Here is a 70,818-nt window from a genome sequence, read left to right as displayed (position 1 = left end):
AATAAGCTTGAGAGGGGTCATAAAGTTGTTGAACACTTTGGAGGGGAACCTAGGATTGTGTGAATGGCTATAAATTCACTCAACAGGAATCCCAAACAAGATTTTCATTTCTCCTTCAAATCCTGTCCCACCACACTCTGAACAGAGTTCCCCAGAACAGAAAGATAAATAACTAATAAACAAACAAACAAACAAATAAATAAACACTGAGTGACTAAGGGGAGCAGCTCACACTGTGGCTGCCACTCCTGCCTGCCATCTTCTCCCATTCTAAGTCACACCAGGAGCTGAAGAAGAAAGGCTACTCAGCATAGCACTGTCCCTAGAAGCCACCTCTCCTCTCCCCTGTAGCGGTTTGGTGGAAACTCAAACTCTGTGGCCCTCTACACTGTGTCTGTGACATGCCAGGGGATGGCACGGCCACTGTCTTCCCAGTGGATGCCAACACTCAGGCAACAGGCTTTGACAACGGACTACAGCCGGGGCCACCACAGAAGCACATGGGGCAAGGGACTGAGTGACACACCCCAGTTCTGGTCAGGAAACTCCTCCTGCTACCTGTGTGCTTCCCCCGGAACCCTACTGCCCCCCTTCCACTCCTGGGAGCCAAGGAGGATACAGGAGGGAAGGGGGGGAGATGCATTAAAATAAAGAGCGAGAATGCAGCAGTGTAAGGTTGGTCACACATGTGTTGTTAAGTCAAAACCATGTCCCGGTGTTTGTGGGAGGTGGAATTATCTCATTCTTTTAGCCGGCAAGGCTCTGTGATCCACCATTCAAGTATGTGATTGGATTTTGGCTCAACAAAACCTTAAATTACACACCTATTGTGCCTGAGTTAAGCCCAGCTTCACAGCGGTGGAGGAGGCCTCTGCAGCTTCCTTGGCGGCATTCGATCCAGTGTGGGTTCTCATCACCCGTTGGTGAATGAGTAATAGGATTAGAGCGTCTCGTCTCGGGCCACACTGTAATCTTCAGGTTGGGACAAAGGCTGGGTGATGGATAGGAGCTTCGTGGTCCAGACAGGCCTGCTTCTGCAGTGTAGCACTGACACAAGGGACAGACCCAGGGCGTCTGAGAGGACAGTGCCAAGTCTTCAGAAGAGGCCTGTGCATGTGAGTTCATGGTCTACCCAAAGAACAGGGCGCAGCACTCACACAGAAGGCCATGTCTTAGCAAATGGCTCCTGACCTGACAGATGTCTCATAAGTTTTTTTTCTACTCAGGGTCCACTTTCCACTTCTGGTTATTGGACCAACTCTGTTCCATGAAGACTCCACCCCATTCTTACTTTGAGAGGAGACAGGGCAGGATTGGCTAGGCCTCCAGCTTGGGAATAGGTCATGTGACCAAAACAAGTCCTTTAGAGCTGCTGGCATTCACTGTAGATCCATTGTGTGGGCTTCCAGGACACAGCCTGGAGGCAGGACCATATCAGCATGGGCTGCTTGAAGAGAGTAAGGTGAGCCAGGCCATGGGATGAGAGGCAGGAGGATGCTAATCTGTCTGCTAGAAGCCAGGTCCACCCCTGGAGATCTCTAGTCACTAAAAGTCAGCAGTTTCCCCATCTTGGTGCAAGACAACTTGAGATGGCTTTTCTGCTCAATGAGTTCTGCAACATTTTATAAATGAAGATGCAGAGTTCACAAAGGTCTGGCTATCTGCCTGAGACCATGAGCCCAGGGCAGGACAGAGCTGGGTCTCAAGACCAGGCTTTTAATTTCAGTCCACTGTGCTTTTCCATCCCTTGACCCTCCCTGCCAGTCAGCTGTGAACCTGTACCACAGGAGGGAAGGAACTGCCCGGCAGCCGGAGAGATCCAAGACACGTTTTCAGACTAGAGAGGCATGGATATGTTGTCTCTTCCTGTCAAAACTCCATCTAGCCAGCTGTGGGGGAGGTCTGGAACAACGGGAGTAAGTGTTGGGAGATGGGTGGATCTTGGTTAAGTTTTATCCAACCCAGACACTTTCTAGTTGGATGGCTTTGAGCCAGTACTTTAACCTTTCTGAGAAGAAATAGAAACAAACTCTCCAGGGCAACAATTAGGACCAATTGGCAAGTTCATCTGTGTCTGCTGCAAATAGGAAGTTTCCCTTACTGTGAACCAAACCAAGAGATCTGGGCATGTTTTTCTGAAACAGCAGCATGTCAGATCTAGGTGTCTTCAGACTTACCTTAGTGGTCTGCAATGGATAGTGGTGGGTTGGCTCTGTAACTGCAGAACCTGCCACTTGAAGGGATTGTATTCCCAGACCTGTCCTGCTAAAAGGGAATTCCCAGCATACCTCTCCTTGCATCTCATTGGCCAGAATTAGATCACATGACTGCTCCTAGCCGCAAGGGCCTCTGGGAAGATCAACAAAAAGTGCTGTATGCTCTGTATCCCTAGTATCAGAACTCCAGGGAGGCAGTGTTTGCCAAATGATAAATACTAAAAGCACTGGGCAAAAGCCAGCATGCTTGAAATACTCAGATCTGGAAGCGGCATTGTCCTTACTAGACAGCATGCTCTGCCAGCCAGCCAGAACATTTCTCATCTCAGGGCAGAATGCCATCAGGGGCCTCATGCTTCCTGCCAGGCATCTCTCCTGAAAGTCCAGTCATTGACACCCCCATCCCCGCCCCTTCTCCAGAAGGCTCACTCGCATTGCTTACCTTTTTGCAGCCATCATGGCGTCTCTGCAGAGAGAAGAGAATACCCAGGAAAGGGTCTGAAACTGCAGGTCTGGAGTCAGACATAGGTCATCAAGTGCAGCAGGTGGGCAACTCTGGGGCTGTGGGAGCCTCTGCTCAGTCACCCTGAGGCTGCTTCCCTCACCAGTCATAACCCGCAGTCTCCACAGGAAGCATGTCCCTTCCCACTCTCCTCTCTGCTTCTGTCCACAAAAAATGAATCCTCAAACCTTTCCAGATGCACAAAGAGACTAAAGATCCAGCCCCAAGGGAACCATCATTCTTCTGGATTACACATAGTGGTGGCCTGACTCCTCAGCCATCCATCTTCCCTGGATCCTCAGTGATTGATCTTGTAAATCATCCATTCAACACTCAGTTAGAGTGTCTACTAGTGTCAGCTTGACACTGGATTCTAGGATTACAGGCCAGCAGTTAGTCACCCCAGGACCCTGAAGAGCTTCTCTAACTGGTACCCAATGGGACATATAACCAAGCTTCCTAGGGATAGTACCTAGAATGTCCCCACAGTTTGCCCTCCATCTCCACTCACAGCATCCTACCTGAGGATTGCTTCTGTGTGTCGTGGGCCCTCCATGTCACTCCGCCTAGGTTGGCTGCAGTCACAGCTAGGTAATGACATATGTTGGAAAGGGTGCAGAGAAATGCCCCCTCACACGCTGTCAGGGAGAATGCAAAAAGACACAGCTGCTCTGCTACAGGCTGGGAGTCACTCTGAGTTTAAACAGAGTCGCCGTATGGTCCAGCGATTCCTCTTCCAGAGACATACCAAAGAAAGCTGAAAATGTGCCACGGAAAAATATTCTCAAAAATGCTAATAGCAACAATGTTCGTAAGTCAAAAAGTCAAAACAACAACGCAGGTGTCTAGCTTCTGATGACTGAAGACACAGGAACATTCTCTCCACAAAGAGATCTCAGTCACCTGTGGAGAGCAAGGAACCACCCTGCATGCCACAGATAGGCCAGCTAAGAATGTCATCCATGTAGACGCAGCCAGTCACCAAAGACTTCATAGTATGGGTCTACTTGCTTGTCCAGCTAGAGAGCCAGAAAGGAGGTCAGTGACAGACAGAGGCTGAAGGACTAGAGGGGACCGACTACTGAGAGATTTTTCTGGGGCGTTGAAAACTCTTTTTGGGGGATGAGTTTAGCTGGTGGTGATGCCAACACTGCTTCATAGATTTACTCAACACCACTTATTCTTCAAAGAAAAATGTTTGCAGGGCAGTGAGATGTCTCAGTGGATAAAGGTATTGCCACCAAACCTGCTGACTTGAGTCAGATCTCCAGGAACACCTGATGGAGAGAACTAGCTCCCGGAAGCTGACCCCTGATACCCACATATGCACTGTGCTGTGCATGCACACACACTTAAGGGGCGTTTGTGGCATGTGGAGCATATCCCAAGACACCACCACAAACTGTCATCTCTCCCCGGCTCTGACTGCCATAGGGAAGGAGCATTTTGCTGGGAAAAGGCAGCACCCAGCTGCTTCCCCCTCCCCTGACAGCCCAGACAGCAAATGCTCCAGGAGTCTGCAGCACCCACAGGCTCCTGCAAGGCCTGACAGCCAGAGTGGGGGCATCATCACCAGGGCAGCTGTTGACAGCCAGAGCCTTCCCTATGCTCTCCTCCCCTCTGAGTTCACCGCTTGACAAGAGAGCCATGCTGGACACTTGGCATGTCCTTGAGAGGGACATTGGAGTGGAGACTGCAGTGGCATCCTGTCACTGGCTTTACCTGATTGTATGGTCCCCTGGGGGAGAGGAGTCCAGAGCAGCCACTGGGGCCAGTGAAGGTGATTTTTTTTTGTCATGACCCCTGTCCCCATCAGAGTCATCACACCTGCTTGAGAGGAGTCCCTAAGGGGCCAGCATGGGCAATTATTCTCTATTTAAAGATTATTCTAGTGACCACACTGTGGTGAATGAAATGGCTAGCTGGAATTTTCCTTGAGGCACAACAGTTTGGACAGGCATACTGGGGACTCCTCAGGCAGGCCACTTTTCTGGAAAACCATTTAGCTAGGGACAGAACCCAGGGCTTTGCACATACCACCCACCTACTCTGTCACTGAGCAATACCCAACCCTCCCTGGTGTGTTTAAGCAGCACTTCCCCGGCCTGCTACGTAAGTCATCTTATTCCACACACTGGTTCCCACACACTCAAGATGGAGGGCCATTCCCCACAGCCACTTTGCAAAGACTCCCTGCCCCTCATTCCTCAGCCTGCATGACAGGGCTGTGAAAGCCTTTTGGAGACAACTGGGGGGCGGGGAAGGACTAGTCTCATGACTTCTCAGTTCCAAGGAAGCCGGTATTAAGAGACCTGAGCACTGTATTGACTTGGATTGTTTCTGAATCTAAGGTGTGGTTTGTTAAAAAAAAAAACAGAAACAGGGATCTGTAGAGGCCTCAAGTCCAAAGCTGTTGTCCTCAAATAGGATTTAGAAAAATATGGGAAAGGCACAGCACATGCTAGAAGCTTTCCATCTCCAGGTGAAAGAAACAGTTGGCACCCTTGGACCTAACAGTGCTCCCACAATACCTCAGAACATCCACCAAGGGCACCCACCAGGCAGTCCACGCCTGCTGGACTCTCTAGCAAGCAGGGAAAGGGCCAGGATGGGGGCCAGAGGGCAGAGTCCTTTTTGACCCACCCGGAGCTCCTGTGAGACTTTGGCCTTGAAAATGGCCCTGTGATCAAGGGGCCTCATCCAAAAGACAAGCTCTCTGTCTGCCAGACGCACTCATTCACAAAGGGATGAAGAACAAGGCCACAAACAGGGAACCGCGTGGCAGGGAGCTGGGCAAGGCCAGCCAAGGCCAGCTGGGGCCAGGTAAGCAGATGCCGTCTCGAGAAAATAGCAACAGCTCACAAAGAAGAAACCCATCCATATTCCAGAAAAACACCAGAAGGAAGAGACATCAAGAAAGAAGGAGGTATTTACAAGTTTCCAGGGATGTAAGGAAACCCTTGGTGACAACTCAGTCCCTTCTTCGAGTTCTAGAAAAGGCTTCCAGAGATGAGGACATTAGATGCTACAATTATGACTCATTTTTTATTTTTTGAGACATGGTTTCTCTGTATAGTCCTAGCTAACCCTGAACTCACAGAGATACACCTGCCTCTGCCTCCCTCATGCTGGGAGTAAAGGCGTGCGCCACCACCGCCTGGGCTGAGTCACTCAGGTTTTCAATCACACACCCCATGCCCATACTGAGCTTCAAATCTGAGTCCCCAAATCCTTGTGTCCTGGGGCCTCTCCTCCAGCAGGACAAGGAAACAATAATATTTTGAAATCTTTAAAGGTGACAGTTCTAGGACAGCAGTAGAGGCCGTAGGGTTTGGTGAGGAAATAACCTGGACTACCACTGGAGATGTGGGAGACTCAATGACAAGGCAGCTGCTACCAGAGACTGAATGACAAGCCGCGTGTCTTGTTGGGTGACACGGAGCAAATGGCGCACTCCTCCCTCCTGGTTTACCCATTCTACTACAGAGACCATACAGGGCTCATCCACCACACAGGACTGGTGGAGTTAGGGAAATCACAGACAGAGGGCTGGAAGGCACTTCCTGATACACAGAGAACGCTCAATAAATTGACACTGTGTCACTCCTTGTGAAATGACTGTGTTCACCATGGGCCTGAAAAGGGGGCAGGTGGCCACAGGGTATATAGGGTTGTGGATTGTGCGAGGAGACCACTGTTCTGGTCCCACCACCACAGTTGCCGCCAGACTTTGGTTTGTTTGGTACACACACACACACACACACACACACACACACACACACACACAACCAACATGGCTGTCATCCGGCCCACCGCCACCTTAGGAAGCTCCTCTAAGGCTGGGGGCTTGCTGTACCTCTTAAGGTCTTAAGGTAAACCCACCGGCAGGGCAGTCTTCTTGTCTCTACACACCCATTGCCTGCACAAGACCTGAGCTGTACATCTCACCGAATGGTTGGGTTTTAGTCTGAACTGACCCGCCTCACCTCCCCGGATGTGCATCCCCACCTGGGCCAAGATCACAGTGTCTCCAGCTCACTCCCAGAGCAGGTGGCCTGGAAGCCATGCAATGTGGTCAAGCAAGTGATGTCCAAAGAATGTGACCAGGTCAGTAAGGGGTGCCTCGGGGATGGCAGAAGGCAGGATGTCCCTCACGCACAGAGAAAATTCTTCATGATGTTCGTGGGGGTGAGAAACTGTCCCGAGGAAATTCTCCGGGGTTATTTCACCATCAGCAGCTGGTATTTTTTGGCAGCTGGAACAAGATAATAACCATGTTGAAATGGCACCCACGGCCTTGTAGGAACAGGGCATGACTTGTTACCTCCTCAAGTCTGTGCAGTTCCATCCACCTCTGCGCTCTCCCATCTCTCCTGGAACAGCCCGGGGCAGCTCACTCCAGGGCAAGCCAGATTAACACCAGCTGGTGGGGTGGTGGGACTGAGGGGCTCTGATATGAGTCAGCCCCTGGTCAGACACTAGGACCCCACACAACCTACCAGAAACCCCTAAACACCATCATACCCATCTCCTCCCTCGGCAGCCCCTCCCACACTCATTCCACTCCAAGTGTACTTAGGCACATTTCAAAGGTCTGCTTAATAAATTACCACCTCTCCCTGACCTGACAATAACCACAGATAATCCAGGGCTATTAGAAGGCTTGTTTACAACTCATAATTCTAGGTTGTGCAAAGCCCAACAAGTTGAGAAAGGTGTCAACCATCCCCCTATGAATGGCATAGCTTGTGTTCACAAATTATATGTAATTGATCCAAAGATGTTGCAGGCATTTGAGAAACAAAGGGCTTGCATCCTCCCTCCCAGCCTCTCCTTTTGGGAATTTACCCCCAAGGAAATCACAATGAAAAAAAAATTAGTGCAGGGGTGTTGTTTATAAGAAGGAGAACCTTAGAAACAACATAGGTGCTCAACAATAGGGGATTACTTAAACAAATCTTGGACATGTATACAGTGTGATTCTAAGAAGCCATTTACAATAATATTATGTAGGAGGCTGGATCCTGCCATGGGAGGAATGTTAATCATCTGTTGTTAAGTGAAGGACAAAAAGCAGGCTACAAAGTAAAGGCTACAGTTAATGCCACTAAACTATTTTATATTTATACATGTACTTGACAGTGCTTGGGTGGTAAGGTGTGTGCTGTAGGCAGACAGACAAGTTTTGAGGCTGGATTTTTCTTAGCTGTATGTAAATTACCTTGGGCAAACCACATAAGCTCACCCTATGTTTCAGTTTCTTGATTCATAAAGTGCAAAACAAAATAAAATTAAAAAGACCGGCTTTGTGGGCCTGTCCTAACAATTAAACAAAATATTCTTCTAAAGACCTTCGCTGTATATCTGACATAAAGTAACTGCTCAACAAGTGGGGAGCCTTGTTTCCGTGAAGTCAAAGTAGGTGATGCTGGGAGGCAGATGTGAAGGTGGTTCCCCTGGCTTTATGTTTTGCTAGGTTTGCTCCTGGGAGACACCATAGGGTAATAACCCCACTCCAAAGTTAAAGTTAACAAAGCTGCTGGGGACTGAGAAAGGAGCTGTAACATGTGAAGAGATGGGGCCTGGGTGAATTACACTGAGACATGGTGGCAACTTCTGTGGGTAGGGGCTGAGGAGCTTTGGGTAAGTCCATCACCTAGGAGGAAGCTAGGCCAAAGGGCAGCCGCATCAGCAACCGGAACCCAGAGACAGCAGGAGAGACAGATGGAAACAGCAAAACAAGCTGCATGTGCCTGACACTCGGCATGCCGGGCTCCCCCTCCACCCACCACCCCCGTTCCCCACGCCTGTCCTCCACCCATGATCCCCATCTTGCTCCTCACTTCAGGTAGTTGTATGATCCTGAAGAAAGGACTGGGCTGGGAATGGGGTTATTGAGAAATGCGTATACTTACAAGGGCCTTGCTCTATAGTGAGGGCACTGGGGTGGTTGCTAATGACGGGGAATGGCAGGAAGAAAGTGGGAACTACCAGGAGCTAGCATAGCTCAGAATGTTCCAGAAAACCCAGATTCAATGACCCTTGTCTTAGCCAAGGGTCCCAAGAGTTCAGAAGTGCAGTCTCCAGATTCCTTGGGGCTGAAAATGTCACACAGGTCCACACCCCTCTGACGTGAGCCCCCTAAGCTGTATTAACGAGATCCTCCATAACTGGACTCCATCTCCCAGACAGCAACAGTGGCCAGGGACTGGAGACAGACCTTGACATCAAAATGCAGCCTTTATCCCCTTTGTCCTAACTGCCTTCACAGGAAGAAAAGTACCGAAGTCAGAGAGAGCCAAGCTTAGAGAGGCACCCTTCACGGGCTTGCAAGGAAGACTGTGAAATAGGAAGACATGGGAGAGGAGATTGGGTCCTTCCTGGGTCATTACGGGGAACCAGCCCTCCCAGACTAGCCTGGGCCTCTTTACCATCAAAGCAGGAACTTGGCATCAGACAAGAGGGGACCCAAAGCCCTGTCACCTGCCAATTTAGGAACAACAATATGGCAGAGGAGGTGTAAGACACAAGGAGACCATCCTGCATTTACCTTGGAAGTCTCCGCTCTTCCCCACTCAAGACGGAGGGAAGACAGACCTAGAGATGAGGTCCTTCACCTTCAGGTTCCCAGCTCTGTTGGCTAAGGGAGGGCAAAAGAGGAGAGCTCAGGGTGAGGACAGAGCACGACCGCTCTGTCTACATTGGTCTATCTGGTTGGCAAAGTTAGTCACCTTGAGCTGATGCTGGAACGTGAGCCATGACATCACCTTCCTGCCACTTCCTGCTCCACTGCACAGCCCCAAAACCAGAAAGCAGTGAGTACAGAGAAACTGGAAGCCTTGGACATAACCACCACTGGGAACACCAAATGCTGCAAACTGCAATTAACTGTTTGCTCAGGTTCAGCACAGTATTACCATACATTCCAACAACTTCACGCCTGTGGATGCCTCCAGACAATGGAAAATGATTACACAAAGGCTCATAATGGAACTCTTCAGAACACACAAATTTTGGGGACAACCCAAATAACCAGCAGGAGACTCGTTTTTTCTTAATTATTTATTTTTATCTTATGTAAAGATGAGTGTTTAACTATATGTATGTACATGCACCATGTGCATGAAATGCCAGTGGAGGCCAGAAGAGGGTAGCAGAGGCCCTGGAACAAGCGTTAATAGACTATTGTAGACTACCAGGTAGGTGCTGGAAACTGAACCCAGGTCCTCCACAAGAGCAACAAGTTCTCTTAACCCCTGAGCCATCTCTCCAGCCCTTAATGCTTAAGATCTTTAGTTTTATTCATCCAATGGGACATTACCACCATAGAGAGGAACCCGGCTCTACTATACACAGCAACAAGGATAAACGTGAGCACACCATGTCAGATGAAGGAAGCCAGACCCAAAAGGTCACACACTTCCTGATACCTTTTATTCTAACTGTCTAAGGTAGAGACATCCCTAGAACAGCAGGCAGGTCAATGGTTTCCCTGGGTGTGGTGGGGATGAGGGCTGGGAAGTAGTTGTTTCATAGCTCCTGGGTTTACTTTGAGTCATAAAGATGTTTGGGAACTAGACAGATGGACATTTGGACAGCTTTGTGAAAGTACTGAATGACACTGAGCTGGGGGCCGGAGGGGGGCGAAATGGTGAAGGGTTTCGCGTGAGACTCAACTCTAAAGAGAAATCAAGCCGAAATAAAAAGTTTCTGCTTGCCACACCATGTGCTCCACATGGTCCCCAGCATCTGTAGCACAGGCCTCCCCACCAGCAGCAGAGTTTATTACCCCACTTGACTGATAAGGAAACTGAGGCTTGGAGGTGATCTGATCTGCCCAAGGCTGCATACTCACACCCTGCTTCAGGCAGAGCAGAGGTCTCCTTGTCTGCACAGAGGCTGGTTCTGAACTGCCCAGAAATTCCTCAGCGTTGAGTAAGACATCTCCTCGGGGGCTGAGGATGTGCATCCTGACCTGGGAGGCAAGGGAGCCAGAGCTCTGGATTCCAGGCAGCTTCTTTGCTGGAATTCTGGCTGGAGAGCCTGGAACCCAGGGAAGGATGCTTAACACGCCTGATGTGCAACGTGGCCCATGAAGGGCTGGTCTGGGCGGGGCTGAGAAGAGAGCTAGAGAAAGAGGCTGGACAAGCTGAGGCCCCACATTTAAGGAACATGGTGGCAAGCTGTTCTTGAGCCTTCAAACTCATCCTGCCGTCACCACCAAACTTCCACCCTTGGAATGGAGACAAAGGGTGCCACGCCAGGAAACTGTAAGATTAGTGGCTTTGGTACCCAGGCACTAAGATTCACTAAGTACTCTCTGTGTCCCTCACAGTCCCGAGCGCTTGGCCTGGCTCTCTAGAACCTCTTAAGGTAGGGTACCTGTTACTGAGATAAATGTGAGGGCATAGAACCCCACCCACCTCTCTTCATGTGCCATGTTTAAACCACACTTGAAAATGTTGACCCCCCCATGTTGTCTGTGACTAAGTATGGGATGCACCCTGGCCAAGGAGACATAGGCCATTTATGGGATCTCTGGGTGAAGAAGCACTTGATCTGAAGAAAGGTGTCCATCCAGGCAGAACTGTCTTCCTATGATGTGATATCTGAATATGGTGCTGGGGACATGGCAGCCATCCCTCTTCCTCCTGATAATAAAATTGATATGAAGATGGAAGGCAGAGATGTAAAGACATCACACTGATGGTGCAGGGCTGGTTCAATCAGTCATGGGACAGGATGAAATTCTTCACCATTCTTATAACCAAGGGGGCTACAGCCGACAGGTCCAGGCCACGGATAAGAACTGTAAGGCACTGAGAAGCTGGGCCGGTGGGCTAAGAATCCACACCATCAGGCCCCAGAAAGTCCACCCTTCACCCTTGTAAGACACTGTGGGCTTGCACAGGATTGCTGCCACTGCAAATGCAGCATCAGGTACCATGGGAGGGAAAATCAAAATTACCAACATCAAGCATCCAGGTGGAACTTTGAGAATATAAAAGGCGCCCCTGGGCAGAGGCATCTCCCTGCATCCCAGTCCCCATGTAGTATCCCTGAGCCCAGAGTCTAAAATCTCCATCTCATGTCAGCGTCTAGCCTTCAGAAGTCCAGGTTCCCAAATTCTGGCCTCAGCCTACCTGCTCCTGGTAGCATCGGAACTCAGCCATAACACCCCCTTTCCACCCCAGCAGACAGCTCACCCACCTTCCCATGCCCCCATGAGTTGAGAATGAGCTGCCAATACCTGTACAGCAGCCAAGGGGATCTTAAACATTCATAACACTCTTCTGACCCAGAAATTTGTGCTTCTTCTTACTGAGCCGAGTATCAAAGCAAACACAGGCATGACTCAGAGGCCATGTGCTTCCGGGCCTGCCTTGAACTTCATCTTGACCCAAGCACCTCCACCCTGGCCCCATAAGTTCCTTGCACCTGGGAAATGCGCTCCCAGCCTAGGGCTTTTGACCTTGCTGGTCATTTAGCTTGTACAACACTCTTTCCACAAGGTCATGTCACTTTACGGTTCCCTAGAAAGGTGTATCCTTTCTGTCTCTAGTTAGACATCCAATATTGTTCTACAGATATCATATGGTTCTTTGACGTCATTTCTAATTTTGGATTTTTTCACTAATTTCCATCACACACACACACACACACACACACACACACACACACACACACCTGGGAAGGTCCCTCCATGTGCTGGGGATGACTGTGTCAGTGCAACCTGCTGTCATATCCCTAGCATCCAGAACAGAGTTAGACACACAGTAGGTGTTGGACACATGGGAGGCGTTCAATAAGCATTTGTTTAAGGGCTAAACCTCCTCCAGCTGAAGCCTCCGTGCGCCTTTTGAAGAAGGGTGATTGCACCCACTTTGATCCACATTCAGGAGCCTTGCTGCTGCTAAATGCGCTTACGTGGATTCACAGAGAAAGGTGCAGACTTCAAGTTCATGCCTAAGCTCTGCCAGTTCTCAAAACACGACCGTCAGCAAGTCATTTACCCTCTCTGTGTGCCTCAGCCTGCCAAGTGGGGGCCATGGAGTTCTTGGACCCCTGGGAAAGACAAGTGAGAAAACACATTGGCATTCCCACTTTTGGAGCATGTGGCACCTGCAGTGTCAGGATAGTAGAGGGGAGGGGGGACGAGGAGGAGGGATTCCTGCTGCACATTCCGTGACAGGGCTCCTTCTGCCTTCGCTGCATCACCCCAAGATGCCGGCCCCGGTGAGAGAGGGTGCACCGGGGTCTGGGCAGACGTGAGCCTAAACCTTTCCCTGGTTTCCATGATGGGTTATATGCTAGGTTCAGGACGGTCAACACCCAAAAGGCCTTACCTACTCCAAATTTAATCCAGAGCGAGTCTTAAGCATCAGGAGGGAGGTGGGGAATCCACCCAAGGTCAGGGAACTTCCAAGCCCCAAAGTGCTTACTGGTGGGACAGTTGCTGCAGGCAAACAGTTCCTGCCAGGATGAGTTTGGTCTTCATAGCTGCTAACTGGTCATAAGGAGAATGGAGGGGAAGCTACCAAGGAGCAAACCGTTTGGCTCTGAGTGAACCGGCCATAACCCAAAGGGATTGTATCAGTCTGCCTGCCTTTGAAGAGTGTTCATTTATAAAGTGTCTTGGCCATAAAATGGTCCACTAAGACCAAGGCTTTGAGAAAATGAGCAGAATATTGAGGCTCATATGCAGCCCACAGCTCCCCAGATACCCTTACCTGAGAGCCACCCTGAGCTGCCTAGCTACCTTAGGCTCCTCCCTCCCTGCTCACAAACCCTCACAGGGTCAGGGTAGAGAGTCTTGCTTGTACCTGAACCCTGGAAGCCACCCATATTTCAGCCTACATTTGGGCATCATTCAAAAGAGCCAAAGAATAGGGGCGTTGTCCTTCAAGGAGAGTTCCGTAGGGTCACATGTGAGTTGTCAGTTGTCCTTTTGCTCCTATTTCAAATGTCTTCTTCCTAGAACGGAGAAATTATCCCTTCTCCCATGATCTATCTTATTGGCCAGAAATAGCCATAACCAACATCATGATTTACAGCTCTCTGGAGACATAATCTCACTATATTAAGTATCTTGAGAGTTAATATACTGCATATTTAAATATAAAATCACCTAGCTTAAAAAAAAGGCATCCTGGTCAAGCTTGATTCCTCTGTTCTCTGTCTCTTTTTTATACCACGTCTTCCCTCTGTCTTCCCAAAAGCAACCTGTTCTTCCCAGAGGTTACCCTCTTCAAGCCATCCCCGGGCCCCCCCCCGCCCCATCCGTTTTCATTCTGTGATGTCAACACAGCCCAGAATCACTGGAGGGGTCTCAGCTGAGGGATTGTTGACCAGATCACATTGACCTGTGGTCACATTTTTGAGGACTTGTATAATTGATGATTGATGTGGGATGTCCCAGCCCCTGTGGACAGCCACACCCCTAGGCAGGTGGCCCTGAACTATATAAGAGAGCCAGAGCCACCCAGACAGGAAGGCAGTAAGCAGTGTTCTACCATTTTCTTCTCAGACTTCCTCCCTGAGTTCCTGCCGTGACATCGCTCAGTGATGGACTGTGACATGGAAGTGTAAGCCAAATAAACCCTTTCCTCACAGGGTACTTTTGGTCAGAGTGTTTTATCACAACAGCAAAAGGGAAACTGGAACACATAGCACATCCCGGTGAAACTTTCCAGACATAATCTATTCCCGAGCCTTAGATTGTGCATTTTGGGGAACACGGTGATAAAATCTCACCGTGGCATAGTCGTTTCCATCTTGATGCCAATCCACATCCACACTTTGGTGACTTTAGTTGGCTATCAGAACAACTGTCAGTATTACAGGGCTTGTATTCAAGTCACCATTATTGTATGTCCCTAAAACAGAAAAGGAAAGTCGCCAGTGATTTTAGATATCGTAAAGACAACTTGTGAAGTCATTCAAGTGAAAAGATAAAAAAAATAAAAAAGTTCCTGAGTACTTTGCAAGGAGGACAACCATAGTGAGAGTTTAGTGTTATTTGTGGTTCCAAGCACCCATTGTGAGTCACAGGTTCACAAGCTGCTGGAGGAGGTACCGCGGTGACCATAAACAATATGCAAATTATGTCACAGAATATCACCCTTATGAGAACAGGTACACAATTTACTTTCACAGCAATCTTAATGCACTTAACTTTCTCCACCTTGCTTTTCCAGATTCTCCGTGCTGTCAGCATTGAAGTGCTGTTTGTTCACTCTGTTTTCTATTTCATTATGTCACTCCACCACAATCTATTTATCCACTGTGCTGTTAGGAAGTCCTGGAGTCCAAGGTCTCCTGCTTCACAGGCAGTGCTGCAGTGACCATACTGGCAGCCAAGTCTACCTGTACATGCAGATGTCCCACTGGAGTGTGCAGCTAAAGAAGAAACGTCTGCTTCATGGTATGAGCATCTTAGACTCTGCTGGACAAGTTGCTCTCCGAGATGTCCGCACAAATCAGCATGCCTACCATCAAGTAGAAATCGGTGAAAACACTTTGAAGGACAATTGGGCAATATCTACGCATGCATGAACATCTCTGTGGCTCCACACTCTTGCTAAACAGTGTTGTCAGACATTCAAATTTTTGCCAACTTGTTGGGTGTGGACAGATATTTCATGACTGTTTTAATTGCATCTCTATAATTAACCAGACTGAGCACCTTTTGTATGCTCTCTGAACTTTCCAGCTTCTTGTTCTGAGATTTACTTGTCTGTACCCTGACTAATTTCAACACATGGATGATGGTTAGATAGATAGATATATAGGTGACAGACATATATATGTATATATATATAGAGAGAGATACATACACACACACACATAGGTGATAGGTAGATAGACAGATACATACATACACATACATACATAGGTGATAGGTAGGTAGACGATAGAGGAGATAGATGATAGATAGACAGGTAGATACATACATACATATACATACATACATACATACAATCATAGGTGATAAACAGATAGAGAGAGACAGTCTTTGAACAGTTTATAAAGAAGTATGCTTTGAACCATTTCCTAGTACAATAGATCTCGTTAGCCTAGAGTCTACATTGTATTCTGCAAATGAAGCTTGATCATCTTACCAGCTAACTAACAGTCCCTTTTGTATTGTCTTGCAATTGTAGCCCAAATACACTGTGATTTACTAATCATTTCTCTATAGATGGACATTTTATTCTCCTTTTACTCATTATAAATGGTGAATTCTGTAAAATTTATCCACAGCTATAGTATTTCTGTGGAAAATGGACAATTCTGTGAGCTACAGTGATACTTACAAAACAAGAAATTACAACAGTAAAAGTTGCCCAGATGCAATTCTTCCCTCTTCAAACAGATCAAATGGCAGAATGAGAATAACTTCTTAGGAAATATGTTTGGCAAGACCTGTTAAAGCTAAACATGCAGTTACCTCTGACCCAGGATTGCAATTCTGTGGCTGTGTCCAACAAAAATAGGTTCCTGTCTCCATGAAAAGCATGCGTGTTCACAATAGCTTTATTCACAGGTCACATAAATCAGTGTGCTAATGGCAGGCCCAATGCCATGGGCAGATCTGAAGACACAAGGAATCCAGCCTTGAAAGAGAAAATCTTCTCTCATTCCGTGTGCACAAAGTCCAGGCATGGGCAAGATGATGCACATTATTCTTAGTTAGAAATTAGAAAATTAATTAGAAATCAGAAATAAGTGTCTGGATGTGAGGACACATGCCTATAATCCCACTACTCAGGAGGCTGGAGCAAGAGGATGGCCATGAGTTTGAAGCCAACTAAGGCTACATGGTGAGCTTGTCTCAAAAATACAACATAGATAGATGCATGGAGAGATAGACAGACAGACAGATAGATAAATAGATAGATATGTAGATAATGGATGTAATGGATGGATGGATGGATGGATGATAGAGACAGACATAGATAGATAGATAGATAGATAGATAGATAGATAGATAGATAGATAGATATGAAGGAAAGAAATATGGTTAATCTACCTCCCCAAAGCAGAGAGGTTCAATTAAAATTAAGAGAGAGGTTAGACCCAAAAGTTACAAATTTCCAGCAGAGCAGGAATAATGAGTCTAGTTCTGTTGTCCTACAGTATAACTGGAATGCTTTTGAGAAGGGGGTTTCAACACACACACACACACACACACACACACACACACAAAGACAGAGAGAGAATAGAGAGAATATTAGCTCCCTCTATGTTTACATATATCAAACATAGGCCATAAATAGATCCGATTTTGTCTGTTAAAATAAAAACAAGCTGGTGTGGTGGTACTGTCACCCCAGTACTCAGAAGGCTAAGGCAAGAAAACCAAGAGTTTGAAGCCAGCCTGGGCCACATAGCAAGACCCTGTATCAAATTGCTTAATTAATATCATAAAAATTAATTTTCAAAATGTACATACAACTTTTTTCTCAAGAAACATAACTTTCTGGTTATTCAGTTTGGGTTCCACTTAAGTAAAAGGCAGATTTTACTGAGCGTTAACTACTGAGAGAAACATTTCCTAAATGTCAGCCAGCTTAATTTTCCTGATGAGCTCAATGGTGCAGGCATGAGTGTCCCTATGCTCATATATGGAAAGCAAAGCATTGGAGGTCTAGGTGATTTGTCTAAGGCCCTGGCTGCATTCAGACTCTATCGATAATCACTTGAGTCACAGCTGTCATGGCTGTTGCTGACTAGGCACACAGTGTGTCAGACGTTATTCCAACAGCTTTTACGTGTATTATCTCATGTCATCTGCAAGATGATCTCATGCGACAGGCGCCATTATTATCTCCATTCTACAGGTGAGGAAATTGCGACAGTAAGTCTCTTCCCGCAGGCCACACAGCCGGTCAGTGGAGGAGCTGTGCTCTCTCATTTCTGTGTGGCACATGCCCCAGTTCTGCTTTTCTAGCCCCGAGACTATGCATGGAATCTGCCTCCTGCCTCACGACTCCAGGCTATGCTGCTGCACATCTCGGCAGCTGTTTGCTTTGTTCCTGACTCTTCCAATGGAGGCTGTGTTTATTTGATTTGTTTTTCACATTCACTCATCGGCTCAGAGGTCAGGACAAAAAGCCATCAAGCACGGAACCCCAAACATTCCCCAGATAAATTAGCAAAGAACTTCACTAAGGCAGAGAAGCTGGGGAGGGGTCTCCATCGTTTCCCTGTGCGTAGAGCCAGACTTCACCATCCCAGACCCCAGAGAGCCCACATCAGCTCAAGGTTTGTGGCGACATGACGTTTGTAGAACACGTATCACCTTGGGATGAGGTTTTAATGGGGAATACAGCAGCCAGGATGTCAGCTTCAGAGGTTTATGAAGAAACGGACACTCTAACCACGTAACCACTGTAGGGAGGAACGATGCCTCACCGGCCATCAGCATCTTGTCCAGCAGAGGCCTAGACCACACCACAGCAATAACGTGACACCAGCAGCCCACCTAGGCTGCTGTCCTTAGCCACCAACTAAAGCTCTGCTCCACCTTCAACAACTTAGATCACTTTCACAAAGAACAGCAGAAGCAGCAAAGGGAGTATCCACAGACCTCAGGTCCATCTAGCGAGGGCAGCATGGGAAACGACAAGGCCCAGCCTCTTTCCACATGCAGCAGGAACATTTCCCCAAGGGCCTCAGAAGGAAGAAGCTGGACTGGATGAAGAAGAGAGCAGGGCTTCAAGGGAGCCACTGAGAGCCCAGGCTCGTGAACCACAGAAATAAGAAGACTTGGGACCAAGAGCCTACTAAGCGCCAGACCCTTCAGATAGACTGACTCTCATCCCTTTGGTGATCCATCAAGACAGGGATGCTAGTCAGCATTGTTGGACAGACGAGGAAACTGAGGCTCAAACTAGGTCAAGTAATCACTGCTCAGAGCTCAAGAGGGCTGGCTCCCTGCTTATGCCCCTTATTTCCCTCTGCAGAGGAAGTAAGAAAGAAGGAGAAGCAGGGGCATTGTGGCAGAGTAGTCTACTCTGAGAAGATGTTGCCCTTGTCCATCTCCCACAATGGAGGTCCAGTCAGATCCCACTCGGGTCAGTTTCTCTGCTACCTTGCACCAACTTCCAGGACAAACGATTGCTTACAACCTTTCCCAGAAAGGTAACAAAGAGGACAGAGGCCATTGTCTAAGCAGTGTATAGGCAGCAGGATTCAGGTTGGGACAAGGCTGCCTGAAACCATTGGAGAATCATGAAGAGAGGTGTTGAGCAAGTAGGCCCACCTGGATTCAGAAAGGAATCTATCTCCATTACCAGGAAGGGCTAACAGCACTCTGGGTGTCAGAAAGGAGCCCTGGATTAAAGAGACGGGATTAGAGTACGGACTGATGATCTAAGAAAAGTCAGGTTTCATGATTCCACTCAGGCATGCCCATTCAAGCTGCCCTCAGCCAGGGTCCATCATTCTCTGGTTGTACTCTGGCCCAGTTCTGAGCAGAGTGGGCTGGACTGAGTGGCAGCCTAGAGTCCAAGCAAAGCCCTTTGCTCCAGTCCCTGGGGGCAGCACCTGCAGAGGCCACTCCAGAGTCCCTGAAGGGGACCACCAGCTGTTCAATTGCTGGATATGAAGAAAGGAGCCCCTCTGGGGATATTGTTGGAAAAAACTCTTCCAAGTAAGAAAGAAGGCAACCTTCTCAAAACAGAAATGCTAAATGCAAAACTGTTCCCATGCACCGTTTTCAGATACTTAAGAACAGAGAAGTGGCTATAGCCGTACACAGGCTCACAGCTTCTGGCTCCGCAGCCAAGCAGGAGGAATCTGAACCCTGATTATACTAACTGTGTGTAGTCAGCCTCAACAGGCCTCCCATCCTCACCTTCTCCTCCAAGCACCCTTCCATCTACTTCACCAGCAATGACTGGAAATGGCTGGCACTGAGCAGCCCAGCCTAAGTATCTGGGAGTTCTATAAGATTCACTAATGAGTCACTGATGACCAAACTGCCCAGGCTTCTCACCTTCTCGGCACTCATGCTCAGAGCTAATCCAGTACAAGTCCAGCACTAGAGATGTTGAGAAAGGAGAATGACAAATTCCAAGACCTGAATAACACAGTGAGAGCGTGTTGCAAAGAAATACAAGAGGTGGGGAGAGAAGAGGACATGGGAGGGGAAGAGAGGGGAAGGAAGAGAAGGGGAAGAGAGAGGAAGGTGGTTGGAGAGAAGAGGAAGGGATAGAGAAGGATGGGAGGAGGAAAGAAGGGAGGGAAAGGAGAGGAGGATAGAGAAAGGGAGGTCAGAGAAGGGGAGGGGGTTTGTTTCTGGGCACCTTGGATCTAGGCTGGCTGCTGATTGGCAAGGGCTTGGGATTGGTTTATCCCAGCTACCCAGTTCCTCTGTGTTTCCAAGAGAGCACAGCTCGGTTCACCTCTAGAAGGCTGAGACACGTGGACCCATGCTGAGTCCACTTGACCCCTCAAACGTGTGGAGAGTCTGTCTAAAGTGACCTGCTATCACACAGCTGACCACCGGCCAGCGACAGAGCCTTGCCAGTGAGCTCTGAGCTATCAACACAGTGAGCACAAGCAGATGCTCATTGAGATAGCTTGAGCATCTTTCATGAAAACATTCATGTCAGAAGTGCTCTTAAAGCTGATGCTTTCTGACACCACAGGTGGAAATTCCATCCCTGCTCTCATGACATGGGGCACAGAGAGCAGGTGTGCTACAAAGATCACACAGTTCCCTTCAGGCAGTGTGCACAAGGTAGGTCTTACAGAAAGGAACTCATTCAGACTTAGGCCTCGTCCTCACAATGTCTCATTACAGATACATGAAAAATATCTCAAGCTCTGAACTCTGAAATGCCTCTCATCCTAAACACGTCAGATAAATATTACCAATCCTGCCAGGATAAATATTATTAATCCCAGAACTTTGGAGGCAGAGACAGGCAGATCTCGAGTTCAAGGCCTGCCTGATTCACAAAGTGAATTCCTGGATAAGCAAGGCTACACAAAGAAACCCTGTCTCAAAAACAAACAAATAAATAAATAAACAAAGATAAAATCCTATCAATCCACATACAACACTGAGGTGTCTGTAGTTGTCACATGCTATCATTTTGGTCATAGAAAACTAACAGTTGTTACAAAGCCATCAATATACCAAGGTCTCCTGGCTTCAAATCTTGTTCCTCCCATTCTCCTGGGCACATTGTTTAAATTCCTGGTGCCTCAGTTTATTGCCAAAAATGAAAGTTGATAACAGAGAACCCATAAGAAATATCTTCTGATATTAAATGAATAAATACCAAGATGCTTATGTCAGTACCTGATAAGTGCTTAGTGCTGAAAAAGTATTTGCCACTAAAATGCTGTCTGCAAATAGACTATGATTCCATTTTCCTCTATTTCCTGTCCTCATTCAAAACATTGTCTAGATAGTTTCTGCCCATTTATAATGAAGATGGAGAGATCTTTCCAAATTTCAGACCCCAAGGGAGTCACCTTTGGACAAGTCTTTCACTGAGCTCAGCATGGCTTGCACTCTGAAATGACATGACCCTCCCTGACACACACCAGCCCCTGCTTAATTCTCCAGTCTGTTCTTCTCCCAGGCATCTGTACACTTCTCATAATGCAATAATGAGAGCAATCACAGTCTCCATACTGACCATTCTTCTGTGTCGAGTGGAGGCTGAGAATGTCTCTTACAATGTGTCACTGAGTGTCGTGGCCTCCTTGTAACCCCCCACTTCCCAGATTAGGAAACTGAAGAGTGGTTTGCCCACATCACCCTGCTAGTGAGCAGCAGAGGGAGGACTTAGGGTGCATCCTGCTCCGAGTCAGGCTGCTCAGAGGCAAAGCTGGATAGAGACTCCCATACCGCTCCCTTTGCATTCTGTCCTTGGTGTCAGGCCAGGGCCCTACGTGGGCCTCACTTTAGAAGAGATGGGGAAGCAGGGGACACCCTTGTCGTAGTTGAGAATCCTCACCCCAGAAAGAACAGACAGTCATGGAGAGCAGCATTAGCCTGGCTGATGATAGCACTACCCTGCTAAGCCCCACACCCCTACCCAGGCCTCAGGCTATTCCGTGACACCTCGCAGCTTACCGCACACTAGGTGGTCATTAAGACTACACTTAAATATCAACTCCTGTGTGCCAGGCATCTTCCTGCAATGTAATACTGATGGTGCTAACTGTTCCCTGCTCCCCAGATGAGAAATGAAGGGGCAGAAATGGTAGAATGTTTGACTGAGCCAAACTCAAGCTCAGGAAGTTTGTGCTCTACAGCCCATGCTCAGAAACCACTGCTCCCCGGCAAGGCAAAGAAGGCGCAAGAAGGGCTCTGTTTCGGGTCCTTCTACGCGGCCCTCAGGCAGAGGAGTCAGAAGAAAGCAGATTACTGTGGGTCACCAGGATCCACGGCTCTTCTTTTGGACGCGTGAAGGATGGCGACTCCTTGTCTTTATCACTAGCCAGGGCTGAAGAATTGGGAGCCGGCTCAAGCCACCAGACACCTCTTCCCCCGGCAAGAAAGACCTCGGAAGCCTGAAGCCAAGACACCTAGCACCAGCCTGCGGAGGGGCTTCCCCAGCCTGAAGACTGGTGACTGACGCCATGGAGTCTGCCTGCCCTCCCACCTCTCCCGCTCTGGCTTCTGTACCTATCTATGCTGGTTACAACACACACGTAAAAAGGAAGCCTGAGCGTGGAGCCGATGACATTCTGGGGGTCTCTTATTGCATCGCAGTCTCGCTTCTGCTGATGAGTGTGAGAAGGGAAGGAATTGCAGGTGCCTGACAGGCATACTTCAGGGGGTCTGAAACCTCAGAAACCAATCTTGTCACGCCAGCTTCAGTGGAAATGTGTGTTCCTTCTGCAGAGGAGCAGAGAGCTGTTTTCTAACCTGACCGAAGCACAATCCAAATGTTAAGATCAGAGATGAAATTATGGACAGAAGATTCACAACAGGACCCTTCTTCAGACCAGGCAGGCGTGGACGCCCATGGTTACTAACTGGGATAGGGCTGACCCAGCTGTGACTTCTCCTGGGGCAGGCAGCCCCACACTCTGGCACACTCCAGCTTTACCTGCATACACCAGGGCCCTGCCTTGCATGTCACCTGGTTCCATGTACCACCTAACAGATTCTCAGAGGGAATGGCAGAGGGCTAGGAGATGCCGGGCAAGGATGCTAGCCTGGAAGGTCACAAAGCCCTCCCTAGAGGGACCAGCACATCAGCTGAATCCTCTTTTGCTGTTTCGTTATTGTTTTTGTTTTGTTCTGTTATATTGAGACAGGGTGTGGTGAGTGCAAATGCCCCCATAGGTTCATATGTTTGAAAGCTTGGTCCCAAGTTAGTGGAGTTGTTTAGGAAGGATTAGGAGGTGTGGCTTTGTTGGAAGGGGTGTGTTTCTGGGAGGGAGCTTTGAGGTTTCAAAAGCCCATGCCAGGACCAGTCTGTTTCTCTTTGCTGCCTGCCTGTGGCTCATGATGTAAAGCTCTCAGCTATTGTGCCATGCCTGTCTGTTTCCCACCACAATAATCATGGGCTAAAACTATAAGCAAGGCCCCAATGAAATGCTTTCTTCCATAAGAACTTCTATGGTCATAGTGTCTTTTCATAATAGAACAGAAACTAAGACAGAGGGTTTCACTATGTAGCTTGGAACTCACTATGTAAACCAGGCTGGCTTCTGCCTCTAAAATTCTGGAATTAAAGGTGTGCCTGTTGGGATGAAGTGTCCATAGCAATGGCATTTGCTCTGATCTGCCACTATCCATCAACGCAACCAGACTCCCGGAAGCTTCAATGGATAAGGACTAGTGTTAAAGGCAGTCAGTCTTTTGGGGGTGGAACCAGGTTAACCCTTGCTCCAGTCAGTCCTGCATTGCCATCAGAATCTTGGAGTACAACCCAGATTTGTCACTTAAGAAGCTTGGAGCCGGGTGGTGGTGGTGCACGCCTTTAATCCCAGCACTCGGGAGGCAGAGGCAGGAGGATCTCTGTGAGTTTGAGGCCAGGCTGGACCGATAGCCTCCAAACAATACAGAGAAACCCTGTCTCATAAAAACCAAAAAGAAAGAAAGAAAGAAAGAAAGAAAGAAAGAAAGAAAGAAAGAAAGAAAGAAAGAAAGAAAGAAAGAAAGAAGCTTGGCATTTTTCCTCCCAGGGAGCCTGGGATCTGCACCTTGAGCCCACAGAAGTTCCAGGGCTACCACAGGGCAAGGTAGCAACCTCAGCCTCTCCAGGCTGAGCAAGAAGGAGGCTTTCTCATCAGACATGGAGTCCTGACTGGCTCAGTGGGAAGGGAAAGTGGACTTAGACAAAGAGCCAAGGAAGCCAAAAGATGCAGGGAAATTTGGTGCTGTGTGTGCACAGGTCCAGCACCAGCCTCAGGTACCATAACAAGTTCAGACATTGACTCTCCACTCTCTGGTCTTGAAGCTCCAGCTCTGTGATTTTGCCTGTCAACATTCAGCTATTTCCTTCCCATCTCTCCTTGGTTGGTTGGATATCCCTTTGAAGGGAGCTCCAAGCAAAGTGGATATTCAGACGCTCTTCCTTCAGTGCTGGGGGCTAGAACATGCCAGGCAACCCCTCTGCCACTGAGCCACATTGCAAGCCCACAAGCTGACCTAGAGAGAAGGCACCGGAAGAGTAAACATGATTCCTAATGGTGCTATTAAAGTCTAGTTGGATGATGTTTCTACTCAAATATCTCCGTGCATGCAGCTTGCTCTTTGTTTTTAGTATAGTAATGTATACAGAACAGGAAACTGGTCCTCATGGTCGTTTTTTATCCATGGTGGTGGCTATGTTTGTTTGCTTGTTTTGTTGTCTTTTTCCCCAGCAGTGGGCATCAGACCCAGGGCCTTGTTCACGCTAGACAAGTTCTCCGCCACTGAGCAACAAACCCTCCCCAGGCCCTTACCAGCCAGTCAGCTCAGCGGTCCTCACCTTCCTGACCACCCATCGCCAACAACCATCTCTAGAACCTCTTCCATTCTTCCAAATTGAAATCCCACAGCCATATGCCAGTGGTACCCAACCCACCCTTGTCCACTCCCAGGCACCACCACTATACCTTCTGTCCCTGTGATTTCTTAGGTTTAAAGGGAAATTGGAACAAATCAGAGAAGTGTTAAGGGCATGCCAGCACCCAACAGAGACCCTTGTTCTGAGGTGGTTCTGACAGACAGACAGACAGACAGACAGACAGACAGACATGGTATGGGGAAAAAACAAATAAACAACTCATTTTGCCATGTGGGACTCGGTGCCCCCACACCGTGACTGGCGTGCAAGCATCCCACAAGTTTCAGATGGCCCACTGGTGTCCCTAGGTTTTTCTCTCTCTGGAGTCTGATTTTGCTACAAGCATGTGACCAAATCTGAATCTAACACATGACAGAGCGAAGGTGTGGCAGAATTTCTTTCAATGCTCTCAACACTGCTGAGAGAGAAACGATTTCTACTTGACTGAAGAGGGTGTGATCTATCTCAGCAAGACAGTAATGCCCCCAAAGTGACACAATTATCCCACACCAGGGCTTGTGGCTCTATCCTCCAGCCTCTTCCCTTTCAACTCCACCAACGCAGACTTCCCTAAGGCAAGTTTCAGAGGCAAGGCTCAGAAACACCCACAAAGAGGTGGCTCTGCTGCCCAGTAAGTACAGTCCACACTCAGCAAGCAGACTCCTAACAAGCTAATCAAAATAAATTGGGATGCCGCATGCCTGGGTAACACTCTTTCCCAGTGCATAAATGCTCCTGTCGGGTTTTTGTCCATGTGACCACTGAGTGGGCCCAGTAATGAATGCACAGGAGATGCTGGCCATCAAGAGATGCCGCCCCTCTGCTCATCTCAGGGGACCCACCCAGCTCCTTTCCAGGCCTTTGCACAGCAAATGGCTATGCATACTCGCTCAGCATTTGGGCATGTCTGCCCCCACGGGATACTGATACAAATGGATTTGACACACACAAGACACCCCCTCCCAGCTGAGTGCCCAGACTGCTGAGGGCTGGCAGCATCCTCTCGGCATTCCTTGCCTTTGTCTTGTGTGTGTTTAAGTAACAGGCGGGTAGAGACCTTCGCTAAGTATCTTCCAGGATGCCAAGTCTGGCGATGCTCCCCTGAACTCCACCCCACCTGATAGCGATTCTGTGTCTGCAGTGGCTCCCAGCTCCCTGGCTGGCCTCCATTAATGTACAAGGCTCAGAGGGAGCCATATGCATAAAGTTCACACATTAGTAGGAGTCTTCTGCATTTTCAGCCTCAGGGATGCAGCCAGGTACCTGGCCTGACCCTCGCTGCATACATTTGGTTTGAATGCACTGCCTTAAAGGCATCACATACACAAACACAGTCATCTCTAGGAATCCTAATGGGGTGGTTCCAGAGCCCTCCACCCCCACATGTCAAAATCCATGACTGCTCCAGTTCCTCATATGAAGAGATACAGTGTTTGCGTGTACCCATGAACAGCCTCCTACAGACTCGGAGTCGCTCCTAGGCTGCTTTTAACACCTTGTACTCTGTAAGTGCTAGCGAGGTGTGCTGTTGTGTTACGTGCTGAATACCGAGAGGAAAAAGAGTCTTCTACATGTTCAGCGTGGATGGAATAGGTTTTCAAATACTGTTGATTTCAAATATTGCTGAATCCACTATGGATGTGGAAGCCTGACTGTGCCTCAGAAAACACTTTGATCGTTTTAGGAGCTGGGGAGATGGCTCAGAGGTCAAGAGCACTTGCTGCTCTTCCAGAGGTCCTGAGTTTGGTTCCTACTCCCCACATGATTACTTCCAACCAGTTCCAAGAGAGTTGACCCTGTCTTCTGACCTCAGTGGGCACTGGCAAGCATGCCTTGTACATATATACACTTAGGCAAAACCCTCATACACATAAAATAAATAAATACAGAAAGTAGTTTTGAAAGAATTTCATCTTTTCTTTTTTCGAGTTTTCTTGTTTTTAAATTTTTTTTGTTTTTGTTTATTTATTTTGTGTCCGTGTATAAGTGCCCATCAGAGGGGAGGGGCATTGCATGCCACATCGTGGGTATAGAATTAGAGGGAAATTCGTGGGAGTCTGTTCTCCCCTCCTACCGTGTGGGTCCTGGGGACTGAACTCAAGTCATCAGGCTGGGAGGCAGCCCCTTCACCCACTGAGCTGTCCATCTCACTGACCCTTGATTGTTTTTCTATTAAAGAAGCCTCCCAGGGTTGGAGAGATGGCTCAGAGGTTAAGAGCACTGCATGTTCTTCCAGAGGTTCTGAGTTCAATTCCCAGCAACCACATGGTGCCTCACAACCATCTGTAATGAGATCTGATGCCTTCTCCTGGCGTACAAGCATGTATGCAGATTTTAAAACTGTACCCATAATAAACAAATATTTAAAAAAAGAAGCCTCCCATTGCTTCACTCTTATGTGGAGGCAGAGTTTTTCTTACCATAGTGAGGACTTAGTGACTTAAGATCTAGGCTTGCTCAGGTTCACAACCAGCTGCTGACAGCAGTCCGGTTTTGGGTTAACCTGTTGTGAGTGGCTAGTTTTAGTTCTCAGGAGGCTTTGGGTCACCTGGTATAGACGGAGAGTGACATTGTTTATACCTATGGGTGTCAGGGACAGAGAGAGGCTCCCTCCCACATATTCCCCTTTTTAGAGACTGCAGCAGCCATGCAACTGTGACCTCCAAGTACGCAGTGGGGACCCAGGCTGAGGTCTCTTTCTGGGTCTGTCTCCTTATGGGGGTGTGAGAATGACCAGTATGATTGCTGACACCCTGACTTGCCTGATGCCACCGTGGTCTCTGCGCCAACCTTCCCATCAGCCATCCGGCCACTCGTGCTGCCTGAGAGCTCTTTGCTCTTCAGGGCCAAGTATCAAACACTCAATTCAGCATCAGCTGGACAGTTGCTTTCCCAGATTGCCTTGCAGTCAGAGCCAGTCAGGGGACTTTAATTTGACCCCTGACACGTAAGAGGACAGGTGCTGGCTAGATTCCAGTAAAAAAAAATCTAATTCATGTCCCATTCTGCCCCTCTGTCCGCCTTTAATCTCACGACCTTTTGTGCCAATTTTTCAAAAGTGGCCAAGGAAAGGCAGCTTTTGAAGGAAATCCAGCAAGAACACAGAAGAAGCCCAGGTGAAGCCTTTTCCAGACTCCAGTGGATGTAGTGAGCATCTACACTGTTAGCTGGGCGTTCCATTTTATCCTACTACTTCCAGCCATTGACCACAGACCTGCCTGCAACTTCCGCAAGAGCCACAGACAGCCACCTGGAATTCCAAGGAACCAATCAATATCCCTTAAGATAATTATTTCACGACTCAATCATTGCAACACAACAGCTTCAAAACCCAGAGACATCCCCAGCCTGGGCATCTACACAGGTAAGCAAGCTCCAGGCATCTATGTGGGAAGCTGACCTCCCATTTACCACTGTCTGCCTGACATCTCTCATCTAGTAACACTGGCAAGACACAAGACACTTTACCCCTCCATGTGACTTTGTTTCTTTTGTTGTAAAACTGGGTGTTGTGACATCTCCTTTACAAAGTTGCTAGCTAGAACCTTCTCTAGGGACAGATCTCCTGCTTAACTCACCAGATTCGCAAGTCCCTACCATCATCCAGCTTCTTGAACCCCGCTTCTTTCTCTGAACCCCAGCTCTCCTGGCTGTCTCCCAGTTGCTTGGACACCATTCTCTGACCACCTTGTACTTTACAAATGTTGTTCCTGTCTGGAACAGGAACCCCCCCCTCCCCCCGTCCTCCACCTGGAAGTGCACCATGAGAGAGAGCGTGTGTGCGCGCACGCACGCTCAGGCACACACACACACACACACACACACACACACACGCACGCGCACACACACATGCACACGCTCGCACATGCATGCACAGAGTTGAGTACTGGGACTGTGGGGTTCTGTTCTGAGGTCCCTTTATGTGCTCAACAGTCTCTCACTGGTCTGTGAGATGGCTAAGGGAAGAAACCAAATTCACAGGGCTCTTCATTTACTCCTCTACTCTCTAGCAGACCTAGCCCAGAGGAAACATCCCATAACTGTGCACTTATTAAAAGAAGCACAGGAGAGCTCAGCTCCAGACACATGATAAACTCACACCTTCAGAGAAAATCTCCAAAGCACAATGGCTTAGAGGTTCACCTTCCATCCCATGGAGCCTTCCAGCCCAGGTGCAAATTCTAGCTAAGCCACTTAGCAGATGTGTGACATTAGGCAAGTCACTTAACTTCTGAATCTCCATTTTCTTGCCTACAAATGAGAATCTGAATAATAACAATTTTGTGGAATTGCTGTGAGAATTAAATAAATTGATAAAATAATATATAGTGGTAACTCAAGTGTGTGTGTGTGTGTGTGTGTGTGTGTGTGTGTGTGTGTGTGTTGCTTAGGATGATGCCTAAGACCCTGAACGTGCTAGGCAAGGACTCTACCACTTAGCTACATCTCCAACCCTATTTCAAGGTCTCCTTATATATCCCAGGCAGCCTTGAACTTGGGACCCTCCTTCCTCAGCCTCCTGAGTACAGAGATGACAGCTTCCTACTAATGCTATCTGTTTTTATGATATCCATTGTTAGAGCTGTCATTATGCTGGAGACATTCAGAATGAGACCTAAAACAGGTGAGCCCACCATGGACCAGACCAGGCAGGTTTGCCCATCCTGACATTCTGTCCCATCCCTGGATACTCACTCTAGCAGTCTCCATCCTGGTCATCAACGCCACCTATGCAAAAACGTGTCCTCTGACCGCATCCCAGCTCTCCTTCCCAACTACCAGCGGTCACACACATACCCTCGTTTGATTGATAAAGTCCCTATCTGGTCATTTACGATCTGGCTGCTATAGAGGCAACTCCTGCCAGCTCGAAAAGCAATTAATCTGCAAACAAGCTGGGCAGCAGCAGGCCTGGGCATTTCAGTCTCGGGCCGGGCCACTCCGGAGAGCAGACAAGACTGCAGCCGGCTATTTATTGTACATTTTAATTAAGTGCTTGTTAACGACAGTTATTTTAACAGTCATAAAATTACTGTTGTAATGCATTTTGTTGGAGGGAGAATGGAGGGGCCTCAGGATTTTATGAAAGCAACCACAGATTGCCTTCACTTTAAATCAAAGAATAAATTCTGAAGAGGAGGGCTGGTGCTGTGGTCCAGGCCCAGACGCTAATGGTTATTTAATGTGCTCATCAGTGTTTGTAAGTCCTGAGCATACGGCGTGGACACAACAGCCTCCAAACCCTCTTTAACACTTATTTGAGATGACAGGAAAAATGAAACCATTTGTGCTTTCAATGGAAAAGCAATCATTGGTACATTATATTCGCCTTGCCCTATCAAGCTAATGCATGGTAAAAGTGTCACCAAATGTATTTAAGGGCCTGATGGACTGTTAACGTTGGATTCCTGGTACTGGACTGATTAATAAAAATCTTCAATTTGTATGTAAATGCAGTGAGGCCTCATATCATCGGCATACCTGCACCCTGAGAAAATAATAAACTGAAGTTTAATGCAGCAATTATCAGCATTTATGGAACTCTTAAAGTGGTTGTTGGTGGCCCTTGGAAGTAGGCATATAAGAAGCCAGGGATAGTTGAGATTCCTGCAGGACTCATGGGTTTCTCCCAGGGGCCAGCACTGGCAGAGCTGGTAATAACACATGGTGGTAACCTGTGCATGTCCAAGGAGTAAGCCAAGTGCAATGATGCCAGATGATGACGTTGCCAGAAAGATGCTCCAGATAAAACAGTTGGGCACCTGCTGACACTCCAAACTCTTATTCAGAGGAACCCCATAGCGCAGTCCTACAACCTGCTGGACCAAGCCATGTGTATAATGACAAGAAGACTCACTGTGCACCTGCAGAAACCTTCTACTTGGTACAAATGGCAATGTTCTCAAGACACTGCATTGTTGTATGTCCAGCCCAGGGCTAAGGACAGCTTTACATATTATCTTATTCCTCATGATGTCAGAGACTATCTCACTGCTTACTAAATTCATTTCCTTTTCCTCTTGGTCACACACCTAAACTATACTTCCCAGACTCCCTTGCAGTTAAAAGTAGCCATGTGAGCTAGTTTGACTGACCAAGAATAGCTAGACACCAAGATGAGATTGGACACTAGATATGCAGGGGTTTGAAGCAATAGAGAGTAGAAGAACCCTTGGGCTATCAGCCATCCAATTGCTACAGGAGCAGAGCAGGGAGAAAGGAAGAATGAGCATGGATTCTCAGAAGGGATCACTCTTCCAAGAAAGTGCTTGCCAGGCTAACAGAGAGTACTTGAGCCTTTGCCCATTGGCAGGTCACTGGTCTTGTCCCAATGAGCCTGGCTTCACAGCTCCACCATGCTCAGTCACTGTTCCAGAAGAATGTGCTCACGCTTCAGGAGCATGATGGGATAGACAGCAGCCTAGCTGGACTCCTACAGGAGACCAGAGGCACAACACCCGTGGCTGAGAGCTGGCTAATAAGATGTAGACAGAATTAATCTATGCTCCTTCTAGCCTGGCTCCTACAACCTTCCATGGACTGTTCTAGCCATGATCACTGTCCTCAGCTTGAGGCACACTAGATCCTTATGGACTGAAGAACCAGAGCTGGAAAGGGTCCCATCCACAGCTTGAAGGCAACTGCTTAAGAGGAAAAAAACCAAACTTCCATTAGAGCAAGCCATTGAGATTGAGGACCTTTCTATTATAGCAACTAAGCCTTAACCCAACTGGCATCCCACCAGAAGAAAGCGAGTGTTCAGATCTCCATTTCCCAGTAAGCACAGGAACCCAGACACATCAGTTATATTCACTTCCTTGACTCAACCATAGTCTTTTTGTTTCCTGTTCCCAGGCTTTTCTGATAATTTGGGGATCCTTGGGCCAGAAGGAGTCCATTTAACCTGAAGTTATGAGCAACCCAAGTGTTCAGGGAGGTCAAAAGACCATGAGGCCACCTCCATAGACACAGATGAAGAAATGTTTTCCTTTCGTCCCGGGTGGACAGTAGGAAATACATTCTGTCGTGAACCCTTGGTGGCTTTCCCCACCTTCTTTGTCCCTTCTGTCCAGCACTCCTCCACACCCCTGTCTGTTTAGAGCACCTGCTGCCAGAGAACCTTGTGAAGAAATTCCCTGTATATCAGCTTTTGCCTATGGAGCCATTTCAGGGAGTGCCCAGATAAAACAAGGTGTGAATCTGAAACAATCAGAGTTGCCACTGGCCAAAAGGTCTAAATGAGGTTTTCAAGTAAGGAACAGAAATCACTTGGCAGAGAGAAATGGGATGAGGGACTCTGGGAAGACAGGGAGAAAAATGAAGCCGATAGAGGGGGGGGGATCTCAATTTGTTGGCCGGCTCAATGCTTCCCTGACTTTCTAAGTTCCAAATTGTCTTGCTTCCCTCCAGATTCCAATCAGGGCTGCAAGCAACTCCTCCCCTTGGTCTCCCTCCCATAAGCACCAGCCCACTTGGGGTCTCCCACCCACCAGCATGGGGTGCCATGGGGGGATGGAGGCTAAAAAACTTCCACGTGAATTTCAGCAGACATTAGCCAGTCAACTAGTCAAAAAAAAAAAAAAAAGCAATCACCTGACACAAGAGTTCTTCTAGCTCTCACTCCAGGCAATCTGTGTAGAGCTTTGGGGACAAAAAAGGAGGGGGGACAGAGCGAGGTGTGCCTAACCCTATCCCACACCCAAGCAAAGAGGGTAACAACAACACCAGTTTGCTAATGATAACATAAGACTTTCACATCTTCCAAAATGGGTCCATCTGAAAAGCCCAACTGCTCTGACCACTTCCAATCCACTTCCTCTTCCTCCAGGAGGGCAAGGATGGCTATTTTGGGTGTGTGCCCCACTCAGCAGGACACCCATGGACTCCTATTGCCACCCACATGGCCAGGGCATGAGTGAGTGATGATGGCACCCCATAGTCCACAGAACATCAGCAAAGACACTCTGAGTTCAGTTGTCCCTTTTTCCAGGAGTGGAAGAGACAAACCTTCCTTTTTCTTTTTCTTTTTAAGACTTTAAAGAGGTGTGTGTGTGTGTGTGTGTGTGTGTGTATCTGTGTCTGTGTGTCTGTGTGTTATATATTTTTTAGTGTGAATGTGCACACACATGCATAAGCATGTTACCTGTGAATGTGAAAGTACTATATATGCATATGGGGGCCAGAGATTGACAATAGGTACCTTTCCTCAATTGCCTTCCCCCTTTTATGTTTTGAGACAGGGTCTCTCACTGAATCTAAAGCCCATTGATTCAGCTAGGCTGCTGGTCAGTGTGCTTCAGGGATGAATCTGTATCTGCCCCCATCTCCAACTCCCCAACACTGGATATATGGGTGTGCCTTGTCACACCCAGATTTCTAAGTAGGTTCTGGAGATCCAGACACAGGTCTTCCTGCTTGAGTGGTACTTTACTGAATGAACCATCTCCTTAGCCCGAGGGAAACTTTTTTCAATATATGTTTAATTGATGGTAAACTCTCACATAAAATCGCCCCCTCTTAAGCTCATAAGTATTTTAGGCATGCCATTAAGCATTAAATAGTCCCCTCGCTCTGCAACAGTCACCACCCAGAACTCCTTTCCACCTTGCAAAACTAAAACCACACCCAGAAGCCATTGCTTACTTCAGCCCCAAAGGCCACCGCCTGCCTGCTTTCTCTGTCTGTGGCTGTGAAGACAGAAAATGCCCCCACAGAAGTGAAATGGGGTGTACGTGTGTGCATGCGTGTGGGCCTGCATGTGTGTGAGTCCTTAGGTCCATCCATGCTGTAGCTTGTGTCAGAATCTACCTTGTTCTGTTTGTCTAGCCTCCTTTGGGTTGCTCCCACATTGGCTATCTTTCTGTAGTGCGTGTGAGTGTTCCCTCTGCTCTCAGTGAGGAGGGAACATTTGTAACCCCAAGTGGTCCCTCACTAGCCTGGGAGAGGAGGCAGGGCTGTGGTTCCCGGCTCAGATTTGTAATCCTACTGGACTGGTTTTAAATCTTGATTCGACCTCCTACTCTACTTAGGCAAAGCCACGAACACGTATGGGGCCCTTACTAACCACTTCACAAGGATTAGTGTGCGTGGCCCTCACCGAAATTCTCTAAGGTACAGGTACCACTACTCACCGTGCTTTACAGAGGAAGTTAAGCTGTTTATCTGGATTCAAATAAGAGATAGAGCCGAGATTTCAAGGCAGGCAATCTTGTCCCAGAGCCCATATGACTACAACAAACTGAGTGATGGTCATCCATGCTTGAGTCAAACCTGGTCCTTCTACAGCATCCTGATGGAGACTTATCTCCTTTGGACCTAGCTGCTGTCTGAAGAAGTGAATTCAGTCAATGAGTCAATGTGTTTATTGCATCCCCCTGCTTTCCTCCCTCAGAGGCTGGATTTCCTAATTGTTCTATAGTGTGTTCCATGTCATGGGGTGAACAAGAGATGACCCAGGGTTCCGAATTCACTAGGCCCATCCCATGTCTGTTCTCTTGGCCAGTGATCTCTGCATGAATCCCTTTGTAAGGAACGAGGAAGGGCTGTGGGCAAAAATTGTTCACAGTCTCCATCTAGTCCTTCCAGCGAGCTCCTCAGCCAGAGCTGAAATTCCAAGGACATCTGGCAGCGAAGCAATCAAGGGAGACCTGTGGAGAGAAGGAAGAGGAAGCTGGTGCAGCCTGGAGATGAGTGTGTGCCTGGGGCAGCCACAGGAAATGGAAGAAGGAAAAGAGGAACGGGGGGGGGGCAGGGAAGCATCTCTCTAGAGATGAATGTCATCCACATTAAAGTGAAAAAATAAAAATAAAAAATAGAACCCTCTAGAGATTATAAACAGTTCCGATTTTAGACTCTTTCTGAACACAGCGCCTAGGTAGACCTAGTCCACATAGAGGTCAGTTTGTATTCAGGTTAAGCCAATTGAAAAATACAATTTTTGATTGTTTGTTTTAAGTTGGACATGGTGCCACAGGCTTCCAGTCCCAGCACCCACAAGACTGAGGCAGGAGGGTCACAAAGCCAGACTGGAATACATGGTGAGGTCCCATCTCAAAAACAATTTGTTTGTGGTTGCTTTGTATTCTCTTTCTTCCTTCCTCCCTTTCCTATTCTCATATACTCTTTCTGTGGGACCAAGCAATAACTGTAACAGACAGATGTCCCTCCTCTCGGGCTCCCTGCCACAGACTCAGAGGCTCAGCAGAGCTACAATCAGGGCTGGAGCTGTCTGGATATATCTCACTCATCTGTCCTTTCTCCTTTCACCTCTATCTCCTCCCTCCGGGGTCTCCCTGTGCCGCGTAGCCTACATTGATGTTAAACTCACTCAAACTTAGGGCAGTACTCTTCCTCCAGTCTCCTGCATGCTGGGATAAGCCTGTGCCCCCGAGTCTGGCTTCTTGATTTCTTCTTTTATAAACCATACGCAGGAACACCCTCATAAGAGAAACTGACACCTCCCACAGGGTGTCTGTCTGCAGCCTCTAACCTCCTCAGATCCTGCCCTCCCTACCCACGTTCTCAGCTCCCTCCAGCTCTGCTGCCCCAACTCAACCCTCATTCCGGGGATGTGATAGTTTTAATGTGAGGTGTCCTCCGAGGGTCCTGAGTCTGAATACCTGGTGGTACTATTTTGGGAGGTCATAAGACTTTCGAGACGCAAGGCCTAGCAGTAGAGTTGGCCATTAGTTATAGTTTTAACCCACTGAGCCCTTTTACTTCCTGGTCAGCACCTTATGACAGGCTACACAGTCATCTCCCACCTACATTGAGCAACCCCCTCAATCTCTAACCGCCACGCCTCTGCCGTCATGATGGGTTGCAGCCTCTTAAGCCATGATTCAAAATAAACACACACACACACACACACACACACACACACGTTGTTTTTGTCAGGTAACTGGTTATAGCAACATGGAAGTGACTGTCACAGCAGTTAGTTACACAGTGTCTCGCTCCCTGACAGTGCAGCTTCCCAGGCCTTAAACTGTCGAGTTCCTGCCACCAAGAATGATGGCTCAGATGGACCCTCGGCTACATGACACCAAAGTGGCTACTGGTCATCTCCAAATTCCACCCTACGCATGCCTATCTCCTTCCTCTTATCCAGTGCTTATCAGTCTTTCAGAAGCTGTCTTTTGCTGGATGAAGTGGAGTGCATCAATAAACCACCCAGGATGGAGAGGCAGGAGAATCATGAGTTTAGGCCAGCTCGGACTTCACAGTGAAAGATCTTGTCTCAAAGAAAAACAAAAAGGCAGAATTTGCCTTTTAATTTCCTAATAGCAGTAAGAGTATTAGCATACACATTACCCAAAAAAAAATCAGAAAAGATAAAAAATTAACACTTACCTCCCTGTCCAGAGATGGCTGCCGTGAGTTGCCATCTTCGTGGCATAAACCGGTGAGTGTTCCCCAAGCTACAGGTGCAGACACTGAGATATAGAGATGCTAAGGAACTGCTAAAATGTCACCCACACAGGAAAAGGTGGAGCCAGGAGCCAGGCCACCTGACAGTACAGTTCTGACTCCAAGTCCCTCTGCTCACCTGACTTTTTCCTGTCCCTTCATGACTCCTACCACTGGACCTCATGGAGCAAGTGAAGGAAGACCCTTGAGGAAGGCTGTCCATCAGGACAGCTTTGGGCACATGCCCTGTGTCTTTGGAAACAGCCTTTGCTCACATGAGCACACACCAGACACAGGCAAGGGAGTACCCCTGTTTCTGGGCTTCACATGCCAGGGCCCGCAACCACTGCAACACGTCTCCACCCACTGAGGTGACTCTGGAGGCAGACAGAAAGCCTCCAGGGGCATCTCTGGTCACACTCAGAAGCAGATTGGTAGATGGCTTCATACCCTGCCTCAGTAAGAATTCAGAAAACTACCCAAGGTCCTATGGTGGCCCGGCAGCTACTCATACCAGGGACAAATGACTTTGAAGGTCCGGGAGAAGTAGAGATGGGAGATTGCCACAAGTTGCAGGCCTACCTGGTCCCCAGAGCAAGACTTAGGCTAGAGAGTGAGACTCTGTCTCCCGAGAGTGACAAGAAGATGCTACTTTGGGATCTCAAGCAGAGTGACTGAAGGGTAGTCAGGTGGGACATGGAACAAAACAGCAGATCCAAGTCATGAAGCCCAAGTCCTGATTCAGACTTCCCAAAGCAGGCCAGGCATGGAGATTGGGAGTAGAGTGAGCTCACTTCGGGGAGGGGGAGAAATTACAGAAAGCATGAGTGAATCAATTAAGGAAGGGAGCAAAGCCAACAGGGATGACAATGAGTAGGTTACCTCTGAGACCAAGGGTCTTTATGCCCCCAGACCCTCCAAGAAGCATGGTAGAACGAAGTTCAATGTCAACCCATAGGGAGACAGGGAAGCAGAGCTGTCTGCTCAAGATTTCCTACTTCTAACTAAAGTTCCGGACGTGAAGGGGAGTATCCAACTCCTGTCTTCAAATAGCTATGTTGCCTGGCTACTTCTGTGCTCATTAAACACATTCGTCCCTCCCTGACAAGTGTCTGGAAACAACCACCAGCTTTGGGGATTTGTGTTGGTGTATTTTCCCCCTTGGAGATACCAGTGAAAGATCTAGGGCGTGGGCCTGGCAGATTATGTCTCTGGTCCTCAGCAGTAGTTCCTTGGGCCTTGGCTGATGTGGTGACAGATCATCAAAGCAAAGCCCAGATGACCCAGGGTCACAGCTTGATGACCCGACCCAGGTCACAACCCCATCCAGAACTGGAGCCAATCCAGCTAGGGACTGGACTGAAGGACTCAGCTTCCCTCCCAAGAGGATTTGAAGTGCAAGGGCCCAACACGTGGACACCCTCTCCTGTTAAGTGTCCTTCCTTCCTTCCTTTCCTTCCTTCCTGTGGCTTGCACAATGGAGAAAGCCCCAGTGTCGTTAATCACCAGGGTCCAGGCTGTGGGACTTCCAAGCCTTGTAAAGACCCATGGAAAGTAAAGATCCTGATTTGCTTCAGAGCCAGGTTCAGAACTTATAAGCTGCAGACAAAAAAAAAAAAACAATGGAGGAGACAAGGGCAAGGTAAACTGAGTCTGTCAATATGTCACCATTGGGAATGTTCCATAGAAAAATTTCTTCTTCCCTCACCCAGAACAGGTAATGGCTTCTTCCACCTTCAACTTCTCAGTGGGACTAACCACGTGCATGGTGGATGCTACAGCTTCCTTACAGCAAAAATGAAGACTCTTAATGCAGCCCCAGGCAAGGAGTAAAGCAGATATACAGGCTCAACCACTCACAGGGCCAATCTTGCTTGATGGTTATTTGCAAGTCAATAAATGGGGACCCAGCACCCTCCCTGGGCACCTGCAGCAGCACCATCCACCCCTACTTGAGTCTTTCCATTTCCTCATCATACTCTGGAGATAACTTTTAGAATTGACTTGTTCTTGTGTGGCCCTTAGAGAGTTGTAGGTTCAGAAAGAGCAGGGGCTGGCCAGTCCTGTCACATGGCTGGCCATACACAGAATGCTTCATCAGGGTTTGGTCACCAAGTGGATGAGCTCTTGACCTCACATGGGGAGCTTATTCTTGCCAGGAGGGAACAATTCCAAGTCAGATTTGAGCTGGGTTCTTTGTCTCAAGGCTCAGTCACAATGTCATAGAACCCCATAGTCTGAACTTTCAGCAACCTTTTAAAGAACAGGACACCCTGCTGAAATTAAACAGTGTTGGGGTGTTTAAGCAGATCCCATAGAACAGCCCCAAGTGGCTCTCCATGGGACCCTGCCTTCTCCTGGGACCAAGTGACTTGTGCTACTTTCCTTGGGTGGTCGGAAAGAAAAGTAGCTTGAGAAATGCCCAAATTTTATTTCCTTTCCCAGCACTAGTATTCCAATGTTCCCATGAACTGCGGGGCCACACCTGCAGATGCTAAACACAGCATGAGTCCCAGGGGCAGCTGACATGACCACTGGAAGGTATCAGGCAGGATGTGCTCACCAACACTAGAGAAAGTTCCCAAATGCCTGCCCAGGGTAAACACTGCAATCGGAGCACTACTGGAGTGAGAGCTCTCCAGCGCCTGCACCCCTACCAAAGTGCACACATCCATACAAACTTGAGCCACAGATGACAGAAGCAGAAGAATGCACCCTGGGGCTCCATTTCCACGAAGTGCAAAGCTGAGCTGTGAAGGAAAGGAGCATCGTGGGCTACCCAGGAGACCCCCTTCCTTCGTCTGGTCACATGGGTTCTCAGCTCGTGTGAAAACCTGTATGCTCCATGCTTCGGGGACACGCACCACATTTACAGAAAGATCCTGAAGTAAGAAACTTTAAAGTTTCCTGGAAAGGGAAAAACCCTGAACGCCCAGGGAAGCATGAGTTGTAGACATCAGCAAAGCACAGCGGCTAAGCCACAGGGTCCCTGGGTCCTGAGTGTGAAGCCTGACACTCTCACTTTTAGCAGTGTGACCTCGAGTTGGTGACTTAACCACTCTGTGTCTTGGTTGTTTTGTCTGCTACTGTCTATAGAACGGAAGAAACAACAACCCTGTTTCATTGTGTTGTCTGAGGTGTCACCCAGGCAATATCTGTAATGAGCTTGAAACCACACCTGGCAGAGTGAGTGCCAATTAGCTTTTATGAATAGGAAATATAAAGACAGAAACACATCTATATCCATATATAATAATAAGGGGAAAGATGCTTTTAAAATTTGCTAACTACACACTTTTTATACTATCTTTTGATAACTGGAATCTAAAGCTCACCAAAAGATTGTTCCTTCGAGCCGGATTCGAACCAGCGACCTAAGGATGACCAGAAGATCCACCTACAGTCCTCCGCTCTACCAACTGAGCTATCGAAGGAAGCTTGTTAAGTATGCTTGTCTGAGTACCTAATTACCTGTTATTAGCACTTTACTGGTACCCAGTCATCTAATTCTCCTCGTGGCATTTTACACATGGAGAATGGAGACGCAGAGAAGCCAAGCCATTTGCTCAGCGATCTCCAGAGAATGGGATGCAGAAATGCCAACATGTTTCTGCCCTGGATCACATCCCACACCAGAGTCTTGGTGGCATGCGGAAGGCATGTTGTAAAGGATGTTCACTGGTGCCCGTGAGCCACTGAGACTACCTCTCCCCCAATAAAGGTTGGGTTTAGTGGCAGAAAGATGCCAAAGTTCCTATGGTGGCACTCTACACAAGGGTGACTGGGATGCAGGAGGAGAGGAAAGAGGCCAATCATGTTTTTCCGGGAGAAAATCCTTAAAAGCAGATGTCATGAGCTGGTATAAATCTGTAAGAGCCCAGCTTTGGGTTTTGTTTCTGTTTTTCTCGCCCTTTTCTCCCACATATTTTCCAGCATACCAGCCTGTGCCCACTGGGCAACCTGACTTGTCTACTGCCTCTAAACGGCTGGAAATATGGCAACTGACACCAATGATTTCCCAACGATTCTAGAACTCTTTCAAAATTCAAAACCTTGGACTCTTACAGAAAAGAAACCCAGCCCAAAACATGGATTGCGGGACTTGGTGTCGGGCTGGCCTTCCTCTTTGGATCTTAAGAGGCGATGGCAGCCTTTGCTGCTTTAAACAGTTCTCGTTGACGGCCTCTAACCAGCCGAGTCACACGGAAGCATAGCACCCAGCACACATATAACCCCACGTACTGGCTAGAGTTTGACACAAGCTCGAGTCATTTGGGAAGAATAGAAGTAAATTGAGAAAATGTCTCCCTAGTTTGGCCAAGGGACAAGCATATGGTCCATTTTCTTCATTAATGACTAATGTGAGAGGGCCCAGCTTACTTCTGGCAATACCACCCACCCCTGGGTGTATGTTTCTGGGTGCTATAAGAAAGCACGCTGAGCAAGCCATGAAGAGCGAGCCAGTAGGTAGCACTTCTCTGTGGTCTTGGCATCAGTTCCCACCCTGAGTTCCCGAACTTACTTCCTTGAATGACAGACCATAAGCTGTACGATGAAATAAACTCTTTCCTCTACAAGTTGCTTTGGGCCATGATGTTTCCTCACGGTGACAGAGACCGTAACAAAGGCGTTCTGGTTGTAAATTATGATGGTTCATCTGTCACTCAGGCGTCACTAAGATCCACATCACGTGCATCCACTAGTCCAGGGCAAAATGTGACCTGGAGCCCCTTTTCCAAATGTACTGAAAACCTTCAAGATGCGGCAACAGAAGATTAAGCCAAGTGCAAGCAGGAAGCTTCCAGGCAGAGGTGCAGTGCACAGGTGCCTTTACTGGCTTTATACGGCTGTGATGAAACACCATGACCGGAGGCAACTTGGGAAGGAAAGGGTTTATTTAGTTTATGGTTACATATCACAGTTCATCACTGAGGGAAGCCAAGGCAGGAACTCAAGCAGGGCAGGAACCTGGGGATAGCAACTTCATGGAGAAACACTGTTCATCAGCTTGTTCCCCGTGTTCATCAGCCTGCTTTCTTAGATGCTCCAGGACCACCTGCCCAGAGATGACACCAATCGATGGTGGGATGATCCCTTCCACATCGATCATTAATAAAGAAAACCTCCCCCCACATAGGCTTGCCTCTAGGCCAATCCGATGTAAGTATTTCCTCGATTCCTTTTTCCCAAACATATCTAGGTTTAAGTCAGGTTGACAAAAGCAACCCACACAACAGTTGGCATGACCAGGAAGTCAGCCCCAAGAGCACACAGAGGGTCTCCTGTAGAGCCCAGGACCTAGTAGCTCTCCAGCCAATACACTGAATGCAGAGCGTAGAACCAGTTGATGCTGAAATAACAGGTGAATCCAGGACCTAGTCAGTGGCCAGTCAACCCACAGAATGGGTATCTCACCATCACCTTATCCTCTGGATGTGTGGTTTGGGCACAGGAATCTGAGTGCTGTTCCATTTGTGAATGCTTATTATCGAGAGTCATTACCTCCAGTCCTTGCTATGTCGGCCCACCCCCACTAGAATGCTAGAAGGCAGGGTGTATTGCTGACACCGAGAAGGCAAGCAAGGCAAAGAACTGCACCGTGCTGAAGCTCACACAGCTGGTAAGACAGGCTTCTGGGTTCCAACTCAGGAGACCTGCACACTGAGCCTGCTGCTGAGTTCAGGTGGGATGCCCTTAGGGACTCAAACTGCCCCACCTCTGAGGCCTCAGCCCATTCTTGCTCCTTGTAGCCTCCTCGTCCCCTCCCCACCCCCAAGAGGGGTGATCCTTCAGTAGAGATCTCTAACTCCATTGCACCACCAGCACTACCTAGTACGGGTTTATGGACCAGGTGGGAAGCCTGGCTCTGGACAGAAAGACAGCAGTGGTTTATCCTCCTTCATCCACATTCCACGTCTGGATGGAGGGGCAGATAGCAAAAGGTGAGGCACGTGCCCTGAGGCACCTGCAAAGCTCAGTCAGCAGCAGGACCACTGGGAGCAGACCTCAGAAGCCTCCGACACCTAGGCAGCCCCCACCATGCCCACTGAACCCCTCTGGCTACGGGATGATTGCGCTAGAGAAGAGGGTGAGACACTTGGGGCCCAGGATAGGAGGGCGCAGCCAACGCGATCATGCTAGGACCGTGCAGGAGGACATGCCTTTGCCCCTGCTCTCCTCCAGATCGCAGACCTATTGTTTTGTCAAGGGCACTTTGCTCACTCCAGGCTCACGACATACATTCTTATCCATGAACACTAGCCCAGCATGCGTGGTATAAGACCCCCAGTGGAGGAGACCGTGATACAGAATAAGGGCAGAATTTCAAAGTGTGACTGAAACCATTTCTGTACACAGTAGGCTCTCAGTTAATGCCGATTGCACTAAACTCAAGTGAAAAGGGAAATTCTTTTGAGGACAGGGAGAGCACTGTTCTAGCTTTGGACTTCATTGTATTAGTGATGAGCAAGTTTTCTCTCCAAGGGCCAGGTAGCAAATATTCAAGCTGTGGTCTCTTCATGAAGCCACCAGTCTCTACTGCTCAGGTCGTATGGAAGCAGCAGAGACAATACAGGCACTGATAGGCATTGCTAGCTTCCAATAAAACTTTATTTACAAAAATCAGTGGATGGAGGTTAAGGGGCCACGATCTACTGCCTTCACACAAGCCCTTAATATGCCACAGTCTCTGTGAGTCAGGAATACAGCAACGTGAGATTTAGCTGTAATCTCTGACCAGTAGCTCTCCGCAAAGTTGAAATGAAGTGAGCAGCAGGGGCCACAGTCGTCCCAAACCCAAGATCTGAGGAGCCTATTGGGATTATAGAGATGCACCACTTCATATAGCCCAGTAACCCATGTGGGATTTAGTGACTCCCATGTGGACCACCCCACCCTGTTACCTGCTGTCCATGTGATACAAAAAACATCAGCCTGGAATGCCAAGAGCTCTCTCCACAAACCACCTGCAGAATTAGTATCTCACTGCTGTACCAAAAGCCAACTCTACACCTTTTGGAATAAAATAGAAAAAGAGAAACACAGAGGGAATAATACTTTAAAAGTGATCCCAGGTCTAATGTGATGGATTTATAGGGGCTGGGAGGAGGTGGCTTCACCAATAAAGTATTGGGCATCCAAGCCAAGTGCAATCCTCAGAACCCAGGCAATAAAGATCTGGGTGTGTTGGTGTGCACTTCTAATCTCTGAGGTCATTGCCCAGCTAGCCTAGCAAGCTCTAGCCAGAGACTGTCTAAAATCAGAAAGAAAAAAAAACTAAGGTGAATGGGCCTGAAGAATGACAACTGAATTTACATGCGCGCATGCGCGCGCACACAAGGCCAAACAACAGTCCCTATAATATAGCCTTAAAAGCCCAGTATTTAAAGGAGCCTCAGACAGCAGAGGTCAACAAGAGAGCATAGATGCCATCTCTTTTGTTTGTTTTCAGCTATCCTACAAAGAATCCTGTTTCATTATGGCGTATTTTAAACAATTTTCCTTCCCTCCACCTTCTCCCCCATCTGCCCTCCCTGCCTTGTGCCCTCCCACCCACCCACCCACGTTGCCCCTTTGCTACTGCAATGTCGCGTGCCCCTTTCAAGCCCAGCCTCCTGTGGGCTCAGACTCAACGATACCAGATTGGTTCTTCAACAAATTTAAGGTTGAAACATTGAAGGTTAGCAATGTAGCTCAGTGTTAGAGTGCTGGCCTTGAGGCTCTGGGTTGGATCCCAGAAGCCTGAAAAGAAGGAAGGGAGAAGGGAGGGAAGGCTGGAGGGAAGTCGGTTGGAAACGAGAGCAATGAGTGGGGAGGGACAGGTTGAGATTTCATATTGAGTCTCCAGTTTTTAAATAAGGGCTCAGCATACATGTAGCAAAGGTTACCGAGCGGGGCCCATGGGGAAATGGCCCCAGGGAGTGAGATGGAAACAGGAGAGAGACACACTGATTGAACTGTGCTACAATTTGTTCTGTCCCTGCACATGACACATGTGTGAGGGTCCTGCTAGCACAGGAAGCCAGAGGATGTAGTGGGTGTCATCAGCACAGACCTGCCTCCACCTCGCTAAAGCAGTAATTGAAACCAGAGCTGAAGGGAACAGAGTGTGACACACAGGGATCCACAGGGTTGACCCTCCCCGAAAGAAGTCAGGTATCCCCACCCTGTAGACTTCAAGCGTGACCCCACGATGGCTTTGACCAATGAAATGTGAGCCGAAGGACCCTAGTTCACATCCAAGCAGAGGCATCAATAGCCAGCGCTCAGGTTGCCTTTTTCTCTTGCAAGGCATCCAGAGAGTGACTTTGCATGGATTGGAGTCATAGCCAAGAACATGCATAGGGAGGATGCCCACCACTAAGACCTGAAGGACATTTGTTGTTGCCGCTAGTTCCAGTCCAGGCTGGCAGACAAAACAACCAAATCTACATAGAATTCCAAAATGACCACACCCTGAGGGTAGGGGTGAGCCTGGGGCCATCACCATGCGACCTTCATGGCAAATGAGCAAAAGTCCAGTTTAACCAGTGAACTGGCTCATGAAGGCCACACTCAAGCGGCAGGCTCCTTGATAGCACAATCACATCACCTTTGTGCTGACCATCTGGAGACCTGGAGACCTAGGGAGCTGGATCCGAGGACCAAGTCCCTCATGCTGAGAGTTACATGGCAGGGAGAGATGAGTTTGGGGAGCAGAAAGTATAGGCCTGCCTGCTTTCTTCTTCAGGGGTCTGAGGGAGTGCCAGAGTCAAGATTCAGAAGAGATGGCCTTGCGCTAAAGGGCCAGGTCTCCTAAACTCACTTTCCTCCCCAGATTGATGAGTTCATGCATTCTGTGTTCACTGCAGCATGAGCCTATTTGCCTCTTCTGAGTTCAGCAGTGTTTCCCAGCTAGCTCTGCAGGTTTAATGCTGTCACATGCCACGTGAGGGAAGACAAGGCAAGGGCTTGGAGCTCCATCTCTACCACGCACCCTGTGCAGGTGTCCTGCCTTTTGTTTAGGTCAACTCTACACAGCAGGCATATAGTGCGAGCCACAAACGCAACTCTCTAGTAACTACATTTTGGATTCATTACTATTTCATTTACTTTTTGTGTGTTTTGTTTTGGGGTTTGGTTGGTTTTTAGAAACAAGATTTTACACTGTAACCTCTGCTGGCTGGGGACTCACTTTATGTATTATATCAGGCACTGATCCTCCTGCCTCTGTCACATAAGTACAGTGATTATATGCTAGCATGACTATACCCAGGCTAGCAACTGTATTTTAAAAGGTAAAAAGGGGTAAAATTTTGTGTTCTGGGTACAGAGTGGGGGCTTATGGTATAAAGTGTATACAGTTCTGAGTCCAGAGTCTATGCATGCTAGACATTTTCTCTACCACCAATCTGCTTTATCAGGCCAATTAATTTTAATCACACACTTTATTTAATCTAATATATGCAACACAGTACTGCTTAGACATGTAGTCAGCTATTTAGAGTCCAACTCCCAGCCTTCCTTTCAGCACTTGTCTTTGAAGCCAGTTATATATTTAGCTCATCTCTCAGGCTGGAGGGCTGCATCTCAGTTGGTCAATACTATTTGTGGGTAGTGATCACTCTATCATAGAAAGCACTTTCCCCAGAGGTTTATTTATTTATTTGCTTATTTATTTAACTGCTCTATCTCAACTAAAATGTCACTTTCTCCCAAACCCATCCTCTGCCTGTGCCTCTAAAGTTAAGGTCTCCTAGCCCCTATCCCATCATCCAATCTGCTGGGTTCCAGGGCTTCTGTCATTCAGGGTCCTACTCTGGATGGCTGAAATTACAAGAAGTGGTTCTTTTTTGGCTTCACTCGCCTGGGGCTCTGAGGAGAAATCCTTTCTTGCCTCTTACTGCTGTTGGCCTCCCTCAGCTGGTGGCTGTGTGCATTGGACTCTGCCTACTTTGGGTTCCAACCTGTGTCTTCCATCCCTTTATACGGGTACTCATCATACTGATAAGGTCCTTCCCTCCTCAAACATGAGACAAAAATAACAGCAGCATTGTACCGTAGCAGACCCCACCAGCTGTAGTCATGCTTCCAAACAAGCTTCCTTTCTGGTGTTCCAGGAGGCTCTGGGTTGGGTAGGGTTCTATCCACAACATCCTTGGTCCTAGCCTTGTCTCAATTGTTTCCTGATTTGGTTGCTGCCCAACAAAACAAAGACCATTCAAGCCAGACTCCGTGTACCCTCACCACCCCATGCCCAGCACTTAGCACAGAGAAGGCTTTCTGCAACTGCTAGTTGCAAAGAAATAAGCAAAGGAGGGCAAAGAGGAGGAAGAGAGTGAGAGAATGACAGAGAAGAAACAGAGTCATCCGTGTCTAAGATGGTTCATGAGAGCCAAGACAAGCCTAAGCTAAGGGGGGCATTGGGAGAGCCTGGATCTGTTATTCCTACTGGGTAGTAGACTTTCTAGGTTCTTCCAGAAGCTCGAGAATCAGCCCTGCTACAACTCTGTGACCAACTGGGTGATCACCCTGCAAAAGGACATGACTATCCATCCCTTGGACTTCTAGAAAGCAAAACTCAACCTATGGGACCTCAACTTTATCCTACACTGGAGTGAACAGCTCCAGCAAAGCAGAGAGGGCCAGGGGGGAAAGCTGGGAAGATGTTCTCAGCCTTCCTGCCTCTGCCCTCCTTCCCTCTGGCTTCTTTCCATGAAGAGGGCTGTCTGCCAGCAGGATCTGATCCATTTTCATGGACACCAAGAGTGGCTACCTACCCTACCATCTAGAGGTCCCTGAGAAAGGCCAATGAGCTTAGGACTGAACCACAGAGGGCTCCAGAAGATGCCCTCAGAATGGAGTGTGGTAAGGGCTGAGTATGTGGCCTTTGTCGCAGAAGGCTTGCCTAGCTAGGGCTGAAGGTGAAGAGCAGGAAAGGAAAGAGAAGGGGAGAAGGGGAAGGGGGAAAGGAAAAGGAAGGGAAGGGAAGAAAAGGGAGAGGAAAGGAGAAATGGAGGTGGGAAGGGAAGGGGGAGGGAAGGAGAGTGCATGAGGACCTGAAGGATCAGCCTTACATATTTGAGCCTTCCCATTTGTCAAACAAACCTTGAGATCTAAATATTTGAGTGGTCTTAAAGTATAATTCAGACAATCCAATCAATGGAAAGTCACTATCAAGATTAATCACAAAAGTAGAGGTGCAAGGCCATCTTCGTGTGCCATGAAGAGTCTGAAAGTTCCAGCAGTGTGCGTGGGAATGAGGAACAGCACGTGTGGTCAATCCTACATTGCTCAGACACCCATCATTAAGCCTAAAATATAGATCTCTTCTCCTCTCCCACAACTGGGACTCTAGCACGGACCCTGCAGTCTGGATGCCAGTTCAGTTTTTGCTCTGGGACTTGGTAAACAGTGAAGAGCTTGAGGGATAGGCATCTGGGGTCCAGGTGACTCTTTCCTTCAACCCTTCCAGTGGCTGGTCTTCCCAGATCCCTGCCCCAAGCCTCAAAGACTCCAACTCTCTAGGAATACTTAAAAATATCAGTTCAGGCTTTTCCAAGTACCCAGAGCCTCAGTTTTCCAGTTTTTCAAGGACTGGGTCATCTCCCCAACTTTTTGTACAGATTAGAAAAATAGCTTCCCTGTTTTGCCAAAACCAGGACACACAGTTTGGTGAACACGGGTGTAGGGGTGAGGGTGGGAGTGTGATAAGTACTCTGTTATCCTCTTGGAAGTGTGTTCAGTAAACATCCTACACAACCACGTGTGGCCTCTGGACAGTCTCTGCCAAGTGAGGGATGGTGAGAATTAGATGCGGTGCTGCCTGGAAACGTGTAATGAGATTATTTGGTAATAATAGCTCAGTGGGTTGAGTTTTGCCTTAAACCTTTCACATTTGTGTTAACAGAGCAACACCCCCCAAACCCTAAGCCAGGACAGCTCTTGAGACCCTCAACATCATTTTAGGATGGAGGAAGAAACATTCCCTTTTCATGCTCTCATTTCTTCCAAGACTCACTAGCACACCCCCAGCGTTTGTTAATGACACTGGGTGTACTTGAACCCTAAGCAGGAAGGGGCAAGGCTCAGGAGCATGGTTTGCTGCATTTCATTTCTGTCAACAGCTACTTTCCAGTTTGCAGAAGTGGTGGAAGGATTACATACTTATCCAAAACCATGCATTTGAGTTTTGAAAAGGACTCGATTAAAGGAAAACTCTACAGTCCCTAACCGTAGGAGTGCTGGCAGGATGCTTGATGGTTGTGAATCCTGACCCTAGACAATGGCCTCCTTTCCACAATGCATTTCAGCCAGCCATGGAACTCCCGGCTAGGGACTTCCCTAGTAGGAAGTAGGGGAGGCAGGAAAATGTCCTGAGGTAGGCTATGAGCTTTGATTGCTAGATGTGGGCTCTGGGGCCCTGAGCTCCCAGCCAGCAAGTGAGGGAGTGAGCGAGCATAAATCTTCCCCCCTGCCTGCAGCCCCAAGCAGAGCCTGATCTGCCTTCTGAAGGCCGGGCCCCTTCACCTGAGCTTGGCTGGCCTCAGGGAGGGGCTGCTTCTGTTAGATGACTGGGAGCCAGCCTAGTCGCCCAGCCCAAGTCTAGAAAACAATTGGGTCTCCGATAGCCAATGAGTCAACCTGCCAGGGTCAAGTGATGCCCACACGCCCCCAGGGTGAAGGAAATAGATGCCTGTGGTGCAGGGCACATGGTGCCACTATGTTTCATCCTAAAAGGTCACTCTTGTCGCAAACAACGCATAGTCATCAGAGAACAGAGCCAAGTTCTCCTTCTCAGGACTCTGATCACCGGTAAAGTGTTCCGAGGCCCATGGACTTGGGGTGCAACAGCCAGGCGGGAGAGGCTGGTTTCCCTTCACCAGGCTTTAACCCAGGCAGCGGCGCCTTTGTGGAAACCAGAGCAAGCCGAGGGCGGGCAAGGCGCTCTGAGAGGTCACTTCTTCGTCTCCCCCCAGTGGGTAACTAGGGCCACAAGGCCCCGGGCCCACTATCGGGCTCCCTTGGGTCCACACCAACCTTGCCCATTCCACACCGCAGAGGGAGCCGCATCATTTCCATGCAACAATGCAAACGCACTCATTACCATATTCTCAATATGCATGAAGAAAATGTGCGACGTTGGCCGAGCCCCATCGCCCTGCTCTGGCCTCCGCATCCAATAAGGCGACATATTCATCTCCCAAGATGGATGAGAAAGGGATGCCTGGGAAGCAGATCCACGGGCGGGGGAGGGGACAGACTCTGTAGAGAAAAGGAAGTGAGAGTAAACCAGCAGAAGAGAGCCTGGGATAGACCAAGGTTGAAATAGGATGGATGGGGGCGAAAGAAAGGGAGGGAGAAAAAGAAGAACGGGAAACTGAGAAAGGGAGAGGGGGAAGATGAAAACGGGCTTAAAAAACTGAAATAAAAAAAGACCCAGAAAAAAACACATTAGGAGTCACAAAAAGAGAGGGAGAGGGAGAGAGAGAGGAGAGAGACAGAGAGAGAGAGAGAGAGAGAGAGAGAGAGAGAGAGAGAGAGAGAGAGAGAGAGAGAGAGAGAGAGAGAGAGAGAGAGAGAGAGAGAGAGAGAGAGAGAAAGGCCTGGAAATCAAACATGCAGAAAATGCGAGGAATAGACAGGACGAAAAAAAAAAAAAAACAAACAAACCAAGGAGGTCAACAGAAATGCTCATCGCAGGTGGAAACGGGATGATCCTGCATAGGAAAAGAGAAATAAAACCACTCGCGCTCAGAGCCACGGTTTTCCATTCATGCTGAGATTCCGGGAGCCGCAGCGCAGATCTGGCCCCTCGAAGGCCGGCGGCAGAGGACCTGGTCCGGGAGGTTCAGGAGCTCGGAAGACCAGCTGAAGAACTTCGCGCTCCTCTTGGAGCGTTCTGGCCAGCTCCGTGGTGCACAAATCAGGCCTGGGACCCACGCAGCCGATACTGCAACCTTTCCAACCCGCGGCCTCTCTAGCGCCAGGAGAGAAGTTTGCAAAGTTTACCCCAAAGTTTCCCAGTTCCCGGTCTCTGGACCCAGGGACAGTCTCCGAGGCCCTGACAGCTCACAGGGCTCAGCCAGAGTTGCACGGCAGACGTGGCGGCGCCCAGCCCGTGCCTCCTGGGATGCTCCGAGGCCAGATTCACAGTCAAATGTGAATTCCTCCCGGTGCTACGCCAGGCCACGCATCTGCAAGTCCGTGTGGCTGCTAATAGCGGGAGAGAGAGAGAGAGAACGCGAAAGCGAGAAAGGGGGAGAGAGAGAAAAGAAAAAAAATATTCTCAGCTCAATTTAAGTCTCATGGAAAGGGCTTACAACTGTAATTAAATCATTAAATTCTTGTCTACGCTTCACAGAGCGGAGAGAAATTAACTTCCCACCAACCTCATTTTCTATTTGAACATGAAATAATGATTTTCTGCCCGTCTAATTACAAAGCCAACATCTGATCAAGCCAGCATCCAGAGGGGATTATCGCATGCGCGAGTATTAGACCTCATTACCAGCTTGAGTGCAAAATTATTACATCTTGTAATTGGATGGTGAGATTTATATACAGATCGGCCCGGTTTCTGTAAGATTGTAATTACAAGCTTCGTTGGTTAGCTACTTATCAGAACTTTGCAGGAAAACAAAACAAATGACTGAGGAAAACGAGCGTTTCATTAACCTGTAACCCCAACGCGCGGGGGGAAGGGGGCAATGGGAGCGCACGCTGCAGCGTCTGCAGGAAGCTGAAGGATGGCCAGCCAGCACCGCCTCTGGGGGACTCTGGGTCTTGGGAGGAAAGAACTGAAGACTGGACCAGCTGGGAGACCCAGGGCTGCAGCGGCTCCCCCAGATGGGGGTGCAGACACATGGGGGGAGCTGGACCAGGAGAGGGAAGAGATGGGGGTGGTGGCTCCGAGTGTGTGTGACTTGCCGCCGCCTTCAGACCCGGAACCTGGTGGGCCTCTGGCCCTGAGTGCCGCCGAGCACCTCTAGCAGTCTTCCAGTGTGTGCGCTACTGGCTCCCTGGGCCCAGACCAGGGAGCATCCGCCGCGAGGGCTGGGAGCGCTTTGTGAGCTGCGACTGTTGGAAGAAGGAGGGGTGCTGGGGAAGCTTCTGCCCGCGGCACGATGTTGCATTCACGTTTTTTCCCAATCAACTACCCCGTGCACCTGCTTCTCTTCGCTCACTGTGCTGTGCGAGTATGTCAATCTGACCTAATCTCCTGGATTAAAAAAATCCCTTGAAAAGGTTCAACTACCCGCGGATTCACGAGCTTAGTGTGGGAGCTGGATTCCACTGGCCTGGTCCTGCTGAGGACCCAGAGCCATGTGGTGACTCCAGCCGTAGGGATACTGAATCCCGACGTGGAGTGCGGATTTCCAGGCCTGGCCAACGCTCTTCCCATTTGGTCATGGGGTAACGGGGACGCTGTCTCTGTCTCCGGCTTGGGATGCCTGGAGGGATCTAATTAAGCGAGGTTCTTAGGTTCGTTTCTGGGTCTAGAGGTTCACCCTCTGGGCCAGGGGCGACCTCCCACGGGCGTTGGGTCCTTCCTGAGAACAGCCTGGCTCTTCCAGTGCTCTCTCTTGCAGGACTCTCAGTCCGCAGTTAGATACAACTAGGTCGATAGCTGGTTAATGCAATGCGGAAGGAGCATCTCAGGGGCTCCTGTGTAAGACCGTGTGTGTGTGTGTGTGTGTGTGTGTGTGTGTTGTGGTGTTGTGTGGTTTTGCGTTTTGTTTTTCTTTTCCATCAGGGAAAAAAACGCAACTAAATATCCGTGTTTTCACCCAGGCACATACAGAGAAGCCTCTTCGCCCGCCTTGGACTCTGGCTCTGTTGCACGTTGGCGCACATTGGCCTGGTCCACCACTGCCTAGGTGGGTCTTCACAGCTGCCAAGAAAGACTCATAGTCCTATACATAAGAAAGATCCTAGAAAATAATGTTACCTCGATTCTGTACCCCTAAGACCCTTCCTGAACAGGTGAGCCCTAGCTTCCCGTGACAGATTTAACCAGAAACGGAATCGGACCAGGGAAAAGCATTTGAAGGCCACAGCTGGCCTTACAGTGCCTCCTCTGTCGCGTTCACCCAGCACCAGGCAAGGAGGGACAGGAGGGGGCAGAGAAGCCGCACAGAGCGAATTTAGGGAGAGTCCAGATGCTATCATTGAACTCTAAGCCTTAGGCAGCTCCCCAAACTTCCGTCTGTGCTTCCCTACTAATTTTCTGAGTGGCACCTCCTGGAACCGCAGGCCCCTACAAAGGCCCATGGAATGTAACGGAGGTGGCACACGACTCCACTTTTGACTGGAGGCCAGGGCCAGGGCGAAAGAAATCTTCATTCCCCAACTTAACTATTCATACCAGAGCCGACCAGCCCGGAACCCTCAGATCCCTCACTGGGAATTCAGACTTGATTCCTAGGTCAACCGGAGGCGCGGGAGTGCCGTTTCTGCCTCTAAGCTGGGGTCCTCGCTCTACTAAAGAGTCCAGGAGTTGTCTGGGCCGCAGGCCCCCAGCAGGCCTGACCCGCGCGTGGGTCGCCGCCGCTGCACTCTAAATCGCTTAGTTAGGAGCCACAGCCATTCCGAGAATTTCTGTGTGGCTTTCCACTGTACGCCATAATCCGTGACGGTGGGCAATTGGACACTACCATTTCAAGTTAGATTTAGGTATTCTATCATAAAACGTTTAGATATCCTACCAGAAACCCAGCCTTGCTCCCCACCCCCACATGCACACGCCCCACGGCTCTAGGGGATTGTCACCAAAAGAAAATACTGGCGTTGGGCCCAGAGAACAGGAGAAGGGACAGTGAAAGGAATGGTCGTAATCGACCAAAAACATCTACACAGAAACTTCTCGAAGTGCTCTCAGAAAGTTCCCAGAGCCTCCGCGGTGAGGCTTTGTGCTCCTCCCCCACCCCATAGCCAGGAGCTCCAACTCTGTGTGCTCCGCAAGACCACCTGGGCGCCAAACTCACTTTCTAATGAGAATTCTCACCGAGGTACCCCGGAGGTGTTAACGTGGTAAACGGCAGGGTTTCCCCGGCACAGATTCGGTCTTTTAAAGCTCAGAGGGGCAGCTCTCCCTACTCCCAGGATGCACGCTCAACTCTTTTAGCTGTCCTTTTAGCTGCCCGCTTAGGCTACTGGGAGCGTCCTAGGGACCAGAGCTGAGAACTGCAAAGGGAAACGCCACCGCACGGAAAAGGCCCGGAGCCAGCCTGGGTCCGGGGTCCCGTCCCACCCCGGAACTACAGCTGCTGTGGGGGCTGAGAAGTGAGGAGTTGGAAGACCCGCGGGGAGAGGTGACCCTGTACTAACCCGCCACTCCTGGTCTGGGCTCTCCCCTCCCTGTGCTGGCAGGAGGGGGGCGGGAAAAGACTGCGTCCCGTCCCGCCCCGCCCCGCCCGGCGCTCTGTATTCGCGAGGGAAGGCCGCCTCGCCCAGAAGGCTCCCGGGTGATTGGAGACTCCAGGAGGAGACGCGAGGAAAAGTCGAATAAGAGGGCGCAACGTCAGACTCGAGATTTGGGGAAGGGTGAGGGAGGGGGTGGAAGGGCGGGGACGGACACACAGACACTGACGCGGACACACACCCCCTGCACAACATTCTAAGTGTCTACAACTTTAGGTCGCTTTAGCCCAGGACACAGAGACCCAGGAGAGGGAAGGGAGTCTGAGAGAGAAAAAAGAGATTTAAAAGAGAGGAGTCAGACTAGGAAAAGTGAAGAGAGCTGAGAGGTGAGCCAAAGCAACCGTGAGAAAGGGAAAGAGGAAAAAGAACCGCAGTTTCCCAGCGCCCGGGACTGCGAAGGAGCCTCGGGAGCGGAAGCCATCAGGGGGTGGGGTAGGGGGACGCAGCGAGGGGAGGGGAAAGGAAAGGACAGGAGGGGAGTGAGTGTAAACTATAGGAGGGCGAAGGAAGCGAGGCGAGACACAGCTTCGGGAGAGGAGGACAGAACTGAGCGCTGCGCGCAGAGCGGCTCTCCAGGCCTAGAGGAGGGAGCGCGGCGCAGAGAGGAGGGGCTTGAGGCCCCGTAGAAATGTCAATCAGAGCCCGGAGCCCAGGGAATCTCGGCCAATCTGTTCGGACCTGACCTGACTCCTCGCCGCCGCCGCCGCCGCCGCCGCCGCGGAGCAGATCAATAGGCGAACGCGGAGCGCAGCGCAGCGCGGCCCGAGCTCGGCCCAGCCCCCGATGCGCTCCGGAGCCAGCGTGCGGCTCTGAGCACGGCGGCCCCGGGGGCCGGGCCCCCTCTCCGTAGGTGCCCCACGGGCCACCATGTCCTTCCCCCAGCTCGGATACCAATACATCCGGCCGCTCTACCCACCGGAGCGCCCGGGAGCCGCAGGCGGCGGCGGTGGCGGTAGCGCGGGGGGCCGGAGCGCTCCGGGAGCCGGAGCCTCGGAGCTGGCCGCCTCGGGGTCTCTATCCAATGTGCTTTCGTCCGTGTACGGGGCACCCTACGCCGCGGCCGCAGCTGCAGCTGCCGCCGCGCAGGGTTACGGCGCCTTCCTGCCCTACGCTACGGAGCTGCCCATCTTCCCACAGCTGGTAAGAGCCGGGAAAAAAAACGGGAACAGGGGGTTGGAACTGGGGTGCAGGGTGAATGTGCAGAAGAAAGCCAGGGTCCCGGAGGGAGGGTGGAGGCGGCGACGGCTGGAGCTCACTCGCGCTCCCCCGCGCGTGTCCCTTTCCTTTTCCATGTGCGTACAGGGAGCTCAGTATGAGCTGAAGGACAGTCCTGGGGTGCAGCACACGGCCACGGCCGCCGCGTTCCCGCACCCGCACCCCGCCTTCTACCCCTATGGCCAGTACCAGTTCGGGGACCCGTCCCGTCCCAAGAACGCCACCCGCGAAAGCACGAGCACGCTGAAGGCCTGGCTCAACGAGCACCGCAAGAACCCGTACCCCACCAAGGGCGAGAAGATCATGCTGGCCATCATCACCAAGATGACCCTCACCCAGGTGTCCACCTGGTTCGCCAACGCGCGCCGGCGCCTCAAGAAAGAGAACAAGATGACGTGGGCACCCCGTAGTCGCACCGACGAGGAGGGCAATGCTTACGGGAGCGAGCGGGAGGAGGAAGACGAAGAGGAAGATGAGGAAGAGGGCAAACGTGAGCTGGAGATGGAGGAGGAGGAGCTGGCAGGGGAGGAGGAGGACACGGGGGGCGAGGGCCTGGCCGACGAGGAGGAGGATGAGGAGATCGATTTGGAAAACTTAGACAGCGCCGCAACCGGGCCGGACCTGGCCCTGACTGGGGCAAAACACAGGAATGGCGACTTCGGCCTGGGACCCATTTCGGACTGCAAAAATAGTGACTCGGACGACAGCTCCGAAGGCTTGGAGGAGCGGCCACTGTCGGTCTTGAGCCTGGCCCCAGTGCCACCGCCTGTGGCCAGGGCTCCTCCATCTACACCCTCTCCACCCTCGGGCCTGGACTCCTGTGCTCCCGCACCAGCGCCCTCCTCAGCCCTGCAGAAGCCCAAGATCTGGTCGCTGGCCGAAACGGCCACCAGCCCGGACAACCCACGTCGCTCGCCTACTGGAGCCGGAGGTTCTCCTCCTGGGGCAGCCGTCGCACCCCCGACGCTGCAGCTCTCGCCCGCGGCTGCTGCTGCAGCAGCAGCGGCACACAGACTCGTCTCGGCGGCGCCGCTTGGCAAATTCCCCGCTTGGACCAACCGGCCTTTCCCAGGCCCGCCGCCCGGCCCGCGGCCGCACCCGCTGTCCATGTTGGGCTCGGCCCCACAGCACCTGCTGGGACTTCCCGGAGCCGCGGGTCACCCCGCGGCTGCTGCCGCCGCTTATGCTCGGCCTACGGAGCCGGAGAGTGGAACAGGTGACTACAGGAGTGTGGGTCACAGAGAGAGGGTGTTGGTGGGGCTCTCGCCTTGGCTAGAGGGTAAGAACGAGAGCTTGGGGCACGTACGGTGTTTTCCTCTTCGCTCCCGCACGAGTGCAGCGGCCCTAGAAGCCTGGACCCAGAGTTCTGAAGGCCTCTCTTTTCTTCCCCTTGTTTCCTACAGATCGCTGTAGTGCCTTGGAAATGGAGAAAAAGTTACTCAAGACAGCTTTCCAGCCGGTGCCAAGGCGGTAAGAGACCCCGTATTTGGGAAGCAGAGTGGGAGACCCTTCAGGAGAGATAAGGAAAACGCAAGAGCTAATGACAGAAACCTTTTGCTCACCCCCCCCCCACCGCACCCAGGGAAGGGAGAAAAGTGGCCGGGAAACTATTTCTAAAAAGCACCAAAACCCACTCTCGCGTCAATTCTTGTGGACCCATAGATGCTTTTCCAGCCTCAGCTTGCGCGCTTCAAGCAGGGCCTGTGGGCACAGAGCTGGGGAAGTCTGGCTCTTCAAGCCTCTGGAGCACAAGGCCTCCTCCGCGTGATGCCCAATTCCTTCCAGCCCCGACCTCGAATTCTGAGCTCTTCTGCCCAGCTTATAGTTAATACACCCAGGGCTGAACAAGTCCGTAGGCCTGGCCCTAGGCTCGGTAGAGTGTCCCCTATCTGAGCAGCTTCCACGTCTCTAAATCTCGCTTCCTTTGCTTCTGCTCTCTTCCAGGCCCCAGAACCACTTGGATGCTGCTCTGGTCTTATCAGCTCTCTCCTCATCTTAATTCTTTCAACAATTTTTAAATCGTTGTACTAATTGTAAAAAAAAAAAACCAAATCGCTCTGTATAGTTATGACTTGCAAGCATGCTGTATGAGTATCTAAAAAAAAAAAAAAGAAACACTAAACCAACAAACAAAAAAAGAACGAAAGAAAGAATAAAGGCAGCCTCCCCCACTTGAGCCTCCCCAAGTGGCTTCTGTACTGCCCCGCTTTAGCTTGTGAGGCTCGTTTGTTCTGTTGATTTCGGGAATGGGCGGGGTGGAGTTGCGGAGAGAATAAGCGTGTCTGACTCTTTTTGTATATACAGAAAATGTACATACGTGTGAACCAAATTGTACAAGAAAGTATCTATTTTTGGCTAAATAAATGAGCTGTTGCCACTTTTGACTATAACCGGCCGGTCCGCCACCTGAACAGATCTGTTTGATGGTTCTTTGGTGTTTCAACGTCCCCCCACCCCACCCCACCCACCCCACCCCACCCTCGGTTGCTTAAAGAATCTGCAGGAAAGGGCGAGCTTAGTCTGGGGACAGCAATGGCGGAAGTAGTCCGCTCAGAGGTAGGCAGCCTAGGGCCTCTGCAAGAAGGGGCGATGGAAGTCCCTGTGCCCCCACACACTCCCCGAGAGAAAGGGCAGAGACCGAGGAGAAAATAGGGTCGATTCTCTACTAGGAGCTGGGGAACTGGGCTTTTTCCGGGGGTCCACTGGAGTAACCTTGGAGCCTTGGGGCCTACTCTGATGATTTAGCAGAAAGACTTAGGGAAGCTTCCAGGACCTCAGGACGTGGGCTGAGAGGCTCTCCCTCCCTGTTCGCATTCCGACCCCGCACCCTGGAGTTCTCAGTCCCGTGTATAGGGGCTGTCCACGCTCAACTTCGAGGCCGCTCCCAACGCGCTTCCCTCTCTAACACCTCCTTCCGCATAGGTGCTAGGGCGTTGGGGATGTGCGGGAGACGCCGGGGTGCTCACACTTCCCGCTTGGTGGCGTGTGACTGCGCCGGCGTTCAGAGTCCGAGGCCGAAGCCAGGCGGCCTTTGGTTCTTAGGTGCTTCTGGGCGTTTTGCCCTGAGTGCCAGGGAAGGGGCTGCTTTCAGAGGCGCCGGCGTGGGTTCGGGGTCGAGTCCTGAGACCTTTGGAACTGGGATTGCCGCAGGAGTCCGCGGGCGGGGGCAGCGGGGGCGGGCAGGACAGTGGGAAACCTGGGGCTGGAGCTCCCTCTACAGGACGCAGGGGACGCTCGGCGTCGGGGGCCCCTCCGGCCTCTACAGCCAAGCCGGCTTCCTGGCCCCTAGCCCGATTTGACCAAGCTGGCCGGGCTTGCCCAACTAGGAACTGGAGAGTCACGCTTAGGATAGTGACACCTCGGGGTTCGAAGTGGGGGCACCTTTAAGGCACCCCTTTCTGGAGCTTTATATTTTCAGGCTAGCCGGATGCCATACATCGGAGCTGCAGAGTAGGGCTTGTGACTGTTCTGCTCCCTGTTTGGGGGGATGGGGGGCGGCGGCGCGGGGGCGGGGGCCTGGTATGAAGAGCTGGTCTGGATCAAGTACAGTTAACCTTGTGAACCTTCGAGAGTCTGCGAGCGAGGGCAGCCGATGTTTACGGGTCCAGGAGGTGAGGACCGGGCTGCCAGCGCCACGAGCGACCTGGGGCTTTCCTTAGGAAAGCCACTGCTCAGAGAGCAACGTGTGTCCCCATAACAGAGACCCAAGGATGGAGGCGGTCACTGGCAAAGACAAGGACAGCGGGGCAGGAGGGTAGGGACGCTGACATATTCATGCAAATACCTCCTCACCCTCTTGGCTAAGGTGTCTCAGAGGCTCAAGCTCCTTCACGGTGAAGACTGGACTGGAGCTCCATCTTCTTAGGCCGTGCAACTGAAGTCAGTACCCCAGGACAAGGGCCAGAGCTCTGGTTAGCACCAAGAGTGTCTGTACAAGGGCCACACCCCTCCTCCTTCTCCAGCTCTTAGTCGGGGCCCACTCGGGTTGCCCATTTACTTCCTGTGAAGCCAGCGGCACAGAACGCACTTGCTTGGGTGTTTTCTCACAAGGTGGAGCGAGGATGGCAGAGGATGCTCTGCCCGTGTTCACTCTTAAGTAGCAATGCCTTTTGCAGATGCTCAAACGTCCTCAGTTCCGGGGCAGAAGGGTGAAGACGCTGCTGCTTCCTTCGGGTGACTCAAGAGCCTCTGCAACCTGCTCCACCAAGGGAAAGAAAACTTCCCAGAGGAAAGGCGATCTTGGTGGCTGCAGCAGAAGCCTTCTAGGAGGAGTGCCTAAGCAGAGGAGTTTCATCAGCGGAGGCAGATGGGTGTGGAGAGGCTGGTCAGGGCCCAGCAGGCCCGACAGCAGACATAGGCCCTCTCTCCCGCAAAGCCTCTGGGACTGCTCAGCTCTTCTAGTTATCTCATTCCCGCGTGATGGCCATTGCTTAGGTCTGTCTTGAAAGAACAGCGAAAGGAAGTACTAGGGGAGTCAGACTAAGCCTGGGCATGGCTCCATGCAGTGTGCGCTTCTAACTCCACTCATCCCAAGTGGACCTCAATATAACAACTTACCCAAAGCGAAATGCAAGCTCCCAGGTTCCCATCAAAAGAAGAAGGGCCCCGGGAACCTTCTCCATCCCTTACTATTGACGCCTAAAATCTGGGAGGAAACAGTAGAGATGGTGGCAGGGGTAAGAAGCACATCTGGCCTCCAGTGCAGCTTCAATTAGAGATGAAATATGTCAGCCCCCCACTAGGAAGTGCCTCTGCTGTTCAGTGGGTTACTCAGAGCCCTCCAAGTCGTGGGGGGATCAGGTAGGCCAAAGGCACTGCTTTCTTCTGTATCTGCACATAGCTAGGTGGGGGGCAGTGCCTCCCAGGTTTGGGGAGGCTAAGGAGAATAAAATCAACCCCCCTAGGTGACTACCTGCACAGTAATGGTTTCTAACTAAACTGTCTTCAGGGTGTGGGGGGGCTAGTACATAAAACACCACTTACTTGCTCTATGCCGGGAGTGAAGAGGGGACAAGCCCCACCTACTAGGTGGCATTCTCTGAGAACTTGGAGGACAGGGAGACCTAAAGGCTCCTTAGTTACTGGCTTGCCTGTTTTGGGGTGAAGTTAGCCACAGAGACTTGTGCCTGGGTAACAACTGCACATCAGGCTAGGCGGTGGTGGCACACACCACCCAGCACTTGGAAGACAGAGGCAGGTGAATCTCTCTGAGTCTGAGGCCAGCCTGATCTACAGAGCTAGTTCCAGGACAGCCAGGGCTGTTACACAGAGAAACCCTGTCTCGAAAAGCCGAAGAAGAAGAAGAAGAAGAAGGAGAAGGAGAAGGAGAAGGAGGAGAAGGAGAAGGAGAAGGAGGAGAAGGAGAAGGAGAAGGAGAAGGAGAAGGAGGATAAGAAGGAGAAGGAGAAGGAAAGAAAGAATTGTATGTTAGATATTTTCTGGTTTGGGTTTATTTGGAAGTTTTTCCAGGACTCCCTTTGGAACTGATTCCTTGTATCTGTCTAGCAATATTCTATCCTTCCTAGAATCCTTGGTTATATGTGTTCTAATGAAAGTTCCACCTCAAGCCCCCTCCCCTATCTCTCCCCAAACCCTGCTGTATCTCAGAAAGCCCACCTAATGATGACCTTTCACCCAGAGACACTCAAGACCAGGCCCACAGGGTATTTAAACTGTCCCCCAGAAAAGCAGTGTGGTTTTCAGGTCTCTCTTTTCAGGCTCCTCTCTGGGGGGCTGGGAGGCCATCCGTGAGCATTGTATCCATTAAACGTGGACTTTTTCTAATTTGGTCTGATTTGGATTGCTGTATCAGCAGAGAGGCTTACTGGGATGCAGAGACTTCAGCATGTACCCCATTGAGGAAAAAAAGGGCAGCTGCAAGTCTGTAAAAATCGTGTCTGTGTTTGAAGCTAACTCTAACTTGAGTGGGGACAAGCCTCAAACTTCTTCCTCCTCACTTTGAACGTCTGGGAAAGGCTGGGTTTGACAGACTTAGCCATACTTTCTTGCAAATCCTTCAGTGGTTAAAAATGGGCCTAAAAGAAGGAGGAGGAGAAGGAGAAGGAAGAAGAGGAGGAGGAGGAAGAGGAGAAGGAGGAAGAGGAGAAGGAGGAGGAAGAAGAGGAGGAGGAGGAAGAGGAGAAGGAGGAGGAAGAAGAGGAGGAGGAGAAAAGGGGGCCCAAAGATAACTAATCTGAATTGGTCACTGCCATCTGATCCACACACGTAGCTTGACCACATTCAAAATGTCTTCCTGCTGTGGGATTGCTCCCAGAAACAGACTCAGGCCTGAGGTGAGGTCTCAGGATAAAAAAAAATCTTTGAAGTAGGGCACAATAGGAAAGTCCTTAGGAATAGCATTGCAATCCACAACAAAGTCATCTGGTCTCCTATCCCATCCTGGGATATTTGACAATACCTGCAGAAGAATAAAACCAGGGGATGAGGATAGAATTGTCACCTCGGGGACAGAGGCCAGTATCACTGCTCAAAGTCCTTTGGACACAAGTGATCCTCCACCAAGAATGAGTCCGAGGCACCAAGCCCAGTGCTCCTCTATCATGCAGGTAAAGCCTGCTGGGTACTTGGATGTGACTAAGATGCTGGTTGTGCTGAAGCTAAGAGGCAACGGACATGAGGTGACAAGGGTCTGTGGCACTCACAGCAATTCTTTCCTCCCAGAAGCCATAGCTTGTTGAAGGAAGTGTTCAACCCGAGTGCTAAGTGGATGGCTTTTGTTCTTTAGAGGTTCTTGGGATTAGAAGGAAGAAGAGGGGTGAGAGAGAGCCAACAGGAAACAAACTATGCGAGCCTGGGAGAAGGCAAAAGTGGGACTGAGGTCAGTTCTGGATCAGCCTTTCCCAAGCCAAGGTGGCAAAGAAGGGGGTCCGTCCAAGGAGGACCTCGGTCTGGTCGGTCTGAAAGGTTGGGGCCTTTTCCTTGTAGATGCTGGTGCCAAGAGTAAGTACAGAAAGGTGGTCACAGATGCGAGCTCAAGCCATGGAGTGTCGGCCTAGTAATGTAGTGTGGCTGCTCCTCAGTCTCATCCAGGTCTCTCGAGAGCAATAACAAAACTGTCTGTCCTTTTAGTTATGTGTTTAGTTTAACCCCCTCCCAGGGGGCTGGAGAGAGAGAGAGAGAGAGAGAAGGGGAGAGGAAGAAGGAGGGAGTAGAAGGGAGAGAGAGAGAGAGAGAGAGAGAGAGAGAGAGAGAGAGAGAGAGAGAGAGAGAGAGAGAGAGAGAGAGAGAGAGAGAGGGGAGAGGAAGAAGGAGGGAGTAAAAAGGAGAGAAAGAGAGAGAGAAGAGAGGGAGGGGGAGAGAGAGGGAGAGAGAGAGGGAGAGAGAGAGAGAGAGAAGAGGGCCAGTGCACATGTATGTGTCTCATGTCAGGGAACAGGACAAAGACAAAGGCGGGGTCAAATCTGACTCCTGGCCTGTAGCCTAGCCTGGCCTGGCCTGGCCACGAAGGCTGTGATGTCATGTCTTTTGTGCTGGTGACAGTTCTGCATTCTCTCACTACACTAGGCTGCTAACAAGTGGGCCACAGCCCTCCAGGGCCTTTGGAGTGCACTCATCTGGCAACTGTGCTGCCCCCGGATGCTCAGATTTCTTTTGCCAAAGTTACAGGGCAATTATGGAAATGTGCCCTTTGAAGCCGGCCTGATTTCTCTTTATTTTCTTCTCCCTGACAGAGCAGAACAGAGCTCAGAGCTTCCCTGCCTCTCCAGGCTCTCTCTCTCTCTCTCTCTCTCTCTCTCTCTCTCTCTCTCTCTCTCTCTCTCTCTCTCTCTCTCTCTTCCTAATAATTCTTACATAATGAGAGATAGTCTAGGGACAATGTTGGGGGAAATAAACTTCTAAGTGGCATCCAAATTGTATATATAAAATAGCACCAGTATTATCTTCATGCTAGGCTTTATTTTTTAAGCGGGGTGCTGATGGTCATGAAAGGACAAATGCATTGGGGCGAGCAAGAGGTGGGTGCTTCTGCGTGACTGCCGGCCCCTCCCATGTCTGAAGTCTTTATTTACAGCCAGGCAGATGACCCCACTGGGGCAAACTGGCCTGACCCCCGGAGGACCCTATGCTGTCCTTGGAATCTCAGCTCCAGGAATTGTAGTTGAAGCCTTTGTTCCTGTCCCCTGCACCTGGAGAAGAAGACATCCCCAGCCTCCCTCTTATTCAGTAGCTCCAAGTTTCAGAGCTTTACCGTATTGTCAACAGGACATGGAATCTGGGGCCTCTGTGTGAAGTGACCCCATGTGTTTCTTTCCTCCTACCCCACTGTGCTTGGCATTGGGGTGTTGAGTGAAAGTGTCTGAAGTCAGATGGTATGGATGGAATGGGTTCTGGGGAGGGCTGGGAAAGGTCATGAAGGGGGAGCCCAGGACTGTGGTTGCCTGGTGTCTGGGGACATTTCTACTTTTAAGAAAGTGACTTTGAAGTCTCCGTGTCCTTGTAGTCACTTGCTCCATCCTCTCTGCCCTCCTTCCTGCCTTGAGGAGATCTGCTCTGACACCACCACCAAGAAGCCTTCCACGCTTCTCAGAATGTCTATAGTGGAGGCCACTTTCCAGCTTTACTTCCCTGCCTTGCTTTTTTGTTTTGCTTCTGACACAGGGTCTCATAATGTCAAAGAGTGTCACAGTCTCATAGCCCAGGCTGGCCTAAAACTCAATGTGGAACTCGTTTGCCTGATTTTTCTGCTGCCACCTCACAGGTACTAGGATTACAGGCCACCCTGCACTAACTTTAAAATCCAAAGTAAAGTTGACGAAGAAGTCCCCATGCTCATTTTTTAACACTCCACAAACGTTATTCTCTCCCTTTTGCTGATATAGAAAACTAAGGCTGGAAAAGGGAAGTAGGGATGGAAGGTGTCAAGAAATATCTGGAAACATGGAGTGATCTGCACTCAGTGATAAAAACACCCAACGCAGAACTTCCCACAAACCGAAATGGAGCATGTGCAAGAGGCTAATAAAAGTGTCTACCTTGGGGAGAGGGCCTGGAAGCTGAGGGTCAAGGGCAGGAAGAATAGTTTTCCATATATAACAATGGTTCTCAACCTTCCTACTGCTGCCACCCTTTACTACAGCTCTGCATGTTACAGTGACCCCCCAACCATAAAATTATTTTCATTGCTACTTCATGAGTGTAATTTTGTTACTGTTATAAATCATGTTTTTTTATGATGGTTTTTGTTGTTGTTACTGTTTGTTTGTGTTGTCGCGTTTGCTTTGTTTTGTTTTTGGGACAGGTTTTATTTGTGTAGCCTTGTCTGTTCTGAAACTATCTCGGTAGACCAGGTTGGACTCTCATTCATAGAGATCCACCTGCCTCTGCCTCTCTAGTGCTGGGATTAAAGGTGAGCGCCACCACCACCAGGCTTTTTCTGATGGTCTTAGTCAACCCCTGTGAAAGAGTCATTCAACCCCTAAAGTGGTCTCACTGATGTATAATCATTTGTTCCTGTTGAATCACATAAATACGTTGGCTTTCAAGCATCTTGTTTGCTCATGAATAACTACAATAAACGTGGGGAAGGAGAGAGAAAGAATGACAGACAGGCTGGCTTTCCTGGATGTCACGGGGGAGGCAAAGTCCTGACTCACTGGGCACCACAATCCTCATGTGTCAGTCAGCTCCACATCACTCACACACATGCAGGAGGCAAACTGCTTAGAAGAGCAAAGATGCATTCAGGCCCAGGCTTCGGCACACTGTGCTCTGGACTCGTGGCAAGGTGGAAACGTGGCAAAGAATGTGTGATGGAGAAAGGTTGCTGTTGGTAGGGAGTAGAGAGTAGGAGAGACGGGAGCGAGGTGGACCGCACTTGTAGTAGGAGAGACGGGAGCGAGGTGGACCGCACTTGTGCCAGCCCCCTTGAGAGTACACACCCGGTGACCACACCAACTCCCACCAGGCCCTATCCTCAAAGAGTCTACCAGCTCCAATGCTGCCATCAGCTGGAAACCAACCTTCCTGCAAAGGAGCCTGGAAGGGACATCTAAGACCCAAACCATGGGCCCAGCAGGTTACGGCACCCAGTACCAAGCCTAACAAGCTGAGTGCCATGCCCGGGACCCATATGGAGAGAACCAACCCCTATTAATTGTCCTCTGACCTCCACTCTTATTAATTCTAATATACAGTTTTATACAGTTAATGTTCTTATTAATTACAACAAGTGCCTGGTGTAATAGGTGCTATTGCCCTCATTTTGTAAATGGAAAAATCCAGGCTCAGCCACTTGCCACTTGCCCAACATGTCCAACAAATGAAAAAGCCAGCATCAGGACTCAGGGCTTCCGATCCCTGAATGGAACTCTGACTCAGTTCTTTGCATGTGGATTTGCAGCACACGGCTCTGTGTCTGTGAGTCCACTTTGTCTCCGCTCCACCCCACTCTCTGACGTATCTGATGTTCATGGACCTGGGACTCTTGACAGGGCCCTAGCACTGCAGTTCTCATTGAACTCCACTCCCTTCTACAGTGAAAACTGGGATGCTTGGCTGTCTGGATGGCTGTGCCAGAAGGTGACCCCGAACCCCTGCCATCTCCTCACTTACACGCTTCCAGCAATTACAGGCCAGGATGGGGAAACTTGCCCACTCCTTTAACTCTTTCTCTTGCCCATTCCTTGCGGAAGGGGCTGCCAGCATCTGCACACGTCAAGGTTTTTCCAAGAAAGCAGGGAAAAGCCCACCCATTATAGTAGACGATTCATCCCTTCCCTAGCTCTGCCACTTAGCAAGGGTTCTTGGACCAGCAGCAGCATGCATAAGCACAAGTGAGATGCTCAGGTCCTTCCCAGACCTCCTGAGTGTAAATACGCCTTTCCCTGGAGAGGCCCAGGTGAGTGATGCAAGTGTATGTTAGAGTTCTAGAGGCTCCCCAACGAAGCATGTGGCCCCACCAGCATGGAGCTGGTGTTATCCCTGAGACTGGGACCTCCCCAGGAATGTGGCTTGGGGCTAGGCTGCAGGGAAAGCTGGAGGTGGGAGAGGGAACGTCTAAGAGATGAGGGAAGTCGGCGGAAGGAGCCATGGGCCAGCAGAACTGGATGTACCAGGGTCAGATGTTCTTTGCATCCTTGCTTACCTTTGACACATCCGTAGGTGGCTGCGAGCAACCCTGGCTGTCTCCTTGTGTCCATCGCCCATGCCTGTGTGGCCTTCCAGGTATCACAGCCACAGGACAGTCGCTAGAAACATTAGAGGTATCAGTGGCTTCTCACCAGCTTGAGGTTCACATCTGATCTGCACTGGAGTCAGGTATGTCTTTGGAAAAGGGAGAAAAAGACAGGAGGGGAAACAGGAAGGGAAGAAAGGAGAAGGGGTACCATTTGTGATGGTATAAAGTGGCAGGAGCCCTAGAAGGCAAGACCACTTCATTTACTCCTTTTTATTCATTCATTCATTCATTCATGCATTCATTCATTCATTTATCCATTCATTCAACAGTAGTTACCAAAGAGATGCAGAGTAAACAAGCCTGTCCTCATGCAACTTCCTGTCTACTAGAAACAAATGTTTTTAAATTGCTAGTCTCGTAAGCCATACTGGATTTTGTGAGCTATGAAATACAGCATCCAGGTGTTCTATACATGCACATCATAGGTATCTGCCCAAGATAGGGGTTGAGTAGTGGGACATAGAGTATTACAAGCTTGTGCAAGTGTACCAAGGAGATGCACCACACCATGAGATCTAGCTAAGCTCCAAATCTGTGCCCCTCAGCGTGGCAGCCACCAAACACACCTAGCCGTTGAGCGCCTTGAGTATGACTTGGGAGAGTTCATCTTGTCACCTTGGTTGTGCTAAGTTCTTAGGAGACTATTGAAGTTTTTCCAGAGAGGATTAACTAAGTGGGTAACACTGACCTGAAGGTACAAAATGCCATTCTATAGGCTGGAGGACAGGGAGAGTGCTCCCTCTGCATCCTGGCCACCAATGGGGGCTGCTCTCTGCTCTGCCATACCCTTTGGCAGTGACGGGCAAGATCCTCTGAACCCAAAGTAAGTTTTCCCTCCTTTAAGTTGGTTTGCCCAGGTACACGGTCACAGTGAGGAAATGCTGGCTAACACACTGGGGAAGTTACCGCAAAAGCACGGTACAGTCTGGAACCCAAAGACTTGGTAATTAAAAGGAAGAATATAAAGTGTCACAATAATTTCCTGCTCTTTAAATTTTATTTAAATTAATTTTATGCGCATTGGTGTGAAGGTGTCAGATCTCCTGGGACTGGAGTTATAGACAGTTGTGAGCTGTCATGTCAGTGCTGGGAATTGAACCCAGGTCCTCTGGAAGAGTAGCCAGTGCTCTTAACTGCTGAACCATCTCTGCAGCCCCTAACTTCCTGCTTTTACATGACAATATTTGAACATATCAGGGTAAATAAGAAGCACTGATGTCAATTTTGTTTACTTATCTTTTTCAAAGATAAAAGAGTTTTTGGGTTTGTTTTGTTTATTAGCATCCATGGTTCACACTGTGTTTCCAGTGGGCAGTTGGGCCTCCTGGACATGGAAATGCCAGGAATGGATACCCAGAACCACTGCTCTCCATTGAAGGCCCATGAGTGTTAGTCCAGCTGTGCTGAGCCCCAGGGTCTTCCTCTGTTATACTGGTACCTAACCTTTCCGAACAGAGCCTTCCTAACAAAGCACTAGTTCATCTAGTCTTCAAAGGTCTTATGAAGTAAGTACTGCAGTTCCTCTCACTATGTCTTAATCTGAGGCTCAGAGACAGAACTCAGAAGATCCACATTCCCAGAAAGGGAAGGAGACAGGATTTAAGCCAGCCAGTTCGGCCCCCAAACCACCTTTACAAAATCACTGCTCTGTGAGGATATAGTAACAGTATTTGTTCCATGGAGGTCATTGTGCTGTGTGGGTGTCCACCCCCCCTCTCTCTGTCTCACACACACACACACACACACACACACACACACACACACACACACACACACTTGACATAATAAGGTTATCTGGACTTGTGGTTTTAGAGGGTATAGCCTCCCTCCCCCCCCCCTCTCTCTCACACACACACTTGACATAATAAGGTTTTCTGGACTTGTGTTTTAGAGGGTATAGCCTCCCCCCCCTCTCTCTCACACACACACACACACACACACACACACACACTTGACATAATAAGGTTATCTGGACTTGTGTTTTAGAGGGTATAGCCTCCCCCCACCACACACACACACTTGACATAATAAGGTTTTTCTGGACTTGTGTTTTAGAGGGTATAGCCTCCCTCGCATGACGGTGGAAGAGCAAGCACAGCAGAGACCCTCCCCTTGTGAACAGGACAGGAGAGAGGAAGGAGATACAACCTCAATGTTCACTCTGCAGGACACACCCTTCTGACCTGAGCGCCTCCTGCTAAACCCCACCTTTTAAAGATCCATCACCCAGTTCACTGAGCAATCAACCTTTAATGTGGCCCTGCGGGGACAGTTGAGATCCAAACTGTAGCATGTTTGTTTGGACAACGTGTCTTCCTTGGCATGGCTCCAACATGAAAGAACCCTGTCAGGGGACAGACTAAGGAACTTTTCACCAGGAAATACCCTTGATAGTGTTCAGGTGACAATCTGCCTCAGAGAATCACATATTACTGCAAAATCAGTCAGCTCAAGCCCAGGGGAATAAAGCAATAGCCGTCAGCACACAGACTGCTCTGGGTGCCATAAACAGTCAAGTGAAATGGTTTCTCTTGATCATCTCAGCTGTCAAATCCCAAGGGAGTGTCCAGTGGACTCAGTGTAGGTCATGTGCTCACTGTTGGGACAATCACAATGGCCAAGTGTAGGCAGAACTTTCTGGTCCAGCAGCCTTTTAGACCCCAATAAATATCCAGAGGCTTATATTAACTATACACTGTTTGACCGATGACCGATAACTCAGACTTCTTATTGGCTAGCTCTCTCTTAATTATTAACCATTTCTATTCATCTGTATATCTCCAAATGGTCTTGGCTTACTGGTGATGCCTGGGTATCTTGCTTCTTAGGCAGCTACATGGTGTCTCCCTTGCAACTCACTCTCTGTGGTCCTCCTCCCAGAATTCTCCTAGTCTTGTAGCTCTGCCTATACTTCCTGCCTGGCTACATCCTACCTGTCCATTGGCCAAAATAGCTTTATTCATCAACCAATAAGAGAAACATATATTCATAGCATACAGAAGGAATCCCTCCTCAGGCAGGGTGTGTGGCAGGAAGAGACCCTCCTTGGCATCTCATGATAGACATCAAGGATATCTAGTAGACTAGCGTGGGGTGAAGCATGGGGAAAAGAGGGACAAGGTCTAGGAAGAAGTGTGATCGTGGGCTAGGGGTGTGGCAGGTACAGAATCCTGGGTTCCATCTCTAACACCACACACACACACACACACACACACACACACACACACACACAGCAAAAAAGCTTTATTCTTTTATCAAATGCCGTCTGGCATGGCTGGTAAGAGAGCACTGACCGAGACCAGAGGCAGCCAGCCTTAGGGTCCTTCCTGAGCTTTCCAGGTGCTGAGGTCCTCTTTGGATCACACTCGATTGAGCATGGGCTATGCAACAAGGTCAACAGCGTTACAGTCAACAAGATTTCCTATCTGAACAGCCTGGGGGGAGGGCAGAGCCCTAACACCATGAGGACCCTGAGATTAAAGAAGAGGTGGCCCCATGCAGTAGGCTTGTGCATGCATGTTTATCTTAAAACAGGGGCCTTCATATCTCCCTACATGATCTTTTCTGCTTGTCTTATTACCAAAATGGGTTTCCTCCACAAAAGCCTGCAGATAAAATGACTCATTCAGAGCCCATGTTTGTCCCCAGCCTGCTGGGGTAATGTTACACACCCTAGAGCTCTTGATTGGCCAACTCCAGAAATTAGATTTGTGGGGTTGCCAGTGCTGGACCCCAGCAGGGGTGGCACAGGACAAAGAGATCAGGTTGAAGAAGACTCCTGGGGAGTTCAAGGTCACCAGATCATGGGACTTTAGGGGCAGACATGTCTCTTCCCTCCATTATCCCTCCGTCTTGCTTCCCCTCTCACTTGAAGTTGACCTGGCAAAGCTTCTTGATATTAGGCGCTATCCTGGTGCTGGGCTAGCCTAGTCTTAGCAAATGTCTACTATTTACTACATGCATCTACCAAACTTACCAAAAGCATTTCCACTTGGGAACTCAGCATTAGAGTCAGACTCCCTGTCAGGTATCCCTGTGATATTTACGAAGACCACTTACAAATAATTTTATGAAATAAAAACCATTAAGGACAAGTGTGAGGAACACCCATATAAACCTCAGCACTTGGGAGACTGAGGCAGGAGGATTTTGATTTTGAGATCAGACTGAGCTATATAGACTCTGTCTCTCATACACCCAAGCCTATTAAATAAATACAGTCATTGTGGTGGTTTGAATGAAAATGACCCCCATAGTCTCATACGTTTGAACACTTGGTCCCAAGTTAGTGGAACTGTTTGGGAAGGATTAGGAGGTATGGCCTTGTTGGAGGAGGTTTGTCACTGGGGATGGTCTTTGAGATTTCAGAAGCCCATGCCAGGGCCAGGCCCTCTCTCTCAACCTGCTGCCTGCAGATCATGATGTACAACTCTTATCTACTGCTACTACAGTGTCTGCTTCTGGCCATGATGGCTATGGACTGCCCCTTTAAAACCGAGCAACGCTCCAATTAAACATTTCTCTTTATAAGACTTATGTTGGTTATGGTATCTCTTCATAGCAATAGGACAGTGACTAACACAGTCATCATCAATATAATTGCATGAACAGATTTAATAGTTATAAAATGTCACAACAGCTCACATTCTGTTATCCGATGAAGTAAGCAGACATTATGGTAAGTTACCCCATGGACAGGGACTGGTCACCATGTCTCTGTATCTGTGGTCAGCAGCCAGTGCCAGCAGCCACTCTGTTTTGGATTGACTCCTGTCTCCTCCCTGCAACACCTGAGTACTCCAAATATACCCAGAGCCCCCACTGACTGGTGCCCAAATACACAGGCAC

General features: G+C 49.6%; 1 protein-coding gene, 3 long non-coding RNA genes and 1 other non-coding gene across 5 annotated transcripts; 1 reads left to right on the top strand and 4 right to left on the bottom strand.

Annotated features, from left to right (window-relative positions):
* Nucleotides 1-14,333: 14,333 nt before the first annotated feature.
* LOC121135949 lies at nt 14,334-38,005 on the bottom strand. The gene is made up of 3 exons (XR_005873065.1): nt 36,102-38,005; nt 33,881-34,396; nt 14,334-15,206 (listed from the first exon to the last, which is right to left on the bottom strand). It is a non-coding gene; the product is annotated as an uncharacterized LOC121135949 (long non-coding RNA).
* A 1,499-nt stretch (nt 38,006-39,504) lies between these two features.
* Nucleotides 39,505-39,592, bottom strand: Trnay-gua. The gene is given in 2 exon segments: nt 39,505-39,540; nt 39,556-39,592. It is a non-coding gene; the product is annotated as a tRNA-Tyr (tRNA).
* A 1,443-nt stretch (nt 39,593-41,035) lies between these two features.
* Nucleotides 41,036-43,668, bottom strand: LOC121135954. Its single transcript, XR_005873069.1, has 2 exons — nt 43,061-43,668; nt 41,036-42,969 (listed from the first exon to the last, which is right to left on the bottom strand). It is a non-coding gene; the product is annotated as an uncharacterized LOC121135954 (long non-coding RNA).
* Nucleotides 43,669-45,564: 1,896 nt separating this feature from the next.
* On the bottom strand, nt 45,565-53,505 carry LOC121135943. Its single transcript, XR_005873059.1, has 3 exons — nt 53,123-53,505; nt 49,809-50,351; nt 45,565-49,400 (listed from the first exon to the last, which is right to left on the bottom strand). It is a non-coding gene; the product is annotated as an uncharacterized LOC121135943 (long non-coding RNA).
* Nucleotides 53,506-54,023: 518 nt separating this feature from the next.
* Nucleotides 54,024-57,163, top strand: Irx3 (iroquois homeobox 3). The gene is made up of 4 exons (XM_005079154.4): nt 54,024-54,698; nt 54,861-55,989; nt 56,177-56,243; nt 56,718-57,163. Exons 1-4 carry the CDS (start codon nt 54,426-54,428, stop codon nt 56,770-56,772), a joined length of 1,524 nt encoding a protein of 507 aa, XP_005079211.1. The 5' UTR covers nt 54,024-54,425; the 3' UTR covers nt 56,773-57,163.
* Nucleotides 57,164-70,818: the final 13,655 nt, after the last annotated feature.

Source organism: Mesocricetus auratus, unplaced genomic scaffold (assembly GCF_017639785.1).
Source record: "Mesocricetus auratus isolate SY011 unplaced genomic scaffold, BCM_Maur_2.0 Super-Scaffold_100045, whole genome shotgun sequence".
In the NCBI taxonomy this organism is placed as follows: domain Eukaryota; kingdom Metazoa; phylum Chordata; class Mammalia; order Rodentia; family Cricetidae; genus Mesocricetus; species Mesocricetus auratus.
The sequence above is the reverse complement of the archived record's forward strand: the minus strand, read 5'-3'. Positions and strand labels throughout refer to the sequence as shown.

Bases quoted from the DNA above. Each gene is read 5' to 3' on its own strand.
- Irx3 (XM_005079154.4), top strand. From the start codon at position 54,426: ATGTCCTTCCCCCAGCTCGGATACCAATACATCCGGCCGCTCTACCCA. The intron at 54,699-54,860 runs GTAAGAGCCGGG...ATGTGCGTACAG, and splicing joins TGCCCATCTTCCCACAGCTG to GGAGCTCAGTATGAGCTGAA. The intron at 55,990-56,176 runs GTGACTACAGGA...TGTTTCCTACAG, and splicing joins GGAGCCGGAGAGTGGAACAG to ATCGCTGTAGTGCCTTGGAA.